Consider the following 71,911-nt stretch of genomic DNA (forward strand, 5'->3'; position numbering starts at 1 on the left):
CTTTGAGTGGTCGGTGACCCTTTTCTGTCGTACTTAATACATACCTTATTTTGAAAGAGACCACAATTAGCTTAATTTTGATACCAAAATAAGCCCAATCGGCTGAAAAATAAGCAAAACAGGAGGTTTTTTCTAAACTGATGCAGAAATTTCAAAAAATTCTCCTGTGCCCAATTTTGTACCAAAAAATCTTTAAAAATTAATCTGAGGTTAACTCATAGGTATCTTACACACATTTTTTTAAAGAAAATCTGAATCATGAGAGCACAGTCAAGTATTAAAATCATTTGACTCAATTAATGAAATTTTGGAATGCAGAAATAAAGTAAATAATCAATTCACCAAATCTAGAATGCGGGAGGCCACTTTATCTAAATCATATAATTCAGTATTAATAATTGTATTATAAATTGGTATTGTTATAATAAGGCTATTATTGGATTGTAATTCAAAACTAATGATTTTTTTTTAAAAAAGAATCTTGCCAGACTGGATTTGCAGGGAATATTTCCAAGTGAAAAGACAATTGTAAAGTTTTCCTCATCCTCCTACTGCAGAGGTCCTTTTGGGAGAGAGAAGTTGTAAGTTGTAAGGAGGATTTCCTGGCGAAATGATTTGTTTCTAATGAATGTTAACTCAAAAAGGGAGCTTATAAAAGGCCTGTTTTTCAATATATAGTGCATGATACGTTCAATGATCTGTTGCTACTCTAAAATACGCAAGTGAAAATTGTTAAGTCGCATGGAAATGAGTGCTTAATTTAATGCTCGTTATGGTACTGTTCTTCTGTAATAGAACAACCTTTAGATCAACCAACCAGTTTAAATTCTGCCTTTCTCGCCCCTACCCTGTCCCCCCATTAAAAAAATACAATTCCAAGAGTAGTAAGTTAATAGGCAGGTCAAAGATCCCAGGGGAGAGAAGCAAAAAACACAGGGCATGTTCGAGCTGGATTGTCTCCATGTTCTGTTTACAAGCAAAATAGCTATCTTTCTACCAGTAAAGGGGGGGGGGTCACAGGAAGGAAACAAAGTCAGAAGGGGGCCACAGTCGGGAAAAGGTTGAGAAGCACTGTCTTAAACTGTCCCTGTCCCTAACCCCTTCCCAAAATTGCATACCATTCATTAACCAATCCCTTACGCCTGAATCAAAGTTGCCCTCTCTTGGCTCAACTAAGTGTGTTCAGAACGAAACTCTGAAGCCTTCTAACTTGACTCGTGCCAGGCATCTTAACAAATAATGATCCCCGAGCAGCAAAATGATAATACCATAATAAATAATAATAATAACAACAATAACAATTTATTATTCATATCCCGCCCATATGGCTGGGTTTCCCCAGCCACTCTGGGCAGCTCCCAACAGAATATTAAAAACAGGATAAAATATCAAACATTAAAAACTTCCCTAAACAGGGCTGCCTTCAGAAATCGTCAGATAGTTGTTTATTTCCTTGACATCTGATGGGAGGGCGTTCCACAGGGCGGGCGCTCCTACCGAGGAGGCCCTCTGCGGTTCAGACATGCAGCAGGAGGCCTCCACGTACAGTGGTACCTCGGGTTAAGAGCTTAATTCGTTCTGGAGGTCCGTTCTTAACCTGAAACTGTTCTTAACCTGAAGCACCACTTTAGCTAATGGAGCCTCCTGCTGCCGGAGCACGATTTCTGTTCTCATCCTGAAGCAATGTTCTTAACCTAAAGCACTATTTCTTAGGTTAGCAGAGTCTGTAACCTGAAGCGTATGTAACCCGAGGTACCACTGTATTTGGGACTACAAGTGGCACCATCAACCGCAGGGCAGCGGTTTCCTGGTCCAGGAAACACCAGGAAGGTAACCAGCTTGGCAGAGGCATTTCTCCGCTTCCCTTTATTTATCTCAGACTTGAGAGCGCACCGAGCCCAAGAACGAGCCCGAGCCCCAAGCCCTGGGTCCAAACGAAGCCCTGCCTGCTGCCCCGAGCGAAGCCAGCTGCTGTTCCCACGTGCGCATTCGCACCCCCGGCTTTCCGCGTCTCCTGCCTTCCGAGAGACACCCAGGCAAAGCTGCCACCCCTACCGTCAACAATCCTTCCGTAGTTCCCGGGTGGACGCGGAGCCTCTTGGGATTCGTAGTCTTTCGCTGCGCCCAGCGGGTTCCTATATAGAGAAGCGGCCGGAAGCTACCAGGCCTCCGCGACTACATTTCCCAGCGTGCTCGTCGACGCGGACGGTTGGCTCCCATGAGCCTCGGCGGCAAGGTTTGAAAAAGAGCGCAGGTGAGGTTCTTTAGCTGGGGCGGCTGTGCGCTTAACGGGGCGAGAAGGGCTGCCGTTGGCTGGGCGCCGTCCTTGGGATAGGATTGATTTCTTCTGTTTCGTGGGGGGAGACCAGCTGGTTCTCGCACCCGATTGTATGTCGTTTTAAAAGTAAGTAGATAATTGGTGGCCCTGCCTTTGCCCCTTTCGGTCTGCATTCGGGTCCGGGGTCCGAGCGGAACGGCGTGCTTTATTATCAAGCCCATAGCTGAGCTGGTAGCAAGCCTGTAGTTGCAGGCATCGTTGCATTATATCTTATGTTTTTGAAGTAACGCACCTGCGCTTTGAATCCGAATCTTGGTAGTGCAAAAAAAAAAGCATGCTAGACTTTACTAGAGATGAACTTTTGAAGCCATGGGGGAGAAAAACAGCTTTCATTGTCCTGAAGCAAATTCACAGGAAAATTGGGGAGGAAAACAAACCCACAGTGCCGTGTTGTTGTTTTTTAAAGCACTCCTTACCTATCAAAAGCCACTTGAGGAATACAATGATCATGTCTGGTTTATTAAAAGTACAGTTTATTCAGGCGATAGTGGCTGTGCATCTGACCCATACGAGCCCCTGCTAACATGCTAAATCTGTATTTTCACTCTAAGTCTGTAGGTCACTTTAAATACATGTAAATCGGAGGTATGGCATAGGATGCGCTCAGTGTTTTGCTACAGCTGCACATTTGTGGAATATCAGCATCGTTGCTGGGCCATCTTACCTGAAACTTGACCATGTTTCTTATCTAGGCTTTTGGTCCTTAATTTGTAGTGTTTTAAATACTTGTTGCCTCTTTTCAGAGGTTGGGATGTGTTAAGCCTGCCTTTTATATTATGGGTGTGTTTTTTGGTTTTTAATTTGTTTTGGTTTCATAGTACTTTTTTTCGGGACGTGGGTGTCGCTGTGGGTAAAACCTCAGCACCTAGGACTTGCCGATCGCATGGTTGGCGGTTCCAATCCCCGCGGCAGGGTGCACTCCCATCGTTCGGTCCCAGAGCCTGCCAACCTAGCAGTTCGAAAGCACCCCCGGGTGCAAGTAGATAAATAGGGACCGCTTACCAGCGGGAAGGTAAACGGCGTTCCGTGTGCTGCGCTGGCTCGCCAGATGCAGCTTGTCACACTGGCCACGTGACCCGGAAGTGTCTGTGGACAGCGCTGGCTCCCGGCCTATAGAGTGCACAACCCTAGATGAGCGCACAACCCTAGAGTCTGGCAAGACTGGCCCGAACGGGCAGGGGTACCTTTACCTTTACATAGTACTTTTTAACTTTGCACTCTTTTGTAAGTTAATTTGGGTTACTTTTTGTGTAAAAACAACAACAACAACTAAATGCAATTAATGCTACTTCACATCCTTGCAAAGCTTCCAATGAAGGTTCCAAAGAAGACACTCGAAGGACTATGGCACTAAATTGGCCTTCTCAGTATGGTGTCCACTGTCCACCAGATGTTTGGATTACAAGTCCTGACAACCATGGGAATAGCCAGCACTTCAAGTAGTTGTACTCCAAAACATCTGATGGGCACCAGGTTGATGATGACTCCGTTAAACTGTACTGTAGCTGTGCCCATTTTTTCACTCTCCTCTCCTTTTCTGCAAGGAAAGTTCAGACAAACAGGACAAGTCAACTCTAAAATCTAATTGATACTTACAATCTGACATATGAGTTCACATGATGAAGAAATTTGTGTAGAGGTCCAAATTTCATGTTATTGGATGTTCCATTCAAGCAACTCTCCCCCCCCCCCCGCTTTGTCTTCTTTAATAGGATGGAGTCTAATTTGGATAAGCCATCAATGCTTAGACCATCCTTTATTTCTGCTGTTGAATTGTCCCCAAGAATTATTCCTGTGGATGTTAGTGACATTAGGAAGAATCTCTATAGTGATTTATCATCAATCTCTGATATAAGCCAGGTAAGGGAATTGGACGACTCCAAGTGATAATGACAATGTCTATTGTACTGTACTTGTGAAAGTGACCCACGCAGAAATGGCTGAGGTGCATGTGATGTCTTGGAATACTCAGTTGCTCATGGAATTAAACAGTTTGTAGTCCAGCTTCTGTGTGGGAAGTTGTTCCCCATGTGGAATAACCTAGCTGTGTATAGTCTATTGAGATTAAAGGCTCATAAAACCAAGAGCCTTGAGTATATGGCAATATTGTTAGACAGCACTGTGGTTTTACTCTTTCCCTCTGTAGAGAGAGAGCTTGGAATCCAGAGAACGCATTCATGTTTGCCTGCGCATTAGACCATTGATGCAGTCAGAAAAGGAAGGTGATTCTCAGGTGTGATTTAAAAATAAATTCTAAAAGCAAAATTTGTTTAAGAATGCCATCTGCTGAACTAAAAATATCTATTATCTATCTCCCCTTTCTTACAGAATTGTATTTCTGTTCTCGACGCATCAAGTGTTATATTAAAAGCTCCCAAGTCTTCCAAGGTATTCCGGCTTAGTGAAAAAAACTTGCAGCAATTGGTGCAGAAATTTACTTTTTCACAGGTAAATAAAGTGTAAAGGGCTATTGGCGACTCATAACCCTTAGTATGGAAACTTTGCACATAATAATGCTTGAATACTTCTCACTGATTTGAAAAGCTTAAGAAAATATAGTCTTGAAAGAAATTGTCTGGAATTTCAGTATGGAAAGCCATAAAATATCTTCTTATTAACTTTTTAGGTATTTGGCCCTGAAACAACCCAGGAAGAACTCTTTGAAGGGACTGTGAAGCAGCCAGTGCAAGACTTCCTGAAGGGACACAGTCGCCTTGTATTTACCTATGGTGTTACAAATGCTGGGAAAACATATACATACAAAGGTACTACTGAGCATCCGTATTTCTCTGGACAAATTGTTAACTTGAGTTCCGTGTTACTTGTGTATGCTCTGTGTCATCAAACTGTGTGCTACAGTTATTTCAACTCTCTGAACTACTTATTTTTATTTGGAATATGTGTATAATATGAAGTTTTAAATAATGCATTTTGAATTGGAACATAGGAAACTGGTTTTGTAACCCCGTATAGTAGTTGTAGTAGTAATAATAATTTATTATTTATACCCCACCCATCTGGCTGGAATATGTGTATAATATGATGTTTTAAAAAATGCATTTTGAATTGGAACATAGGAAACTGGTTTTGTAACCCCGTATAGTAGTAGTAGTAGTAGTAATAATAATTTATTATTTATACCCCACCCATCTGGCTGGGTTTCCCCAGCCACTCTGGGCTGCTTCCAACATAATATTAAAAATACAATAAAACATCAAACATTAAAAACTTCCCTAAAAAAGGATGCCTTCAGATGTCTTCTAAATGTCAGACAGTTGTTTATTTCTTTGACATCTGATGGGCCTTCTAGGTACTCTAAAGCAGGGGTCAGCAACCTTTTTCAGCTGTGGGCTGGTGCACCGTCCCTCAGACCATATGGTGGGCCAGACTATATTTTGGGGGGAAAAGGAACGAATTTCCTACACCCCACAAATAACTCAGAGATGCATTTCAAATAAAAGCACACATTCTACTCATGTAAAAACACACTGATTCACAGACCGTCCTCAGGTCGGATTGAGAAGGTGATTGGGCCGCATCCGGCCCACGAGCCTTAGGTTGCCTACCCTTGCTTTAAAGGGTTGTTCCAATCCCTGCCCCCTGAAATATGAGTGAATGGAATAGATCTAAGTATGAACAGCACAAATGGATTTCTAGTTGACCACCAATATGGGTTTTCCAGGGGTGGGGGAGGGATTACTACATTCAATTGACTTGATCTGTTTTAGCATTTCTGTTCTAGTAAAGAAAACTGAAAAGGCATACTGTGATAATTTTATGCTCTCTATAAATATTTCAAACTTTTCCAATAGCCAAAAGTATTAGAAATGAAATACTTGACTTCGGTGAGTAGGGGTAAAGCGTATTCAGTGTGGTTTAAATGTTGCTTTCCAAAATGGGGGTTGAATATATTTTTATTGGAATGCTGATCCTGTCACCTTGTGCTTACTCCAAGGGTAGCTCTAATTCCACATGTATACAGTTCATGTTGCCTCCTTGCCCCCTTTTCCTGATTCTGCTCCAAAAGAGTGTTCAAAGTTCTGTCAAATCGTCCTTCTGGCAGGTACTAATGAAGATGGTGGCATTCTCCCAAGGGCGTTGGAGATGTTGTTTAAGCGCATCCAAGGCAAACTGTATTCAGAGATGGATCTCAAACCCCATCGTTGCCGAGAACACAGAAGGCTGACCAAAGAAGAAATCAGAGAAGAAACATCTGTCAAATGCTCACTTCTCCGTCTTATAAAAGAGGTGTGTCAATTTAGAATGCAATCCTGAATACTTACTAGGGATTTAAGCCCCACTAAATCAGTTGGACAGATTTAGAATTATGATAAGTTTTAATAACAACCATTTGTAAAGAAACTGAAAATGGCTGTGTATGTGCGTGTTTTTGTATGTATGTATACATATACACGGGGACGCAGGTGGCGCTGTGGGTTAAAGCCTCAGCGCCTAGGACTTGCTGATCGAAAGGTTGGCGGTTCGAATCCCTGCGGCGGGGTGCGCTCCCGCTGCTCGGTCCCAGCGCCTGCCAACCTAGCAGTTCGAAAGCACCTCCGGGTGCAAGTAGATAAATAGGGACCGCTTACTAGCGGGAAGGTAAACGGCGTTTCCGTGTGCGGCTCTGGCTCGCCAGAGCAGCGATGTCACGCTGGCCACGTGACCCGGAAGTGTCTCCGGACAGCGCTGGCCCCTGGCCTCTTAAGTGAGATGGGCGCACAACCCCAGAGTCTGTCAAGACTGGCCCGTACGGGCAGGGGTACCTTTACCTTTACCTTTATACATATACACATATTACCAAAATTCACTATGCTCTGACCAGAGTTTTCTATGTTGGTGTGATGGTTTTTTTGGCTGTGGGAATTCTTACCTATTTGGCAGAGACTCATTGAGATTAATGGACCACTTGGCCATGTCCATTCATTTGGTGAGTCAACTCTGAGTAGGATTCACATTGGCTGCAACTCATGTGCTTGCTGTGATTGTCCAAAATGCCAGAGAATCTGCTGTGCTTCTGCCTTTACCTTTTCTGCAGTTTGACGTATCTTCATACATTTCTGTTCAGTTTTGTAGAATCTCAGTTCAAGAATAAAAGGTGATTTGACCATGTTAAATACATAAAGAGAAAAAGAAAATATCCCTGCCTTTCAGTGACAAATCATATCCGAGGTGCCATAATAAATAGTCTATATTGCAACAAAGTAGATTGTCAATGTGATACCAGTAGTAGAGAGTGGCATAATAAAAACCACATGGGCACCACATATTATGTAATGATTAAAGCTGTTTGTACATAATATAAAGGGCAAGCAGGTGTGTCCATTGAATTTTGCAGAGGCAGAAGCAGGAGCTGGCCTCATCCTGGCGTTGCTGTGCTAGTTGTACATGCATGGGCACTTCCCTTTGAAGGTTTCTTCGCCATGATTAGGACCCCATTGACAGGATTCACTTAATGAAACCCGTCAGCAGAATCTTAGCGCAGTGGGGCTCCCATCGCCTTCTCATCCCCCCCCCCATGGCCACTTGAAATTGCCTTATGGGGGTCGGGAGAATCCTGGTACAGTGCTTGGTGGGAGGAGAGATTGTTCTGCCTGTCAAGCTGGGATGCTTGCACAGATGAGACATTTCTAATAGTGTCATTTTGAATTCCAGCCTAAGTGCGTGCCACTCTTTGACACTAACTGGGGGGGGGGGGTCGGGGAACTGCCAGGGGAATCCTACCAGCGGGGGTGGGGGGAGGAAGAAAGAGCTTATTGTTGGAGATGGGATTGTAGCACAGCCCCACATATTTTTTTAAACACAACAGGCCTCAAATTTGTTCATGCTACACATAATTATTTATTGATAAAATTACGCTGGAACATGGAAAACGAAAAGAAACGACTCATACCATTACGTGATTTATAATATGATCATGGGGCACCCAGAAAGTATAAAACAATGCAGCTGCATAAGAACATCAATCATTCACAAAATATAAATGAGTCTCTTACATATATACAAACTCAGTGAGAGGTGTGAGCTTGCTTTTGCCAGGAAATCTCATTTATATTAGGTCTAGTTTGAGGCAAACAAACTCTCATCTCATCAATGCAAATAAGTCTTTTTCTTTTCTGATCTTCCATATTTGTCAGAGTTGAAAATGCCTGTTCACAATATTATGTCATGGAGAACTGTAGAAGAGTAGCCAATGCTATTCTCCAGCACTCTGTTCGAATGGTGATTCTGGATCACAGCTAGCATTGTCCTCAATATCACTTGATGCTCTCGTTTTGAAAATATATTTATCCATATTCTACACATAGATAGATGGGCACTATACTACACTCAAATGATTAAATGTTTCTTTGGGTGTCCTTGAATCTTCCCACATTTGCCATCCTCTCCTGCCACACCCTTTGAAAACTACTGCCATAGGCCATGTTGTCTGGGGCTGATTGGACCTGGCGGCCAACAACTTATGGAGGGCACCATGTTGAGTTCCAGCTAATGTAACATTGCTTCGTCACAGAGGTCCATCCCTGTACTGTCCATGCTTCCTTCCTATGCCATTGTTAAATTTTTTTTTTTTTTAAAAAATTGTCTGACCAGCATGCAACTGTTATAAAAAAACAGGAACAAAGGGAGCTGCCTTATATCATTGGTCTAGCTAGCTCAGTATTGTCTACACTGACTGGTAGCAGCTCTCCAGGGGTCCAGGCAGAGGAAATCCCCATCCCTGCTGGCGACTGAACCTGCATTTGCAAAGCCGATGCTGTCCCACTGAGCCATCGTACCTTCTCAAGTGCTAAGTATGCTCTGGTACGAATACTGTCTTGTTATGGAAATTGCGGCATGAGTTGGAATCTGCTTCATCAGGTGCATGAGAGGAGGAAGAAAACTTGGTGATCCAAAGGCAAAAAAATACAAGAAATAGCTGTAGGTGTTTCCATTGCTATGCAGAGCATAAACTCAGCAGCCTCATGTTTGAACTTTTCTGGAGGAGTTGTGGAATTGTGGTATTTCCATGGAGATTGAAATGTTCTTCCACTGACTTCTGAATTGTTAACATATCCAGATTACTTTGTGAGCTACACAAAGTCGGTTCTGGCCCATGAATGCTTATTCCTCCGGCCCTTAAAGTGCCATACAATGCTGCTGTTGCAGCAGCAGACTCGCATAGGTATGCCTGCTAAGGCTATGGTTACCATAGAAATGGCAATTTCATTACAATGATCCATTAGCACATCCTAATTTTCCAGTCCTGCCATAGAAAATACGATAGATGATAGTAGTATCAGTAGAACATCTAGGATAACCCATATTTTGTTTCTGTCTTAATTTTCAGGTTGATTATCCAAGTGTCATTAATGGGAATCGCAGTGGAATTGCTGATAATTCTGATGGTAAGTTACGTAGCCGAAAGCCAAAATTAGGCTCCATAAATTCAGCGTGCACTATTGCCATAGTAAGTAATGCTGAAATGAGACTTCCTCTGATACTTTGAAAAGCTGTCATTTTCCAACCTTGGATCTTGTACTGCAAACAACAATGCTGTCTGAACAATGTTCAGTGCTATTGAAGCAGCCTGCTTTAAATCACATCGAGATGGACTCACTTCAGCAGAATGTTAATGCCACTCCATTGTTCCGACAGAGTTGGATGAACTAGCGAAAGAAGCTGAACAATCTAATGTGGATGAAGGGAGAGGTGCAAAATTCTCCATCTGGGTTTCGTTCTGTGAAATTTATAATGAGTGCATTTACGACCTGCTGCTCCCAGTGTCCAATGACAAAAGAAGGAAGGTGTTGCGTCTGTCACAGGATGTAAAAGGCTGTTCATATGTTAAAGGTAACAAATATCTTAAATCTTTGGTAACCAGTTTCAGTAGCCTTAAGGTGTCCTGCTTATTCAGTGCCCAGGCTGTGTGCAAACTAGCTTTTAATTCAGTGTAATGCTCCTAACTCACATTCTTATTTCCCTTAATTTCTTGCTTTAATTCTTGTTCAGTGGTGAATAATGAACCATTTCTATTTCTTGAAGATCTACAATGGATTCAGGTTTCAAATTTCAAAGAAGCTTTTAAGCTCATGCAACTAGGCCTGAAACATCAGAGTTTTGCTTCCACAAAACTGAATGCCAATTCCAGTAGAAGGTAAGAGGCCGATAGTAAAATCAGGTTATGTTCAATGTGTACTAGCATAATGGTTCACTTTCAGCTTTTACTTGCAAGTTTATGCAACACAGACTTGTTAAAGTAATGCCCAGTACCTAAGGAGCCCTACACCGTTCTTGCTCAGATGTGTTTCTTGAAACAATCACCCACATGCTTGTATCTTGTGCTGAACTTTGGGGCTTTTAATTATGTGAAGTTTTCTGTGATTTAATAAATAGTAATGGGTAGGTGGAGGGACGCAGGTGGCGCTGTGGGTTAAAGCCTCAGCGCCTAGGACTTGCCGATCGAAAGGTCGGCGGTTCGAATCCCTGTGGCGGGGTGTGCTCCCGCTGCTCGGTCCCAGCGCCTGCCAACCTAGCAGTTTGAAAGCACCTCCGGGTGCAAGTAGATAAATAGGGACCGCTTACTAGCGGGAAGGTAAACGGCGTTTCCGTGTGCGGCTCTGGCTCGCCAGAGCAGCGATGTCACGCTGGCCACGTGACCCGGAAGTGTCTCCGGACAGCGCTGGCCCCTGGCCTCTTGAGTGAGATGGGCGCACAACCCCAGAGTCTGTCAAGACTGGCCCATACGGGCAGGGGTACCTTTACCTTTACTTTACCTTTAATGGGTAGGTGATTCCTTGGAGATCCAGTGTGATTTTTAATGTTAAGTATAGTAAGCACACAACACAGGGCTTGCGTTCCGGGCGATAACGCGTAAAGCCAAAATTGCATATGGTCAACACACATTGGGTGCAACGGTGTGTAGGATTGCCAAAGTCTTTTTTCCAAGACACCTACTCCCTTAAAAAAAAATTGGCCAAGTGCATAAAGCTGAATGTGTACAATGTGTGTAAGTTGCAGACTTACTGTACTCCATTGGAGAATAGGGCAGTGAAGAGGCCTGCAATATTCTAAAATCCTTATCTGGGATGTTAAAAGAAGTTAATATGCATGTTTATGTATCTTCCAAATGGTATAAATATATCTTAAAATCTATCACTATATACTAGAATGGAAGAAGTGCCTCGAGGTTAAGAGCTATTAAGATTTTCAAAATGGCAGAAGGCTGCAACGTGTTCACTGATGTTTAAAGATAGCATTGCTGGCAGCAACGTCTGTGTATTTTTGATCTTTCAGCCACAGTATATTCACTGTGAAAATGCTAAAAATTGATCCTGAAGCAACTCGTGTGATGCAAGTCAATGAGTAAGTTTTGTATTTCATGTGTTCTTACCGATTAAAATTGTAAGACCAGGCAACCTAAATTTCCCACTCCTTTTCTTTATCTCCAGATTATTCCTCTGTGACCTCGCTGGCTCAGAGCGTTGTACACGAACCCACAACGAAGGAGAGAGGTTGAAAGAGAGTGGGAATATTAACACTTCCTTGCTCATTCTAGGCAAATGCATCAGTGCCCTGAAGATGAGCCAGCAATCAAAGTAGGTTCTGGGAAAGTGTTTCGCTTCATGTTAAGGGATGGGAGCGGGGGCTTCTAGCAGCTCTCTGTAAAGAGAAGGAAAACAGCTTTTGAATGAGAGAAGTATGCATATTCCTCATGCAGATCTCTGCTACCTTTCATGTAACTTAGGTGATTAAGAGAGACCTAGACTGCTTAACAGCCTGTCCTTAACCCCCCCCCCCCACATGACATGATCCCTACAGGATGCGAATCCTAACAAGCGGGAAATGGTGTAAAAGGAGGCAGAGTGCTTTAAAGAGCCAGAAATTGCCTTATCTTTCCAAATGTCACCTTTAAGCCTTTAACCAGTCCTTAAATAGGAGTAAGAGATCTTTCCATTTTTAGGGCAAGCACATCCTTTTGCTAGTCCGGTGAAGCATGATACTTGACCAGTTCTCAATTGGCAGTGCAGTTTCCAAGCTAAAATAATAGATGATGATGATGATTTTTCAAAACTGAACTAAAACATGCAAGTGACAGGGCCATAATGTGATTATAATATATTTAAAAAGCTTTCTCCTGCCAAAAGTGCTGTGTTACCCAAGTTTGCTTGATCAAAGAAGCAAGCCAAAAACCTCACTGACTGTACAACACTTACTTTAAAAATGGATGCTCAAACCAAGCTTGCTGCATGTCTGCTACTTGTTTCCCAGTGAACACCTGCAGTGTTTTGAAAGGACAGTTGATGTTCATAAGCGTGAGAGGTACCCAGTAAGATGCTGAATCTGTGTGCGGCTGCCCCATGTGGTGAACCACTGCAGGTAGCAGCCTTCTCCGCAAAGAACCCACTCTTCTGCTCTGGAAGGAGTATTCAATGGCTTTCTGTTCTGGCTGAGCCTTCCTTGAGCAACATACTCTGCCTGAGCTCTGGCGTACTCACACATTGTTGGTTTTTGTTTGGTTCTGGCCTACCCTTTGGTATTAACTTGTTATTTGGTCCCAACTACTGACTTTCTCCTATGGTTTTCAGTTTGGGGCTTCCTTCAGGCTGCTGCCCACAACCCATCCTTAATGACAATAATCCTTTACCCCCTTGTCTTTTGGATCTCTGTAGAAACTTTAAAAAAACAAACAAACTGGGAAGCATGTGGTGAAGAAGCTACAGGCCTGAATGGACCTAAGCCTTTCAGTCTATGCCTCTTTAAAATGAAGCTTGGCCCCATATACTAGAAAATGGGCTTGAAAACACTCTTCTAAAAAGTGAACTGCAGCTGACTTGTTTGTTTCATTTTCAGGCTGCAGCAGCACATCCCCTTTCGGGAAAGCAAGCTGACTCACTTCTTTCAAGGCTTCTTCAGTGGTAAGGGGAAGGTCTGCATGATAGTGAACGTCAGCCAGAGCGCCTCTGCGTATGATGAAACCCTCAACGTGCTCAGGTTTTCAGCAATTGCTCAGAAAGTAAGTGTTCACATTTGTATGAAACTGGAAATAGATTATGAAACTGGAAATGTATGAAACTGGAAATAGATCACCATGCAGTTAGAGACATGCAAAAGGCTATGGGTCAGCTAGCTGGCATCTGCCCTTTGAGCTCTTTTGAAGGGCAGGTGAATGTTTCAGAAGTCAGAGATGGATGCCTGGATGGAGAGGGCCTCCGGGTTATAAAATGCAGTGCTCCCATCTTATTGTAAAATGAGACATAGCACCTTGACATTAATGACCTAGAGAGGCAGTGGGCTCTGTCTTGTTGGGGGTCTTCAGAATGAGGCCAGACAGCCGTTACTTGGGGTGTTCATTCAGTGGATTTCATTCAGTGTGTTGAGCTAGTTGGATGGCCTGCAAGGAGGTGTTTGGCTACCTGAATGGCATGCAAGACCCACTCCACAACCTCTGCTTCTGTGTCATAATAAAGAAGCTATATGGCATGGGTTTGTGCTGGAAGAAAGCATGGATTCTGGAAATCCTTAAAATGAGCAGGGTTTTGTTTTTGTTTATTTTGGCAGGAAGCTTTAATAGCAGCTAAAACCACCGTCACAAACTGGCTTTCATATGTTTTTTGCTTCCTTCCTAAATAGGTCATGGTCTTAGATTCCAATGATTCTCCCCCAGAAGAGTCATTTGAGCAGATGGCTGTCAAAGCTGAATCTGAAATGAACACTGAAGAAGATGTGCGCTTACCTGTTAAAAGAGCAACTGTACTCTGGGAGAGGACTTTGGAGGATGTGATGGAAGATGAAGAGGAGGGGGAGGGGGAAGAGCTAGAAGAAGATGGCAGTGGGATGTATGATGTAAACTCTGTGGCAGAAACCAGACTTGACAGAGAGGCTGAGCCTGAAGAAATGCCAGACCAAGTGGGAGATGAAGACAGTGACATTGTCATTGAAAAAGAAAAGTACCAGGTATGCCCTTATGACAGGAATAGCTATGTGAATCTGTTGCAGCAAAAAGGAGGAATGCTGGAAAATAAGAGCCACTGAGTTAATTTGGGGCGTTTACAGTCTGCTTTTCTAAGGTGTTTCATACTTCAATCTGCTTTCATTTTTAAAAATGAACGTAGCAGCCAGTTTGAAAACAATAAAGATGCACCGAAAAATGTCTGCTGGATAGGGCTGCCCACCTGTCAGGTGATCTGATGTCACGATAATACCCTTTTTGCCTGCTTGGTTTGAAATCAGTTGTGGGTGAAGGTACAGCTTGCAAAGTTTCGGTAGTCAGACCGTCAGTTCCTGCAAAGTGCTTTGCAAGGGGCTTTGCAGGATAGCTATTATGAAGCCCTGTGCAAAGGGCTGTGCAGGGATGATAGGTGGGACCTACAGATGCGCTTTGGACTGAGCCAGGCCTGTCCCACGCTTAAGGTTCTATTTGAGATTGGGTGTAGGGCAGGGCACAATGGCTTGGCTGATATAGCCTCGTGAGCCAAATGGGGTGGTTCTCCACCGTTGCCACAGGTTAAAGCTTGGGATTCGGTGGGCTCTCAAACTTTGTAATTTGATTCCAGGACTTCCTGCGTTTCTATAAACCATTTTAGGTTTTCCAAATTTCCCTAGGGATTCACCAGAATGCATTTTTACGTCCGCCTTTCTTGTGACTCACAACGTGAGAAGCCACAGGCTTTGGGGCTCCCCGTAAACAAAATGACTTGATGCGCCGCAACAATGAATCCCTAAACATGCTTTCCATGTGCTGACTCTGCTCCTGGTGCTCCTGTTTAGAGGCTGCTTGCTATAATAGAAGATCTGAAAAACAAGCTGATTGCCGAAAAGAAGGACAAGCTGCTCATGGAGCTGAAGATCCGTGAAGAGGTCACACAGGAATGTGCTCAGTATTTTGCAGAAAAGGACAGCCATTTCAAGTAAGTTTGCTGATCTTGTATTTCCGGAGGGCTTGCCAGCATTTCTTTAATGTTCGGGATTGGCATGCATCCACATACAGCCCAATCCAGCAGCCAGCTGGCTATGAACTGTGCGCTGATACCCAAGGGAACAAGGCACGCTTAATGTGTGTGGCTTCTTTATGTGCAAACACGTCAGCTTTCAAGGTGCCTGGTTGAAAATACCCCCATGTGCATCTTGCACCATGTCCTCTTCCATCCTTTTGTCTTAAGACCTGCACCAGCAGTTGGTGCTTCCCAGGAGCCCAGGGGCTTAGGATCATTGCTCTTCCTGACATTTTGCCTTTTGCTGCTGCTGCTGCTGTCATCCTCCTCTGGAGTATAGGAGGTTTCTCTTTGGGAGAACCATTTGACATGTATTTCATTTCCGTCACTGGTTAAACTTAGGACATTTGTTGGCCTTACGCAAGAAATCATGGAGGACAACTGCGAGGAGCGCATGCAGATTTACAAGGACTTGGTGAAGGAATGCATCCCACTGCCAAATAGCAGAGAAGAAGCAGAAGAGACTCAAAAGGTACAGCGTAATAAGACTGGGAATGCCAGTAACCTTATTCTCCCTCAAACCTCTTAAGAGATGTATTTCTAAAGTTTAGCTCTCAAACTCACTGGGGTCCTAATGTAAAAATGGCACCAAACCAATGTGGTTGTAGGGCTCTTGCTGTGCCAACAAAGTCAGACTATATAGTTCTGCTACCTGAGAGACACTTGAGATGCTCGCAATTTGAGACTACAGGGATCTTTCCAAAGGTAAAGCCCCCTTTCTATCTGAAATATAAACCTTTCAACAGATAGGTTAGCTAAGTCTAACCACTGGGTCCCCTGATTTTGAATGCATTGAGGAAGAACAAGAACATGCAGCCATACAGAAGGACCACATCTCAATTGCAGAACTTCTGCTTTGAATGCTGAAGTTCCCCAATCCAGTCCTCAGCATCTCCATGTAAGTGCTGGAAGAGAACCCTGACTGAAATCCTAGAGAGCAACTTGCCTGAGTTTCACCTGCACAAACTCAGCTTTATGTGGCTGAAGGCCAGCTGGTTGAAATCGCGCAGATCCAGCGGAGAACTTCAATGCTCTTTTTGCACAGGGTTTCCTTAGCAGGGGAAGAGCTTTTGAGCTCTCAAACTTGCTTACCCCAGGCTTTGGAGAACTTGGTCCGGCCTTGCAAGATCTCATAAGAGCCTCCCAGAACCTAGCAAGCAATGGAGAGAGCTTAGAAACTCTCTGCACTGCTTGGGATGATAAAACCTGTTTAGTGCCCCATCTCTGGAAGGTGAGATCACTCACGCGGGGGCAGTTCCAAGGGGGGGGGTGGTTTGAGTATATGCGTTGTTACGTATACCCGCCATCCCCTGAACAAAGCCCTTGTGTAAGATGCAAGTTACCTGTCCTGAGCTAGGTGGTGGACTGACTGTTGAAGATGCCATATGCAATGCTGCTTTAACTTAAGGGTCAGTCCTCATCATGCCAAATCAGCTGGGGTATATGCGCAGTGTTGGCTGGTCTACCAGACTTCATGAACGACCCTCCATTCTTGGCTCTCTCCCCATCTCCCTCCAGAGGACTTTTCCAGTGGTCCTCTGGTGTGATATTGCCTCCTGGTGGCCAGTGAAGCTCCTGTATGAGCAATGAATGTATTAATCTTTATTTGCATCAGCCATCGGCCATAGCAACAAAAGAACAATGTGATATACAAAGAAAGAAAAAGTCAATTGTATAAAACACACTTTAGGGTCCTGAATCAACAGTCAGATAGTGGACCTTATTCTGATTGCCCCGGCTAAAAACCTTGCAACCTTTGTTGTCATCTGCTCATCTTGATCTGCCAAGAGAAAAGACACTATGGCAGTGGTTGGGCGACCTGGAATGGATAATAAAAGAGGGGTGATAAGCCTGTATGAGCAAACTTTCATTGTTCCCCTTTATTTTTGTGTGTTTCTTTCAATAAGGGAGCGGAAGCTAGAGAATCGGGAAATCCAGCTGATTTTTCCTGCGTGGTCGAGTCACTGCAAGAAAACGTCTCTGATATTAAGCAGCAGGCCCAAATAGCGTATGGGATGCTTAGTGCCTTAGAAGCGCCCCAAACAACTATTGAGCGTCTTGAAAAGCAGTTGGCAGAGGTAACAGCTGCGTTATCTCAAACCCGGGAGGAGCTCTTGGCCAGGAAAGAAGGTAGGTATGAAGGAGAAACTTAATAAAAGTAATAAAAGGATCTAAAGAAACAAGCATCCAGTTCCATGCACCCAACAGGACTTTGGCCTTGTGTTTCTTGGCTAGCAGTCTTTGGTTGCCACAGTAAACTTACATGGAAAAGCAATTTGGGATGTGGTATTGAGACGGGGAAGAGCTCTGTTCTTAAAGGGAAGTAAGTCCAAAGGCCCAGTGGCCTTTTACTTAATATATTGTGTCTACTACTACTTTAAAGTATCAAACTTTGCAGTATCAAATACAGAATGTGGTTAGAACGTCTAACGCATCTCCCAAGCAAATTTGAGCATTTCTTTCCACGACATGTATTTAATGTTAACTTTTAATCACTCTGTTACAGAGCTGACAAAACAGGAGACTCAACTGAGTGAATCTGCTAAAGTGGTTCAAGATGCTACTCAGGTAAGCATGTTTAGATTTCTTTAATATCTGCCTTTGCAATAGGAGTCTCCAACTTTTCTGGACATTCTGGTTTTGAGTTTTGGGTACCAGTCACAAAATGGTTGTCGGGGCGCATAGCATAGCACAAAAGAACTGTTATGAGGGGTGGCATGGTATAACACAAATATAGTTCTTGCTGATCCCCCCTCCCCCTGTGAGAACCTTATGTTTGCCATGGAAAGTCAGCTATGTCTGCTGGTCCTCATTGTAGAAATACAGCTGTTAAATGTACAATCAGCCTTTTTTCTTCCAATGCCAGAAGGGAGGAGCTCTAAACCCATAGCTTATGAAGCTGTGAAAAATCACCTGGACCTGGCCTACACTTTGCCTCACTGCATGTTGAGTTTCCAAATGGCCACATATTGCAGTGCATTGTCACATCTAATCCTAAACTTGTTTACCTTCTCCTTAAGAAAATGGCTCTTCAGAACAAGCGCATACAAGAGCTAAGTGAAATTGTGGAGCAAAAGGATGATGAAATAGCAAGGCTGAAAGTTCTGATAAATCAGCTGGAGGCGATCATAAAAGAGTCTGTGAGTGTTTAATTTTCCACTTGTTAATCTCAAAAGTAGCAGTTGCATGTTGACATGGTGGTGCCAAATTAAAATGCTGTCCCAGAGCAAAACTGGGCTCCAAAAGCCACATGCTTAGTACAGTTCCCCCAAGGGGGACTTTTAAGAGCTTTATTTTTTGAACAGCAAGCCTCACAAAAACACTATTAAAATGGAAACTTTCAGAAAAGGTGTTTTGTGATAAGACATGAGTGCCTGCTGTTCAAAGAAAGTTAAACACACGCTGCATGCATAAGCCTTTGGGTGTGTCTAAAATATGGCTCCTGGATTCCCTACTTAAAACTTGTTACTTGTATTTTATGTTACCATACAAGCATAATAGGATTTGTCTTGCTGCCTTTGGACAGAGCAAATGCATTTTTGTTCCCAGGGCCTGGTCTGAAAGCACATGATGTAGCAGCAGCCTTTTAGAAGCTAGGCAGGTCTGGTTCTTGGGAACACCGTATATAATGTCTTGAAAAGAAAGCTTGGCTATAAATGCAGTCAAATTTTCCTTAGAAAAGCACCAACTTTGGATTTCAAGAGGGGCAGAGGATCATCTACCTTAAGGCAGATTTTAAAATGGCAGCAATGTGCAAGGAAGAATGGTCAGACTTTGGAGGGTGGAATGGGGAAGATGATAGTAAGAGTGAACGGCAGTGGGGTAAAATACAGAGGGAGGAAAGGGGGGGGGAAAGGAATGTATTTTTCTTTTTCGCAAGAGGCTTCACTGTGTGTCAATCACAACAGTTTTCATCAAAATTGAAGAAATCCCAAATTCTCAAGAGGAATAATGTCTAATGTAATCTTCCACAAAGTGAGGCATTCCCAGTTTCACTGGGGTCCCAACTCCCATCAACCTGCATTTATGGCCAATGACTAAATCTGATGGGAGCTGTCATTCAGCAACATCTGGAAGGCCGAAGGTTCCTCACCTCCTCTCTTAAGGCAGTGTGAGAGCTGCTGAGGGAGTGGAAGACAACAGTGGTCTCTAGCCACTGACTCATTGGTTATTCAAGCACCAGACCAATGAAATTGAAATGGCTATACAGTGGTACCTCGGTTTTCAAATGTAATCCATTCCAGAAGCCCATTCGACTTCTGAAAAGTTCGAAAACCGAAATTCAATAGCCAACAGTTAGGACTTAGGGTCTTACACTCTGCAGAAGCCGCCTTTCCTGTTTGACTTCCGAGGCACGTTCAAAACCCGAATCAGTTACTTCTAGGTTTTCGGTGTTCAAAAACCGAAACGTTCGACTTCTGAGATGTTCAAAAACCGAGGTACCACTCTACTAAATTCCCTTCCCTTTTTATATTAATGCAGGAGAGCACAATAGCCAGTATTAAACGACAAATGGCGCAGGAAAACGCTACCAGAGAAAGCTGCTCCTGTTCTCGTCAGCCTGTGGAGAACTGTGTGGGTGGCAGAAGAAAACGATGCTTAGAAGATGCAGAGGAGGTGGAAGGTCCACCTGCGAAGCAAGGTATCATTTCCTGTTCTGCAGATGCAGAGGCTCCTGTGGTCAAAAGCTAACTGCTTGTTAGAATGAGAACAAAAGAGCCCCAGCATAAAGGAAGGGTTGCGAAGAAAGCTGACTGTCAGATCAAACCAGCATATGCATCTTGCCTGAACTCTTCGTTGCTTATTGTTTTGTTTTATACAAGTCTGAAATAAAAGTGTCTTAATTGCAAACTTCCTTTTTCATGTTGTGTCTATTCCTCATAGAGTAGGTGTAAGTTATCCTTCCGCTGTATGAGCTATCCTTTGCTTAGTGAATCTTCTTGTTCAGTTCCTGTGTGCATGTAACTTGATTTTTCTATGTGTTCTAGTCAAAAGAGTTGTCCAAAATATCTGTGTAGGTCCAGTGCAAGCATGATGCTTAAGCATCACAATGCTTAAACAATGCTTAAGCATCAGGCGTCTTCTGCAGGTTCCCACCTTTCTTCCATGCTCTTCCTTCCTTTTCCGTTTTTGCATGGTGCACAGCACAGTTATATCCACACTGAGGTTAAACAGGCCATGGTTAGCATTATTTGCCAGGTATTTGAGACAACTAAACAACAACACCACAAACTGGCTTATAAGTATAAAACCAAATTTACTAGAATAATAGCTAGAATAGAGATAGACTTGTAACCATTCAAACAACAAACATACTAAGGTGCCATGTGCAAAACAAAGCCTAAAGATACTGTAAACCTGGAGTAGATAAATGTACAACTGTATCTTAACTAGTTACATGTACAGTAAACGTTATACAGACATGATAAATGAACCACTCAACAAGTAGCGTGAGTCCAATCACAGAACGGCAGCCCCATGCCGCCACAACAGCAAGGGTAGCACACTGGAGAATATGAACAAGTTTTTCAAAGCTGTGTTTCAAAGATTGAACTGGATGAGATGTTCTTCAATGGGTCTTGAGTTAGAAACACATGGATCAATCATGGGAAGGCAAATCAAGGCAAGTGGGCAAAAGGAGGTCTGTGCCTGTGAATACTTTCTTTATCCTGAGCAAACCGTTTTGTATGACTGGCTTTTCGGACTGATGAAACGTGTAGCGAAACCTGTAATATATCTGGAGAACAGGTGCCCTTTTGCCCACTTGAGTTATTCTCACCAGGGTGGTAGCTTTGATTTGCCTTCCCGTGATTGATCCATGCATACGGCTTTGTGTTTCTAACTCAAGACCCATTGGAGAACATCTCATCCAATACAATCTTTGAAAAACAGCTTTGAAAAACTTTTTCATATTCTCCAGTGTGCTACCCTTGCTGTTGTGGCGGCACGGGGCTGCCGTTCTGTAATTGGACTTGCGCTACTTGTTGAACGGTTCATTTATCTAGTCTATAACGCTTACTGTGCATGTAACTAGTTAAGATACAGTTGTACGTTTATCTACTCCATGTTTACAGTATCTTTAGGCTTTGTTTTGCACATGGCACCTTAGTATGTTTGTTGTTTGAATGGTTACAAGTCTATCTCTATTCTAGCTATTATTCTAGTAAATTTGGTTTTATACTTATAAGCCAGTTTGTGGTGGTGTTGTTTTGTTGTATTATTATTACTGTCACCACATTTGATACTTTAGGTATTTGAGACAGCCAAAGAACATTGCTAGAGAACCAACTGAACAAACAAATCGCTTTGTGCAACAGGCAACACATCCTACCAATATGAAGGGACCCCCCCCACAATAATCTATTGATATTTGTGTTTAATTTTCTTTTTACTTTTAACATATTTCTAACTTTTTATGACTTTATTGTCTGAACTTACATTTTCATATTGTTGTAAATCGCCGTGATATATTTTAATGACATAACGGTATATAAATGCTTTTTATAAATAAATTGAGAAACATCTTGTACTTGGGCCCAGTGCCTAGAGCTGAAGAAATTGTATTCTGGGCCTTTGGTAGGAAAAATATTCAGATGATTCTTTGCCTTTTTAAAGCACGAAAGTGGTTCTTGTAATGTGAATATGGTACTTACTGGTAAAACATCTCAAAGCAGGATTACTCAGTATGGCAAGACCAGAAACAAAGCTAGCCAATAAATGACTGTAACTTAAAGGATAGTATTTAACTCCGTTTACAGTAACTGTTAAAGTAAGCTTCCTAGGTCCTTGCCCAGTGATGATGCTCATACCTTTTTAGGTGTTGCAGTTGCCCGATCTTATCCCAAGATCTGAACTTTAGAATGGGCAGAAATTAAAAAGATGGTCTCCCGCTGTGTGAAAGCACATCCATTTCTGAGTGAACTTGTACTATCCAACAATCTTTTATTTCCAGATCTTCTGGAAAATATTTGCTTGGTATTGGCTTACTGTTGGATAGAAGTAACCATCTTTTTAAAAATTTTGTAGGGTCAGTTATCAACCAGTCTAAAGATGCCACAGAGACAAAGAACACCAAAGAAATGCAAGAAATGAAGGAAAAGGGAGCAATGATGGCATTGCAAGAAACTAATAAAAAGTTAGAAATTCAGTTGGCTACGCTCAGGAAGGAGATGGAAAATCAGAAAAACGAGAGTGAGGGCTTTTCTAGAAAGATAACCAGCTTGTGTCAGGAACGGTTTTCTTCAGAAGAAAGGGCTTCTATCTTAAGCAGGGAACTCCAACAGCAGCTGGCTAATTGTGAAAAGATAATGACTGAAAAAATTGTGCTGAAAGATGAAAATAAGGGTCAAGAAGAGAAAATTCAGGCTCTCCTTCAAGAACTAGAGGCTGTCGGCCAAAATATTGCACAGAAAAAATCCAAGGTAAAAGAGGTTGAGGTAAAAATAGGCGAGCTAAGCAAGCTAGACCCACAGTGCCTCACTGTGGATACTGACCTGGCAAATCAATCGGAGAAGGCAGAGATTGCCAAAGGAGAGCCTGACGAAACTCCTGCAACTGCTGTTCGAAAGAGCTCCTTTCATTGCAGCATTGAAATTATCTGGGAAATAAGCAAGCAGATCATTCACGCTTCCTCTCAAAAGAGCGCCCGTATTGAAGACCTCCTCCAGCAAGTTGAGCAGTTGCAGAGGCGGGCCTCTGATGCTGAGGATCAGGCATCTCAGCTAAAGTTAGAGCTGAGCGAAATGACCAACCAAAAGGATGTATCCTTACAGGAAAAGGAATGCCTCCTGAATCAGTTAAGGGACCTGCAACAGGAAAACCTGTGTTATGCTGAAAAATACAGGGAAGAGCAAAACAGAGCCCTTGGCTATTTAGAGACGGTTAAAAAAACTGATGGCCTGTTGGAAGAGTGTAGGGCGAAAGAGGCTGGTATAGCATCTCTGGAGCAAGCACTGAAAGAAAAAGAATCTGCAGTTTTAGCCATGGAAAGAGAGGTAAAAGACATGCAGGAGAAACTCAACCTTTCAGAATCCGAAATGCAGAGGTTAAGTGACCAGGAATCTCAACTGAAGGCAGAAGTTCTAGAGTTGAGGAATAATTTGAGAACCGTTGAAAAGAATAATGAAGAATCAAAGCAAGCAATGGAACGGTAAGAAACTCTTTTATGTTCCTAAAATGCAGGCATGAGCATAAAAGGATGTTAGTTCTTGTATTGCTATATTTACAGTCCTTTTCCCCAGGAGTGGCTTACATTGTGGTGGTCTCCTATCCCGACATTGCCTGGGGTCAGGTCCCCATTCCACCCTTTTAGCTTCAGTAGTTGAATTGTATTATGTAACAGAGTTCTTGATTGGCCCTTATGGTTTTATTGCAAATTGGTGTTGTGTGCCGTCCCTCTTCTGTGAAGAGACAACAGTGAGAAAAAGACAATGAAAACTTAATGTGTCTTCAGACTGTTCTGAGCCATTTACCTTTGCAAGCTGTTCTAAAATAGTGTAGATTAAATTGGGAAATGTGTAATAAAGGCATGACGAAGGCCTCAGACGTGTGCCGTTTCTCTGGGAGTAAGCCCCACTAATCAAGAATGGGATTTGCTTCTGAATGAGCAAGGCTGGGATTAGGCGGAACATTTTTTTTAAAAAGGCTTTGAAAATAGGTTCATTGGATTTTAACATTGTTGAGTAACTGATGTCCCAGATGGGTAAGGGGCACATGGCACAGTCAGTTAGTGACTTATGGCAGCACCTCCTCCAACCTGGAGAATTGTGGTTGTCTTATCGGCCAGGTTGTCCTATTGCCAGGGCAGCATCAGGGCAGATTTGAGAGTCAGCAAGGGGGAGTTGCTGTGGTCTATAGAAATCCCCCCTCCTCCTTCCTCTCTGTCCAGTGGGTGGGTGGGTTTAGAGTGTGTGTTTCTGGCGCTGGGTAATCGGGACCGATTAGGGGTTCTGCTGGTTTACTGCCTGCCTTGTTGCCTAGCAGTCTCCCTGCTTGAGCTGGTTTTAGAGGCCATGTTAAGGACTCCCAGACTTCTGGTTTTGGGGGATTTCAACATCCATGCCAAGGTGACTGACTCTGGGGTGGCTTGAGATTTCATAGCTGCCATAATAACTGTGGGGTTGTCCTAACATGCTGCCAGCCCAATGCATATGGCAAGCCACACTCTGGCCCTTGTTTTCTCAACTGGGCAGGAACCACCATCGTTCTGCCCAGACATTGAAGTCCAGCACCAAGGGCCTTCTGGCGGTTCCCTTACTGTGAGAAGCGAAGTTACAGGGAACCAGGCAGAGGGTCTTCTCGGTAGTGGCACCCTCCCACCAAATGTCAAAGAAATTACCAACTATCTGAAGGCAGCCCTGCTTAGGGAAGTTTTTAATGACTGATGTTTTAATATATTTTTAATCTTTTGTTAGAAGCCACCCAGAGTGGCTGGGGAAACCCACCCAAATGGGCGGGGTATAAATAATAAATTATTATTATTACTATTAAAAGGGTGATGTAAAAGTGGAGGATATTGACATCAGATCACTTTCTGTTGAGATATAGGCTTTTAGCACCTTTCTGTAGAGGCAAAGGACCCATTAGGGAGGTTGCTCTCAGAGGCTGATGGATTCAATGGGTTTTCAGACAGATCTGAGGGATTTTCTGGCTGATATGACTGGTGCTCCTGTCGAAGGCTTGGTCAACCTTTGGAGCATCCTCCCAGGCAATTGACAGATCATGATGGTTTTGCTATTCATTGCCGAAATGTTCTTGCTGATGAAGTTTTGCTGCTACTTTATTGTGTCTGTCTTTATAGGTTATTGTACACCTTTTATAGTAATGTATTCATTTTTTCCCCAATTTTGTGTTAACGTTATGCTTCCGACTTTATGTTATGCAATTTTATTTTATGTTATTTCATTCTCTTAAAAAAAAATTGGAAGCTGCTTGGAGAGTTGTGTGGCAAGCGACTAATAAATTAAATCATTAACAATAATGTTATAATATTTCTACCAGGCTTGCTGAACCTGGTTGGAAAGTACTAACAATGGTGGCATTGGCTCATGCAAGCAGAGGAATTCCACCAAGGCTTCATTTCCTGGTGAGAAGTGCATATTGAACCGAAGTTCAATGCAGTTAATAAAAGCTCCTGGAAACCCTCATTCTCTTCTGCTTCTTGACTTCCTAGAATTAGGCCCCAAGGCTTAAAGAAAAAAATTCTCAAATAATCCAACCCCCCCCTCCCCTGCTGCTTTTACTTTCCAGGTTGAATAAGGAGCTCTCTGAGAGCATGGCTTTTTCCTCCTGTCTACAAACAGAAATCCAACAGAAAAACGAAGAATATGCTGAACTGAAAGAGAAACTGGCTGATGCCAAAAAGCAAATCGAGCAAGTTCAGAGACAGGTTTGTAGGAGGAGCAGTCAGGAAAAAGCAATTTATTTAATTTATATCATTCTTTATTATATATCAATAGATATCATTGTACCTCTGGAATTAGACCACTTGCTCTTTATGCGAGCTGCTTTGAGCACAGATATGTGTATATGGAAAATGCAATCTAGAAATGAATTTGACCATGAGGAAATATCTCCTCCTGACAATCTTTCCCAGTCAGCTGGGGAGTGCAAGAGGCTGAGTGCAAGAGGTTGTGGGGTTTGGCCCCATCCAGTGCTGGCTGCTGGTCTGGTAGCTAAGAGAGAATTGGGTGCTCCCACCCCTAATGGACACCATTAATCTTACAGTATGCTTTGCTGGTTCACTTTGTTTCTATGTCCTGCTCCTTGTGCTCCAAGTTGCAACCAAAGTGGGCAACTTTGAACCATGCAGTCGCTTGTGGCTTATCTGTGCAGAAACAATAATACAGCATCAGACACCTACAGAGACCTGAATCTCCTTGCAGGTGGGGGACATGCGTACCGAAGAGAAACTACTACGGAATAAAGTCAGTGAACTTGAAAAGGCCAAAAACCAATTATCTGAAGAGCTGGTCATCAAGCAGCGAACTATCCAGGAATTTAAGAAGGTACTTGTTGTTATAATAAAAATCATGTCTGCTTTTGTGAAAACTCTCTGCATAACAAATACAGAACTGTTGCAGTATAGGGATTAAGCATATGACTAGGCTGTCCTGGGCCCTGACTGGTTGTGGCTGATGGGAGTTCTAGTCCAGCAGTTTAAGGCTACGTTCTGCTTCCCCTGCTGGACACAGAATACCTGCTGTCGGAAATCTCAAATGGGGAGGGTGCTGTCACTTGCATGTCCTGCCTTCAGACTTCCCATAGGCATCTGATTGGCCACTTGTGAGAGCAGGAAGCTGGATTAGATAGACCTTTGGTCTGACCCAGTAGAATTCTTAGCATGGGTTACTCCTAACTTAGACATAGCACTATCACTGTCTGTTCCCTATATTATGGATAGGATAATATAGGTACTTTGCACTGGCCCTGTGAGGATTTCAGAGGTTAATGAAGCACACTGAACACTTTTTAAAATGCAGAGTGACAGTGTCAAGAAGCGTTTACACAAAACAGATCTCAAATAAGGTCAGGAATAGGTCAAGAACCTTTGTGTGCCTATGTCTGTATATGTTGTTCTCTATGCTGCATGGGTGCTGGCTTTTTTTCAGTCTTACAATGAATTTCCCACTGTGTTTTGCACCTCTCCTGCATCACTATAATCCAGTAGGCTTCAGACCTGGGACCCATCTTTTAAACCCAAACCTGCATTGAGAGACCTGTTTAATTTCTCCCCATATATTTGTTTGCTGGTGGTACTGCTATTTCGACCCCTTTTGGATCGGGGATGATCTAGTTGTAATTCCCAACCCACCAGTTGAAGACCAATGCATCAATCTACCTTCCAGGTCTGCTGACTTTGCCATAGGTGAAGCCAGAGTTTCACAGTTGAGCTCAGTTTTAGAGTTAAGCTTATGCTACTGAAAAGTTAGGCTGGATCTTGCCCTTCATCACCATTAAGTTGGTTCAAAGGAAAACTGTTCAGTAGAGTTTATTTTTTAGATTGTTATTGTGTAACAAGACTTCAAATTTATGGACAGCTATTGATATTGATGTAGTTTTCATTTTTGCACATATGCACCTTTTCCTCCCTCTGTGTCCAAATTAGGAAGAGCTGAATAAGAAACTTGAGGAAGCTTTGCAGCAGCATCAGAAAGCATGCAAGGGTATGTAATGAGCAGAGTTTGTATATTTTACAGAGAAGTGTGCCCTAATTTTGGTTTATGTAAGTTGCTTATTCATGGTGTTGAATGTTTTTGTTCTGGACTATTATTTCAGTAGTCAAACCTTGCTATTTTTAAATATTGAGTTTGGCTGTGGCTCTAAACAAGTACAGTGGTACCTTGGTTCTCAAACTTTATCTGCCCTGGAGGTCAGTTCCAAAACCAAAGCATTCCAAAACCAAGGTGCACCTTCCCATAGAAAGTAATGCAAAATGGATTAATCCGTTCCAGACTTTTAAAAACAACCCCTAACACAGCAATTTAACTTGAATCTTACTATCTAACGAGAAATGAAAGCAATAAACAATGTACTGCAGTCACACAATCAATCAATCAGTAGCTGAACAGCGTTCCACATGGTCACAAAAACAAAACAAAAAGAGCCACAAAAACGCAAAATAAATAGCAAAAACAGACAGACCTCAGCGTAACACTAAAATCGGAAGCGTAACACTCAAAACAGATCATGTTCGGCTTCCGAAAAAGGTTCGCAAAAGTTTGCAGTGTTTGGGTTCCAAGTTGTTTGAGAACCAAGTTAGCACTGTATGTCAGTATTCGTTAATCTTTTTATAGATCTGTGTTCCAAAGAGAAAATCATTGAAGATATGAAACTGACTTTGGAGGAGCAAGAACAGACTCAGTCAGAACAAGACCAACAACTTGAAGCCAGGTTTGAAGAGAATAATAAACTCATGGCAGGTAAGTAATGAGGACAGTACAGGCTCCTTTACCCCCTTTTCTGAGCCCAGCCTTCCCCCATCCCTATGGTACGTGTGTGTGTGTGTGTGTGTGTGTGTGTGTGTATCTCTTAATATATATATTCTTTATAGTTAACATTTTGTCAAAGCTTCTGTTGAATTTGAGAGGCATAGCCTTATAGCAGCTTGAAGACTAAGAAGTTTTGCTATGGCAATAATAAATGTCCATTAACTAGAGCAGGGCTAGGGACGATATGATGCAACCTGGCTTGGGATAAGCAATTTTGGAGGATACAGACCTTCTAAATAAATAATACTAAATAATGTTAAATTGGTAGTGGGTGGTGGCAGGGAAGAGAAAGAAGCGGAGTAGTTGAATATCATGCAGTGCAAAAACTACAGTCTCTGACAGTACATTTCAAGTTGAAATAGCTGAAATCCAAGCACATATGAGCAACTTTTAATAACAGAGAAATGCCAGAATCCACAGTTGGGAAATACTTTTATTCGGTCCAGCCAAAATGCCACAGAAGCAAGTTCAAGTTCTCCAGAACTCTTCACTGGGCAAGATGTTAAACAAATTGGGATTGCGCTGAGAAAGGAAGGAGAAAGTAAAAAAAACCCACACAAATCCCTCTGACAATGTGGTTTATGCAGCTTCTTGCATTGTTATAAATGCATCTCCCCCTGTAGATCTGGAAGCATGGAGGAAAAGGTACTGTGACCTAGAGGAGCAAATGAGGAGTCCGGCACAACAGAAGGTTAACACAGAATGTGAAAAAAGCACAGAGTTGCTCCATGAAGAAATAAAAAAGCTGCAAGAAAAGCTAAAGGTAATGTTTGGGTTGCTGTCCTGGTTTAAAGATTCTACATGACTTTGTTGCAAACCACTTGGAGGACCTCATTGCCATCTGTCCTGCCTGTTGTCAGAAGAATATTAATAAACTGCTACTGGATAATCTTGGCAGAATTTTCTGAGGGTAGAAGGGGCAGGTAAGCCTGAGCTTCTAAGACCCATGTATCTGGAACATCATTGTCCAGGTGGTTTAATGATTGATTTTCCACTTTGTGTGAGTCTCTCTTACTCGAGCTTACCTTAGTGAAACGGGTTGTTTTCCCCATCACAAAGGAATAGTGTTACCTATGTAAACTACCCAAATGCATGTGCAACATGCACCTTTGACTGAACCAAAAGTATCTAGAAATGTGCATTTGCCTGGCCTGCTAATACTGGCATGAGCAAGTTCCTGCTGGCTCCAGTAGCTTAGAGCTACAAGTGGGTTCTTCTTAGGCCTTCACTGGCCTCTTTATTTCTTCAGCTGCTGTAATTTCCTTCCCTGAACCTAGAGCCTTCTGAGGTGGAGTAGGCAAGTGGAAAAAGGATTGTTGCATCCATAAAGCTGATAATCCTAAAGCTTACTCAGTTCTTCATTTCATACTTGGTAACGATGCTAGGTGTCCCATTACAACACACACACAAAAACTTATTAAGGATAAATAATTGGAATATGGGGCATAAAGAACAAAGCAAATCAAAGAAAATACGCAACACTGATATTTTATGCAATTATTAAAGGTCAGGATATTATTCATCCCAGGTCATATATTGGATAGGAACTTGTACCAGGATCACAGTTTATGAGGGGTGTATTCTTTGTTAAAGATATGCCAGCTGCACTGATGTGCATAGAAACCTATTTTTTTCTTCGCTTCTCACTTCCCTTTGTGGGCCCCTAGCCTCATGCTGTGCCCCCCTACTTAAGCATTTCATTGAGTTTCATTGCACAGCTTAAACTTCTTGCACCAGGGGAACTGCTTAGTTGGGTACCACCCATAGCTACTATGACAACATTATTTGGGTGGAATCTGCCTTTCCCGAGAGTTATTCATGTGGCTATGTACAATTTCCCAGACTCTGATGAAATGGAAGCTTCAACTTTCTCCCCTTTGCATGCCAAAAAGAGAGTGGGCAAAAGAAGAGCATGCAAACAGAAGGCTTGCCAATGTGGTATTCACATAACGCTAAACCATGGTTTGGCACTGCCTCTGAATGCAGCATAGCTTTGGAACTACTGTACAAATAACCCAGCAAGGGTGCTTCATGTTGGTAGATTGACACTTTTTTCTGTAGAAAAGAATAACACGTTCTTTCCAGACTGTGTGACAGCTAAAATTTTAACATTTTGACAGGAATATGAAGAACAACAGAAAACTGATCGCAAAAAGTGGCTGGGAGAAAAAATGGCTCTCATAACTCAGGCAAAAGAAGCAGAGACTCACCGTAACAGAGAGATGAGAAGATTTGTTGTAGACAGAGAACACCATGTGAAGCAGATGGAAGAAGCAGTGAGTAACTATGAGCTCCTAATGCACTAACCAGATCTAAATGGAAGGGTCAAACAGCAGGTGTATACAGGAGGGGTGTGCTAAGAAGTAAGTTCTGCTGTGTTCAGTGGGATTTACTTTCAGGTAACTGGGCCAATAATGTCCTTCTTTGGGGAACAAAATCCTGTATCTTCAAAGAATTGAAGGAGCCCAAAAATGTAATCCCAAATGTTGTAGATAAATGGGAATGAATTTACCAAAGTGGTGGGAAACCTTTTTGGATCAGATTGGTATCTTCCCCACCCTGCAGGTCATCTTTTACAGGTCATAATGATTTCAAGTGATTGATAAGTGGGTGTTCCTGCCCACCTATCAAAGTTGGCCTGTGAAGGTGGAGCTAGAACTTTCTGTGCATTAACTGGTGCACAGGGAGTTAAATCCAGCTTTCTGCAGGGATCACCTGTGTGAGTAGCCAATCCAGCCACATCTCTATGTGATGCCATGTGTGCAGCAGGTAGGAGTGGCTTGGGGGAAATGACATGGGAGTCCAAATGGGAAGGCCTGGCAGGAATAATTTGGCCCGAGGTTCTCCACCCTGATCTACTACTTCTCTACCAAATGACACAAACTAGTTTACAATTAGAATAACTTGTAAAAATACAAAAGCTTCCCTGTATTAAAAAACAACAACAACCCTGAAACAACATGTCCACAAAAGTCATGCAGCTGGGACAATTTCTCCCTAAAGGGTATTTACTGTGATTTTCAATGCCTTGCCTATAGGAAAAACTTGTGACCGAGAAAAATAATGATCTCCAAAAATGGCGGGCAGAGAGAGATCAGTTGGTGGCAGCTCTGGAAGTTCAGCTTAGCTCTCTACTTTCAAGTAATGCACAAAAAGACCAAGAAATAAAAGAACTGAAGGAAATTGTACTGAAAACTTCTGGCAAGGTCTGTGCAATGCCCTCTTCTTTCTTTGCATCTTCCTTTTTGTATTGATGTGTCTCTCACACATGTATTCTGCTTTTTGTGAAATGTAGTGAAGTATGCTTAAGGCTCTTAATGACATTTCCTCCACTAGAACTTGTTTGATATTTACGAGTCCACTGCTTGGCCTACTGGGTGTTCCATGACAGTTAGCTGAATGAGTAATCTGACTCCATGAAACACATGGAGGATGATCTGAAAGTTCTGTTGGTGTGTCATTCGGTCTGTGATGGGCCATTCGCGCACAAAGTGATCACTTGATGTTGACCACCAAGAAAACCCGAGCATGTGGGGTGCAAACTTCTGAATTAAAAGTTGCTGTGGAAGAATAACAGTTTTTGCTATTGGTGGCCTCACAGATCACATCTGGCAGGCTACACGGCAAAACTTTGTTAAGCACTCTTGCTGATCTGCCTTGGAACAGGAACTATGGCATTTCTTGCAGTTCCAGATTCTTCAAGAATCTAGCTTGTGTTTTTGTAGCTGCTGAATCATGATGGGCATCTTTTTTGTACTATGTGCAATACAAGCTGGCTTTTTAATCATCAGGGATTTCTTTTGACAGATTCAGTGTGACAAATATGATTTGCACGTGTATTTTCAGAAATATTTTGGACTCCTTTTTTAAACAAACAGAATCGTGCACTGAAACATGCAGACTGAACGTATGTTGCAGTTGGATTAGCTTGTTTCTATATAAAAGAGTGGAATCGAATGTAGTGCACTTTAACCTGTGCTTGACCATTCATTTCTTGATAAATATAGTGAAACACACAGTGCTTTTCTTTTCTTTTTCTTTTAAAAGGATTGCAAAACTACAGCTAAAGAATCTAGAGACGATGTAACAAATAATGTAAGACAAGTTAGTTCTGAGAAATCTACAACTATGTCACCCATTCCAAAAAAAGAAGCAGAAAACAAGATGGACAACCTCTGCGACTATAAACTGGTAATTTAATGTTTTTAGCATCTTACAATGGAATCCTATATGTTACCACTGTTCTCAATGGGACTTAATAATAATAAAAAAGCTAACAGGTCTATGCCACTGTTTAAAACATTTTCATTAGCAAGACATTGTTCTGCTTTTAATGGTTTTGATATTTTATTGTGTAGTGTATTTGTTGTACAATACCCTGATGTCTTATGAGGAGCAAAATATAAATAGTTATATAAATGGACATTTGTGGCTTTTCAGCAGCAAACAAGCTCTACAGAAGGAGGGCAATTTCATAAGACAGGCACTGTTTTGTAAGATAACTGGTTCTGCATCTTTTATTTTCTTTTTCATGCATATTCTGGTAGGCCTCCATCCTCCAATCTCTCCTTTTCCCTCGGGGCTCATGTGGAACTTGCCCTGCCACCTGTCACTCTGAACGTTACCTGTGTGATTTTCGTCCTCTCTTCTTTCTGTTTTACGCTGCTTTACTCCAACCGTAGGACCAGTCAGACACCATCCTGGATTCTTGCGAAGTATCTTCAGAGAGCAGCCAAACCAGTCGATTTCCAAAACCTGAAATGGAGATTCAGTTCACACCTCTGCAGCCCAATAAGATGGAAGTGAAGCATCAGGGGAGTTCTGCCACAGTGACCATAAAAGTCCCCAAGGCAAGGAAAAGGAAGAGCAGTGCCATGGATGAGGTATTTAGCCATGAGATTGTTTAATGTTGTTCAGGGTGTGTGCACATACACTGTAAATACAGTTGTACCTTGGAAGTCAAACAGAATCTGTTCAACTTCTGAAACATTCAGAAACCAAGGCGCGGCTTCCGATTGGCTCCCGATTGCACAGGTGCACCGGAAACAATAGCGGAAGCTGCGCCAGGCGTTCGGCTTCCAAAAAAAGATTGAAAACCGGAACACTCACTTCCGGTTTTTGGTCATTTGGGAGCCGGAATGTTTGACTCCCAAGGTTGAGGTACGACTGTAATACTTAAAATATTGATTAGAAAAATCCCCCAAAGTTTCAATCCTAAACACATCTTAAAAGCTCACAAACCCATTTGATGAAGTGGGCATGAAACCTTTATGTCAGAATACATCTGTTATTCTTTAAGGTGCCGCAAGAAGCTTTGTTGTGTTTTAATTATATCATCTTTTAGTTGCCCCTCTGGACTGTTCACAGCCAGAAACATAAATTCCATCTTCTAGTCAGTTGCTGTCATCTAAGCAAAGGCAGCACAAGCCAATGCATAGAGGACACCTCTGTATTTCCCAGGCGGAGAAGGTCACAGCCCAGGGAATTTGAATTTTACTTTTAGATTGGCTTTCTAGCTGAATGCAGCCTGTACTCTGATTATTGGCAGCCTTCCAATCAGTATATCATTGACAGTGGTAGAAGTGTGCGTCAGGTTGTGCCCATAAAATATCTGGCCTTCCCTTCCACATAAGAGTCCCACCAATTCATAATTAATTTTCACACTAATGGTAGCTTTCTGCTAAGGAGAGCAGTGTGTGATCCTTTTGGATCACTATCTGTGGCAGATACTTTTGGATACTTCTAACATCTGGTGTTAAAACTTCAAAAGAGTGCTGCAGAAGGGACCACATGAATTCATGAATACCTGGAGGAGGTGAGTTCACTGGAAAAATAACTGGTCTCCTCAACTATTTTTCTTCAAGACAAATACACTCTCAAGATGCTGGAAAAGCAGAGTTAGGAATAAATGCACTTCTGATGGTCTCAGTCAGGTACCGGATCTCTTTGAGCTCTATGCTCTAGATGTATGTGTAGATGACAGCAGTATTAGTTCTTCATATTTCATGTGTAGCGTCATAACACTTCAATGAAACTAAACCATAGCTAAATTCAGCTTCCAGAGCCCATCTTTCATCAACCACCTATTACCTATTGTGGATAATCTGCAATGCTAGTATACTTGTTTGTCACTCAGAACAGGAGATATACAACAACTGAAATCAGCCTGCCAGTAACTTGTGTCAATTAATTCTATGAGGCACTTGGGTTACAGTCTTAAGCATCTGTACCTGAAAGTAAATTCTACTAAAATGGGTTGAATTTCCTGCATCAAATGGTTTTGGTGTGTGTTTGTTTTGTTTTGCAAGTTTTGAGAAACTTGCTCAGGAACTGGGATTATAAAGCTGGCCTTTATTGGTGACAGCACTTTAAAATTCAAAAACTAAATAATAATAATAATGAATGGGCTGTTTTTATTTAATTGAGTGGTGGCAATGGAGTCCTGAACTCGATCATCTTCCCATTTAGACACGCAAGCCCCCGCTATATATTCTTTAGTGGACTTTAGTGGTTTATCAAATAGTGTTTGCTACCTCAACCTTCGTTTATCCTGAACCTACAGGGTGTCGACATCTTGACAGAAACCTGCAAAAAGGTCCCGACAATTCCACCAACCCGCATCATGCTAGCTATTCATTACAACATAAGCAAACATTCCCATCTCATTGGCCTATGTGCTGGCTGTCAATGCTAGATGCTGCCATACTGACTTCTGTAGCTATTAAAAAGTTGCCCTTTCACTTCGCTTTATTATATTTCTTTGCATAATTAACACACAGAAGAAATTAGGTGAAACTGGATTAAAACAGCGGTTTCAGTCTTTTCATTTCATTTCAGAGCATGCTTTGTGTTTAAGTAATGTTGTATAACAAGTTCATGAATTTCTGAGCATTGCTTTTAGGTAGATTTCTAACAATAGTTTTCTTTTTCCTTTGAGAAACAATAGTTTTCTTTTTCCTTAAACGGCCCTTCTTAGGAATAGTACTTGGGTGCTGAGCATGCTGCTTTGTTTTTAAGGACTTCCTGAAGAGTGAAAATGAGAAGAATGCTCCATCCCCAGCTAGTACCTGGTCCGGTTCATTATCCAGAGAAAAGAAAAAGGTGTGTGTGTGTGTGTGTGTGTGTGTGTGTACATGTACATGTATGTGGGAAGGATTGTATCCAATGACTTTAATGATGCAATTGTCCACTTTAATATGAAATCACCATTTTGACTAGCAGATGCTCCCTAATGCTTTGGGCTGTTAAAGGTCATACCCACTTTGCGTGGAGGTTCTGTTTCTGGCCCCTGCACGCATTGGTGAAGTAAGCCCATCCCACCCTCTTTCAATTGGACGTGTGTAAAATGGTCATCACCTGTACAGTCATACCTTGGAAGTTGAACAGAATCCAGTCTGGAAGTCTGAAATGTTCGAAAACCAAAGCGCAGCTTTGGAAGCTCCTGCAGCCAATTGGAAGCCACGGAAGCCCTGCTGGATGTTTGACTTCCGAAAGAACATTAAAAAACTGGAACACTCCTGGTTTTTGATCATTCGGGAGCTGGAACGTATGGGAGCCGAGTTACGACTGTACTCAGAACACTCGTAAAGTGTTTTGGAAATCCCATTGGGGCATACCAGCACTCCAGAAACCATTAGTGTAATCCCCCCGCTGGCCTCTGGAGGGTAGTTAAGCTCTACCTTAAAATCCTGTGCAAATACCGTATTTTTTGCACCATATGGCGCACCTGACCATAGGGCGCACCTAGTTTTTAGAGGAGGAAAACACACAAAAAATTATTCTGAATCAAATGTTGCACTAAACTATTTAAAGAAGCAAAGCAGGTGACTCCTGTCCACTTTGCTGCTTTAAAGCGAGCCTCAGAGGAGGGTAGGAAGGGGAACCATGGCTTATCTAACTCCAGTTACTAATGCTGAGCCTGACCTATGGCCATCGAGATTAGCCTGGCCATCTCAGTGGAAATCTGGGGAGGCTGAGGTGGACTTTCCAGTGGTCAAAGTGTGGTTGTGTCTTCCTGCCCGGCATCTATTTCCTGCCTTCTTTCCCCCCTGCACCCCGCACCCTGCTTCGAGGGAAGGAAGCGGAGCCATGGATCCTCTTCTCGCAACTGCAGTGGATTCCCTCCACTTTGAAGCAGGAAAGTGGGAGAGGAGCTGCTCCCCTCCCACTTTGCTGCTTCAAAGGGAGCCCAGGAGGAGGGAATCCGCTGCAGCCACGAGCAGCGGAGGATCCATGGTCCGCTTCTTTCCCTCCTCCATGGTTGCTTTGAAGCAGGAAGGTGGGAGAGGAGCTGCTTACACGAGTGTAAGCTGCTCCCCTCCCACTTTGCTGCTTCAAAGGGAGCCCAGGAGGAGGGAATCCGCTGCAGCTTCCCCCACCTCCCGCAAAACCGGCAGAAGCCACCAGCTCTGTAAAGGGGCTGCGTGGCTTCTCCTGGCTTTTCTGGGGGGTGGGAGAAGGGACTGATGCAGCCAGTCAGTCCCTTCTCCCTCCTGGGGAAAAGCCCGCAAGAGTGTACGAAGCTTGTGTGCGGCTCTTGGGGGCTTTTCCCACCTGCCTCCCCCCTGCATTCGCTCCATAGGACGCACACACATTTTCCCTTGCTTTTTAGGAGGGAAAAAGTGTGTCCTATGGTGCGAAAAATATGGTAACTTTTATAATAAAGGCCTCAGCTTTATTAGTTGTGTTACACTGTAGCAGGATCCTGCCCCTCCCTCCAGAAGATCAGCTGCTTGCTTGCCCGCAGGCAATTGGTTATATGATGGCAAAAGTCTTTCAGGCTGCACTAGATCTTAAGCCTACCATCCTAAGTGTCTGTTGTGATGTTTTGTGTCCCTTCAGACTGCTCCTGACGGCTCTCCTAGAAAGGATTATCCCTTAAGAAGCAAACAACTTGCATCGGCTATAAGGTCACCTGGAAATGTGGGTGGGGCGCTACAGAAAGTTGGCAATTTCTTTCAGAGTTCTACAAACCTACAGTCCAAAGGTAAACAGCAAACCAGAGATTAATTTATTTCATCTCCTAAAGGTTTTCTGTAACTCCTACTCTAAAGGAGACAGCTTGTGTTGAATCACATGGGGGAAGAACAGAGTTTTCATGTCTGAGGGATCTGTCTTCCATGTCGCCTGTTCGCAGTATTTTCCGGGAGACACACTTAGAGCTGTAATGACACTCTTGTAGTCTGATCCTCTTGCAGAGCTAGGACTTGGAGATGGCTTCAGCCCCTTTGCTGCAGCATTGTCAAACATTGGTTTGGGTGTGAGACTAGGGCTGGGGAGACCTGGGTGTGAATCTCCAGTCAGCAATGAAGCTTGCAGGTGACCTTAGAGCAGTTGGTGTCATGGATGCAGAGGAGTGCTGGGAGGCACCAGCTGGGGAACCCCAAGGGGAAGAAGGCTCGGAGCGGGGGGCATGGTGGTGGGACGATGATGAGCAGTCAGAGGGAGAAGAGAGAGGGGACTGGAAGTGTCAGAAGAGGCAAGAGAGATTAGTGAGGAGGAAGAGGCTGTGGCAGAGAGCAGTCCAGACTCAGAGGCAGGAGATGAGGGGGGCCAGAAGACAGAGATAAGGCAGGCTGCTGAAGAATCTAGGGAAGCCCCCACTCCTGCTGCAACCAGCTCCCCTCTCCCCTGGTCTCTCAGAACATGCAGAGAAATGAATGTCTCATTGGGGCAAGACCTATTGGGAAGGGTTGATGGGATCACTAAGCCTGCACTGTTTTGGTTTCTTTGAATAAAGAGTTAACTTTACTGATGGCAGTGATTTTTATTGCTGACCGACACCTGACTCCTGACAATTGCTTTCTCTCAACCTGACCTTCCTCAGGGCTGTTGTCAGGTTAAAGGGGGAGAGCGGGGAAGAACCACATATCCTACCTTGAGCTCCTTGGAGGAAAGGCAGACTATACACTGTGCCCATTTTTGCTGCATGCATTCCAGTTGGTCCTGGTTTGTGAAACCGGACATCAGGAGAGTATCTTTTTGATGAAGGTTTCAGTGTGGTGGCTTAGGTAAAAGAACAGCACAAGCAATAAGATGTGCTTGCCTTCTATTTACTTATTTGCATTATACTTATTTCCAATGGTTCCTATTGCATTTTTTAAAAAATTGCTACCTTTATTTGCTGTTCATTTGATATATGGTCTGCTGCTGTGGATGCAATCCTGTGGGGAAGGGATGCACCTGTGCAGTTTTGCACATAACAGAAGGGTAAAATGTTGCGAAATGCCTCTTCCAGCCAAGAAGCTGATGGCAACGATGAAATCTCCCAGATCTACAGAGCAGGAGTCCATTAAAGAAAATGATAGCAAGCCAAAGCGAGCGAGGCGCAAGCTGTACACAATGGATATTTCTTCCCCTATGGAGTTCTCTGGACAAGTGGTAAGCGGTATCGTGAAAAAAGTTTTTTTTAAGGAAGCTGCCCTTGGGGGACAACTCATCTGATAAAATAATTTATTACCTCTCCTTCAGTCCAAGATCCTGGAGTGGGGGTGTATCATAACAATTTAAAAGACAACATTAAAAAATGGTTTAAAACAAATTGCAATCGCAGGGATAGAGTGGGTCCTAGACAGTTACATCTCGTGCCAAAGGCCAGGGTAAAGTTTGTGTCTTCAGCATACAGTGAAAACTACTATTGAAGGTACAAGATGCATGAGCTCCACAGCTTAGGGGCTGCCGCAGAGAATGGGCCACCTCCAAGCACCTGAGAGCGTAGAACAGCCAATAGGGCCGCCTTCGTTCATCTTAACACCCATGACGTGCTGTAAGGAGGAAGTCTTTCAGCTAGTTGGGTCCAAGTCATTTAGGGCCAACTAATGTGAGCATACCTTGAATCAGCCCTGGAAATGAGCTGGCAGCCAACTGGACACTTATATAGCACAGATAGACGAAAGGGATTTAGGCCGTGTTTAACCCTCTTTCCCTATGCCTCCTGCTATTGGAAGCTGCTACAGGAAGAATGGCGGAACAAACACATTTCATTTTTATGCCAGAGGCTCTCTTCCCTCTCCCGCCATCAAGCTGTGATTTTATGCATATCTGCTAAGGTCCACTGGGACTTAATCCGAAGTAAACACACATAGAATTGTAGTAAGGACTTGTTACCAAGGGCAAGCCTGTTTCAGCTAGGGTTTCCAGGATGGCTTCTGATTCCCATGTGGTTGACAATGGCAACAACTGAGAGGTGTCTTCCTCTCTAAATTAGGCTATTGAAACAAAGTGGATTTTGGGGCAAGGGGCAGGAGTGGATTTTGTTGGGAAAGGGTTATGAGCTCAGTTCTGATTCTGAACACGATTCCTGGGATTAGGATGTGCTCATAGGTACCCTGTTTCTTGGTGCACATCCTCTTTCCTGAGCTGCTATTTTGTACCTGCCTCTGATTGGTTAACTTCAGGGCTTGTAGAACCTTGAGGTGTGCCAACGCCTGGTCTGAATAGTTAGTTCATCATGAGTTCAGATTCCTTGTCAGCCCACATGGGACAGAGTGTAAGATGTTCATTTCTACATGACTTAGTCAACTAACTTGTGGGAGGGATTCAAGAAGCTTTATTATGAGCATAGGGGTGCAATTGCTGAGAGAGCAAAGCCATTTGTCCCTGAGAGTAAGCTGTCCAGGCACGCAGGGCCCTCAATCATGGAAAACACTCTGAAGTCTAGAGATTCCTGGCCATTGATCTCACACTTCTATACCGTTCCAAAAAAGTTCTTAGAAAAGTTTCACTTAGTTTGGTCCAGTAGTTATTCACTTGATCTGTTAACAGCAGTTCCTTAAATTCCTTTTCAGATCGTAATGGATCAAAAGGAAAGTGATCATGAAATCATCAAGCGACGGCTCCGGACAAAAAAACCACATTGATTTTAGTGTGGGTTATGTGTTGTTGTGTTGGTTTTTTTTTTTTTTTTTTTTTTACAGAGAATCATGTACATAACATAATCCTCAGCAGTTGAATTTCGGAGCACAGCTCTTCTAAAGTAGAAAGTGGGTGTAGATTGGAAATAGTTGGAAATAGTATAGCATCTGTACTATTAGTTATATGTACAACTTTGTGCATCCTACTACTGTTTTGAAATTCCTGAATAGGCTTTGTTGCAGCTGGGAGGATTAAAATAATCGACATTGTTTTGATGTGTGTGTTTGTGTATGTCTTTGTTTCCATCTACTCTCTCCAGAGACAATAATCCACAGCAGTTGTTCTGATCCACAGACCCAGACGAGGGTCTGTGAGTGGTTTGATGCAGGGATACCAAAGTAGGTTGTCAAAAATGCCAGAATGGCCAGCTTGTATATTTTCAGAAGGGTGAAAACTTACAGCACAACCTGCAGAGCCTCGCTGCCTTTACAGACATGGGATGGACACCACAGCAGTGAGAGGTTGTGATGACTTTTTCACCAAGCGCTATTATGTTAACCATTGCTTATATCGAAGACAGCATACATCAGTTTGGCCAGAACCTCCACCTGACCCATGAGGGCATAAGTGGCAACTATCCAAGGCTTACTGATATCTCCCGTCTCTGGGCCCAGAGCCCAGCATCCCAGGGCCCACATAAAAGCAAGCCAATTAGCATATAGCAAAGCAAGTGACTATAATCATATATGAGCTCACTCTTGTAAAAGCTACCAATTAATTGTAGGGTTATCTCAACTACCAGGGTGGTATTTGCAGGGCTTCCAGAACATCTTCAACACGGTGTTGAGTGCATTCTGTGAGTCTGTACTTGCACCAGGTCAAATTAGAAATTTGGCATGGGGCTGACAGTTTCAGAATCTTTGCTTTCATTGCATATTTCTTTTTATCAACTTCATCATCATCATCACTTATATCTGCCTATCTGACAGGGTTGCCCCAGCCACTCTAAAATCTTCCCTAAACAGGGCTGCAATCAGATGTCTTCTAAAAGTTGTATAGTTACGTATCTCCTTGACATCTGATGGAATGGCTTTCCACAGGGTGAGTGCCACTGCTGAGAAGGCCCTCTGCCTGGTTCCCTGTAACCTCACTTCTCGCAGGGAGGGAACCGCCAGAAGGCCCTTGGTGCCGGATCTCAGTGTCCAGGCTGAATGATGGGGGTGGAGACTCTCCTTCAGGTATACTGGGCTGAGGCCATTTAGGGCTTTAAAGGTCAGCACCCAGACTTTGAATTGTGCTTGGAAACATACTGGGAGCCAGCAACCTGAGTTTATAGACTGGGGAGGGGAATCTTAATTTCAGGCATTCTTTGGCATTATTTGGTCCCCCAACATTGCAGTCAACTCCTCCTCTCCAGACCACTCCTCTGAATTGCTCTACATGTGCAAGAGGAATGAGTGGCTCAGAGAGAAAACTATATTTTGATGCAGGTGCAGTCCATGTTCCACCCACAATTCTCTGCAGCCTTCAAATCTCAACAGCCCTTCATAAGCAAAAGAGTCTCCACTCCTCTATTAAAGCTATGAAGGCTGTTTAAAACTTGCAAGCAGTGCCGGGTGAAATCTTGGGGGTGGGAGGGTTGTGAAGCTGAGCAGTACTTCAAGTATTATTTGCTTCTGGTAGTGGCACTCATAAGAAACTTCCACCTGAGCTCACCTTGTGTGTGTGGGATCACCTTTATGAGCTCTGCGAAGTGGCTGCCCCCACTAAGTTGCTACAAGTATACTAAGACAGCCTCTGTATTCTATATCACTCCAGATATGTTGGCTTCCCTCCCCCCCCCATCATTTTGTTTCAATGACAGCAGAGGCGAACACTTCAAAAAACTGCCTGCTTTTCTGTGAAACAATGGAATTTAAGTGAAATTCCATTAAGAGAAAGAGCTCTTCAGCTTGGTTAGGCTGTTTTGATGTACCCAGTTATAAATGCATCAGTTTCTCACTGGGAAAATCTCTGTTTTTAAAAGAAAAACAAATTAACAAGTGTTCTTGGGCTAAATCCGAACAGTATATATTTACTTTAATGACTGTGCTAATGCACATTTGTGCAACTGGCAGGGAGCGAAATTAAGCACTTCAAAAAGTCTCACCACATTAATTCTTCACTTCCCTCAGCCAACACAAAACGTGTGCTCTTTATCTTCTAGTGTCCAAGCAACATAGGGAAGTATTGAGGACTGAGCCCCACATAAATTCTGTGTGGTAGCTCCATGTGGGTCGCCTTCTGGCAATGTTTGCCCTCCCAATGTTGCAGTTTGAGTGTGAATTTGTTAGATTTGACAAAACCAACGAGCAAGAAAACCGGCCTTTTCATTGCTCCTCACCATGCTTCTAACAGGTTGTCAGCCTTAGTTCAAAAAGCTGTGTAGGTGTGTGTGTTCAGTTCTTCTTAAACAAATATAATATGAAATTCTAAATTTTGGGGGGGAAATGGACTTTTAATGTGGTTTAATGATGTCAAAGGATTGCAGTCAGTTGGCAGCGCACCCAGCAATGTCTTAAGCTATAGAGCAGGGATGGGGAACCCTTTTCACCCTGGTATGTGTTTCCTTCTGGACCGCATTCTGAGGACCACATGCCATTGGTAGGCAGAGCAGTGAAAGCAAAATTTATGGTTGCATAGCTGAGCCGGCTATGTTCTACACCCCTGCCTCCTGTATCCTGCATTGAGGCAAGCAAGATGCTTTATTAGAGTTCAAGGACAGATTCACACCAGGCAAAAGCACTTGAAGGAGAAAACAGGGCCAGTAATTCTGTGTGGCCAGACCGAGAGTTCCATGGGTCACCGAGAGAGACCTAGAGGGCTTGCTGTTCCCATCCCCTGCTATACACACACACAGCTGGTCCCCCCCCCCCCGAGCTCAAGATATTTGAAGATGATTGAATATTACTTTATTTTATATAAGTCGCTCCATTTTAAAGTTATGTTTTAGTATGACTTTCTTCTATTGGATCTGATCATCATAAGGTGTGTGTTGCATATTTTGTTGCTATAAACCACCTTGTGTATAGTAATACAGAAAGGCAGTACACAAATTAAAATGAAATGAAAGACAGGCTTGGTAAGAAGATAGTTTATCTGGACAAAATGCAGTGTGTTTGCTTCTGCAAACAACTTGCAGGTCAAATGATGTATGTCTGCACAAAGACTTGGCCAAAACTCCACATATCCGCTAGATGGCGCTTCAACACTTAAAAACAAAAATCACATTTAAAGAAAATCTGGTCTCAAACGACTTATTTCCCCTGAGCCACAGAAATAAAAGGGAAGAAAATAACTTTAAAAAAAAAATCTAAACAAAGACATTAAATAACAAGGCCTACGGGTCACTTCTGAGGACTAGTCTAATTTGCGCAGCTTCTAGTCTTTGTTAGAATAAGGCAGGAAGTAATAAATTGCACATGGCATGGCCTAACGTGTGGCATGTCAAGCTGCTACAAATAATAGATTATTTGTTCTATAGGCGGGAAAGGTTTTTTGGCACAAAAACTTCCAACCAGTGGCTAGACGGCAGGCTTTGCCTTCCAAACTATTTTCATTGCTTTTAAGTAATCCCTTTTAAAAAGAATTTGTTTAATAGCCAATCACTCCTATTTATTTTAATGCTGGTATTATTACTATTATTTTATTCATTTGTCACTGAAATTATGTTGCTGCACCCTTCCACCTCAATGTGCCCAACTCTAGAAGAGCTGCGAAAGCAAAAATATCTAACTTGGGTAGTGCTTCTTAAAACCAACCCAAGTACAAATGTATTGGCATAGTCATTTCTGCAGCATCCGTCACACAAGAAAAGGTAGGAGTAACGAACTTCATTAGTAGCTACAGAAGCCGCTTTTAGGCATGCTTGTTCAGGCTGCTTTCCAAAACTGGATAGGTCTGCCCTCTGTTGGAGAAGTCCTGGAGTAAGAGGCAGATCATGTGAGATCAGAAGGGCTTTAGCTCATTGGTAGAACATCTGCATTACACCCAGAAGGTCCATAATTGAAACACAGCATCTCCTGGAAACATCTCCGATGAAAATAGGGATGTCCCATTCCATAATGATAATTTTACTATTTATACCCCACACACCTTACTGGGTTACCCCAGCCACTCTGGGTGGCTTCCAACATACATAATGAAACATTAAGCATTAAAAAAAAACCACTTTCCTATACAGGATTGCCTTCAGATGGCTCAGGGGTTGCATAGCTCCATGCCCTCCCAACATTTCTGCAACAAAAATCGGGACATCCTAAGGAAAAGTGGGACGTTCTGAGATCAAATCAGAAACCAGGACTGCTGCTCTAAATCAGGGATGTCCCCGGAAAATAGGGACACTTGGAGGGTCAGTGTAGACATTACTGAGCCAGGAGGGCCCAGTGGTCTTGATGCACATAGAGACCTATAAGCTCAGCTAACTAGCCAGGCTAGAGGCCTTGTGTCTATTGTTTCTTTGTAGTGCTTTATCTTGTGCTAGGAGCAGCTTTACTCCCAAACAGATTCCTAAGTGTCTACATTTGACAATGAGATGTGCTGTGCCCAGATGTGCTAACCCTCTCAGGTAGAAAGGAATGCAAAGAGACCACGTGCAGCAGGGGTTGCTTAGTGAGGGAGTCCTTTGTTTCCTTGCCTAATGAATAGGTAATAAAGGAAAGACCAAACATGGTATAATTAGTATTGTGTTGTAACTTTAGATTGGAGGAAGTTTATGCATATGTGTTGCTTTAACAGATAACAGCTATGTATATTAAGCAGGCCCCACCCTTTTGGGCTGGCTCAGCTTTTGGAGAGTGATCCCGCTGAGCCATTATTGCTAGCAATAAACACCCTTTGTTTTCTCCCCGCCATGTGGAGATTTCCTTCAGCCTCAAACGTTAATTTTGCTACAGTCTGACTCTGTATTAGACATCTTCTTGTGTTCCTCTGGCAAAGCGGCAGGATGCTTTCTCAAGAATTCATCTACAGCTGCACATTTCTGCTGCTTTATCCCTCTGTGTACTTTGCACACATTTCCTGGTGGAAATGATTATATAAAAAATGAGGCTGAATATGGCTGCATCATTCCCTATCCACGTATACACACTTTGCTTCAAAGGGTTTTATTGGCCCCCGCTTTGAAATGATTGTTACTACTGCTCTGTGGCTTTTACAATTATGCTTCCCCACCCTGCTGTGCTCTGTTGATCTGCTGCAGCCATTAATCTGGTGCTGGATTTGATTTGTGTTTTTATGTTGTCTGTTTTGAAACTCTGGGTTGTATGTGCATTTAGCTGAAAGGTGGGCTATAGAAGCTGATTTTAAAAATAATAAAAAATGCCCAGATTACAGGTTGCCCTCTATGTAACTGGGACCGTATACGGTCAGGAAAAATGTGAAGAGCAAAGAAAATGTGAGATTTGTGTGTGGCGGCAGCAGGAGGACGGACGGATGACGATATGTGTTATAGCTTTGGTTGGTTTAGCTACTAACAACAAACTCTAATTTACTGTGAACTCAAGGCCAGGACACCAGGATACCTTAAACTACTTGGCCCCATATCAAACTCTCCAGCCTTTCAGCTTGGCCTTGTCCTAGCCAGACAAAACTGTGCAAGCTTGGGGTGGCTCCATGATTGGTGGTGCTCCCATCATTATGGAGTTCCCTCTTGATGGAGCTTCACCATGCTCCCTCTCTTTCAAGGCTTGTGATGGAAGGTCTAAACCAGCTTTCCCCAACTTGGTACCCATCAGGTGTTTTGGACCAAGTTCCCATCAGTCCCACCCAGAACATCACAACAACCCTGTGAGATCAACCTAGGCTAAGAGAATAATTGACCTAAGCTTGCCCAGGGAACATAATCACTCTGCAAGGATTTGAACACAGGTCTTCCCACTGCAAGTCCAACATGCTGTCTACTCCACAACACTGGTTCTCAAGAAGCATGAAGGTGGACGCCATAAGACTAGATCTTTTTTGCCTTCTATCTGTCCAGAAATATTTTGAGCCAACAATAACATTTCTACAATGTTCCAGTTACAATGTTCCACCCAATCTTAAACAACTCCTAACCCACAATAGTACTACAACCAGACCTAACACGGACACTGGCACCAGAGCCTGCAATAAACCCAGATGCCAACTTTGCTGCCACATACACCCGGATAACACCATTACTGGCCCCAACAACATCACACATACCATCTCAGGACTATTTAATTGCTCATTGTCTAACATTGTGTATGTCATCAAATGCCAACAGTGTCCTTCAGCTCTCTATATTGGACAAACAGGCCAGACCTTACGCCAAAGAATAAACGGACATAAATCGGACATCAGGAATCACAAGACAGAGAAACCAGTAGGAGAACACTTCAATCTCCCAGGACATTCTATACAAGATCTCAAAGTAGCTGTTTTACTACAAAGGAATTTCAGATGTAGACTGGAAAGAGAAGCTGCTGAATTGCAACTTATCACCAAACTTAAAACCATGGACAGACCTGGTCTGAACAAAGACATTGGATTCTTATCTCATTATACATGACAAAGCCATTTTTCACCTTCTCACCCCTTGCTTTTTCCTGTAAGACCCATTGCAGTCGTTAAGAGTCGTCAACAGGCTCATCACAGCTATCTGCCAATCACCCATTCCCACCACCCTTCTGAGTAATACCCCCCCACCTTCTCACTATATAGAAGGGTCTGGAAACTTCTGTTTCAGTGTATCTGAAGAAGTGTGCATGCACACGAAAGCTCATACCAAGAACTGACTTAGTTGGTCTTTAAGGTGCTACTGGAAGGAATTTTTTTATTTCTACAATGTGTGTGTGTGCATCATGTGTAATATGTAATTTTAATAGTTGACCTTATCTTTCAGAAAGCTCTCTATCCTACTCCAACGCGCCCCCTCTGATCCATCCCTGTGGACATTATGTTCAAATCTCCTTCTGCCCTTAATCAAATATTTAGATCTCTTTAAAAATACCACACTGTCATCTTGTTAATGTTAGCTACGATAAGGGGAATGAGGATTTTGGCACAGTGCAGCACTATGTGTCACTCAAGAGGGTAACGAAATGGAAAAAGGACCTCCTTAATGGAGCTGAGATGGAAGAGGAACCGGGTGGCCAAGTGTTGAGTGTTTGCTACAGACCTGCCATTTCCTGTCATTTCCGATTCTGTTTACAGAATTCAGGCACCGAGTGGCTATGGATGGACAGGACTGTTCTAGAGAACCTAGCTTTAAAAATTGTGTGTGTGTGTGTGTGTAGCATTTAAAGATACTATCTCTGATCCATTGAAGGAAGAATGAGCAAAACAAAGAATTCCAAATATGCTGGCAAAATGCCCAGGTATGTGTGTCACACAAGAGCTTGTATATTGTAGCGATGCTAGGTGTGTACTGTGTTCCTGATTGCTTTTCAGGCAGTTGTTTCATGTGAGGAACTGTGAGAGGTGATGCCCTCAGATTGGTGGAGTGAGAGTCATCTATGGGTAGGGGAGGCACATCGGTGTTTCTCTTGACCTGGACAGTTACAAACTGTGGCCAGAATGTCACACTGACTGGCGCCACATTACAGGTGCATCACTACCCCCTCCTTAGAGGTTATTTCCAGAAGTCTCTGTATGTTCTTCAGCTCTCTTAAGTGCTCTACAAGTATAAAGATCAACTGCACAAATATTAAAATAGAAACATTCATAATAAAAACACACACGAAAAATCCAATTAAAACTCAAAGCAACCATAATTACAATAACCCCCCCCCCAATCCGATTGAAACAATACAAACATTAAAACAAGAGACCCAGGTTGAGGAATTGGGGAAATGCCTGTGTGAACAGATGCGTCTTCAAAAGCCAGTGGAATGCCAATACAGATGGGCAGCGGAGTTTGGTCCATTAGGACCAATGGAGCACTGCCATGCCAATCTGAGTCTGCCCTTAGTTCAGCCCCTACCAGTCTGCCTTCTTGCTGGAATCCTCCTTCGTCTCAGTATTGCCTATGTAGAACTCATTAGGGAGGAGGATGGAAGTAAAACCAGGGTGGATTGGCTCCACCTGCAATTGGCTCTGGCTCCACCTACTGTTTGTCTCAGTGGGCACCTGGCACTACAGAAAATGACAATTCTCTTGCAGCTAATCATGCAAAAAAGGGGGGAGCAGGAAGCAAGCTCTCCTCAGCTCTTCTAGCTGAAGCTAGGTGGGATTCTGTGAAGCAGGAAACAACCAACAGCCTTCTGGGATCTAAAGTATCCTGGATCCAAGCTTTTCAGGGCCTTGTATATTAATTTGAGGATGAGGCATATAGCCTCTGTGGGGACTTGCACGCAGAAAAAGACTGCAGAGACAGGTTTTATAACAGTAAAGGCAACGCAGATTTCAGCACGAGTAGCCTTGGTTTCAACCCTTAACTTTCAGATTTTGGAGGCAGAGCAAATTTGGGAGAGCCAAACCGAAAGCACAAAGCAGACACACACAAACTGTTTCTGACCATTAACCCAGTGTGGAAAATTGATCTATATAAGACGACTGCCTCTTGTGGTGGTGGTGGGGAGAATTATTTTAAACATCTCTTTCTTTCGCAGTAAGTGTCTCAAGTATTGATGTAAAACAGTGAGAAGAGGTTGGTGAATGATCTTACAATGTTCAGTCGCTGTAAACTCAGGGGGAAATGCCATCTTGAAATGTTTTGGTGCACATTCTTAAGCTTGACTCACGAGCTGCGCTTTTACATTTCAAAACACTGCCTGAAGGATGTATCACTCTTTTGACTTTCGAAAATGGCTTCTTAAGAAGAAGAAGTGCCTGGATATAAAGGAACTCAACTGGCAAAGCATTTTGTGAACAAGATTTTTTTTACAGAAGAATGAGTTGTTACAAGTATCAGAGTTGCCATCTTTCTTATGTCTCCTGCTTCATCTGCTGTAAAACGTTTCTCTGCAGTCTTTTTCTGTGTGCAAGTCCCCACAGAGGGTATATGCCTCATCCTCAAATTAATATACAAGGCCCTGAAAAGCTTGGATCCAGGATACTTTAGATCCCAGAGCTCAGGAGGTCTTGAAAGTCAATCACTGATGTCACACAGAGGAAGGCTGCCAGTTGTTTCTGCCTCACAGAATCCCACCTAGCTTCAGCTAGAAGGAAGGCATTTAGTGTTGCTTGTCCATACTCGTCACTAATATACGCATTTGAGGAGTATGGGGAGGGGGTAGTACCTTTGGTGAGAGACATGTTGTGCTCCTTCTGGGGTTGTTTGTCTACCTTTGGTCTCCATCCTGCACTCAGTTCTCACCTGTGGCTCCTAGAAGCTACCAGCTAAACCAGGTGAGGGTAGCCGATGGGTCCCAAACCCATGGTGAGTTAGGAATTTCCCCTGCATGCGAAGACAGGCTCTGGCAGATTGACCAGACAAGACAAATAGTGGGCCTAACGGTCAAGAAGGTGGTTTCTGCAAGTGCTGTAGAGAGAAGTAAGGGGCAGTTGCGGCTCATCAACCTGGGAAGGTAGGCAGTCTAGGAGAAGGAAAACTCTGCTGCCTTGTAGGATATATTTGGGAGGAGAAAAGGCTAAAGTGTAAACCCTACATAAATCTGGCAAGGAGTCCCTCAGATGGTTGGATAGTGACTTATACACTTCCTTCCAGCAACTCCTGCAGCCAAGCTGGTGCTAAAACGTATTGCTCTGCTTTCCTTTGGACAACATCAGGGAGGCAAAAGGAGGGTCCTGTCATCTGGGCAGTCAAGGACCTTCATACACACTTCCCAGGCTTGCACCCTGGAGAGGTCACTTTGGTGCTGCAAACACAACGGTTTGATTTCACCCCTGGAGATGCACTCCATTGTCTCTCAAGAACATATGCATTTATATGCACACTTTACTATATGCAGAGCACACGACTCAGATAAGTGTGAATCTTGAAGGATAGTTATGTTTTAGTCCACCTCTTGTTTTGGAGATCACAGATAAGGTAAGTTCAGCTTGAAATGTGAACTGGGTCGAATTCTCCTCTGTTGCTCGGTGTGAGGCACAGGCAGAGGGGACCAAATGAAGTCATCCTGCAGTGGCGGGAAAGGGAAGTGGATTTTCTCCATTGCTAGCAAATGAAACTGAACTGATTTAAGGTTCCGGTAACAAGGTTTCTGCCGCTAGAGCTCTCTGGAGTGGGATTGTTTCTCAGTGCTGAAGGGGAGAAAATGACTAAGTGGGTGTTTGAAAGAGCAACGGCAAAACAGCTTGACAGATTTTTAAGTAAAGACAAAACTTTTGTGGTAATTGCATTTATGGGATGAATGTCCCTTGTTGTTGCAATAGTGATGCCTCACGGCAGCAATCAAGGAAGAAATGCCCTCTGCAATCAATACAGATGTTGTTTGAGACTCATTTCTCTCTTGGTAATTTCCTGAGAGCCAAACTGTTGATTCTCTCCCCACCATTTTGATCATGCAAACATCTCTCTCTTTAACCTCCTGGCTCCATTTCTACATGCGGTACTAAAATGCATCACTCGTTGTTTTCACATCTATTTGGTTTTTAAAAAAATGGTAAATAGCTGATGGGGGAAGTTCCTAATCAAGACTGCAACCATGCTGGGAGAAGGCTTAACCCTTTCTTTCGTTATTGTGGGCCTAATTAAAAGACCCTCTCCCCACTCTCAGTGGAAGCTACAAATAACACTGGGGGGGGGATTGTTGCACTGTGCTTGAGGGTGGGGAGAGAAGGAGAAGAGGTCCCACTCATAAATGATTGTGCAGAGTAGGAACCTGTGACCCACCAGATGGGACTCCAACTCCCATCAGCCACCCCAACCAATCATGATTGATGTTGGGAGTTGTAGTCTAGCAGCAGAGGGAAGGCCACAGGTTCCCCACCCCTGGGGTAAAGTTACCACTTGGCAAAACAAACACTTGCACTCTTCTTCAGAAGCAGCAAGGCACAAAATTTCCCCCTCCATTTTAAAAAAATGTACACAACCCATAAAGACTGGAGTGACATTCTTAGCGCCCTCTGTTCCTGTGAATAATGGCTATAAAGCAATCATAAAACAAAAGTTCTCACTCTTTGGGGAAGGTTGGACGTAAGGTAACCTGCAAGACTAAAAGATGAATGGAGAGAACAGAAGTGTCCGCAAAGGTTACGAAATCCATAAAAAAAATAAGCCTGCAGAAGCCCATGGCTTCAATGTGCTTTAAGCGTACCTCTATTGAATCGCTGCAGTGCAGCTCAGATTGAAATGTCTTTTTATGAGTGAAAGGGAAATTGGTTCTTCAAGGATTTTTTCTGGCAGCAGATTCCCCCCCCCCCCCACTGGTTAGGATCCAGACTGTATTAGCTGAACTTAGGCCCCATTGATTTTCAGTGCGAAAAGTTTATCACAACAACTACATTAATTTGCTCTTATTTCAGTGGGGACTAGGTAAAGGTAAAGGGACCCTTGACCATTAGGTCCAGTCGTGACCGACTCTGGGGTTGCGGCGCTCATCTCGCTTCATTGGTCGAGGGAGCCGGTGTACAGCTTCCGGGTCATGTGCCTGTCGGAGATAAGCAGTGTCCAGTGCACAGCGGAATGATGAAAAGTACGTGCCAACATGCTCTATATTACTTTATTTACACTTCAAAGCTGGTAATTTACAGAAAAACATTTTCCCTCTGCCGGAGCAGAGAAAGGCATCCTCTCTCCTCTAAAGCACGGAGAGAATCACACACTGAACTGCAAAGAACAGTGAAAAACAGGAAACCAGTGTACGTCACATCCAGTCTCCTTTCCCGTGAGAAAACCCAACAGCACTTGACTGTTGAATGTAAACATTGTCTTGTGACAAGCACTTCGCTGCTCAGTGAAGGAAGCAGAAACCAACATCCTCCCCCTTTCTGTGAACATCACTGGGCAGCGTGTTCGTACAATATCAGCACAAACCCAACTTCTGCACATAGGTACAGTGTTGATCCCTTGATACAATCTTGGACAATACATCAGCAGGAATTTCATTACCTGGCATATAGGACACAGTTACGAGTCCCTTCTGAATACGTTCCCTAGCATGTTGCAACTTCAATTGCAAGTGCTTCGTGCTTTGCTTACAACCTTCAGAATTCAGCAAAGCCAAACATGCTTTGTTGTCCTGGTAAATCTGGATTGGACATTTGCCAGGAATTTTCATGTCTTTGCACAATTGTAACAACCATTCACAATCCTTAAGTGAATAAGACAGTGCATTCAGTTCAGCTTCACAAGTACTTAAGCTAACTGTTGTTTGCTTCTTGCATGACCAATCAAATAGACCCTGATTGTACTTATAGCAAACTCCAGACGTACTTTTCCTGTCTGTAGTGTCACTTCCAAAACTTGCATCTGCAAATATCTCAAGACCACCAGACTTCTGATTGTTAAATCTCAGTCTGTAATGCATAGTGCCTTTCAAATACCGCGCTATGCGTTTCAGAGCTTTCCAATCCTTAACAGTAGGATTGTTGACTTGTCTGCTTAGCAAATTACAGCTAACAGCAATGTCTGGTCTTGAACATCTGGCAATGAAGTTTAGCTTGCCTAGCACACTTCTGTACAGTGTAGTGTCAGAAAATGCTTCTCCAGTGTCATCTACCTGATAACCTGTTGTCATCGGTGTGTCTACAGGGTTAGCATCCATCAGGTTTAGTTTGCTTAACACATCAGCAATTTTACGTGACTGGTGTACTAGAATGTTACCATCTTGATCTCTCTCTATTTCCAGAGATAGGTAGTTGTTTACCTCACCAAGATCTTTCATGTCAAAGTGCTCTTTCAATTGAGCTAGGGCATTATTGTACATTGTGACATCTTCCCAAAAGAATAAAAGATCATCAACATAAAACAAACAATACAGTTTCTTTTGCCCCTCCTCTTTGACAAATACGCATGGATCAGCTTTCCCTTGCTTAAAACCTAGAGAAAACAATACTTCAGTGAGTTTTGTGTGCCAACACCGTGCACTTTGTTTGAGACCATAAAGGGACTTCTTCAGAGCACAAACAAATCCCTGTTTTACCTGTACGCCATCAGGTGGAAGCATATAAAGTGATTCATCTAGAGATCCGTACAGAAAAGCTGTATTCACATCATGGTGACTAATGTGTAGATTCTCTTCTGCAGCTAGCTTGAGCATAAGCCTAATGCTCTCATACCTCACGGTGGGTGAGTAGGTCTCGTGATAGTCTTCACCTGGTACCTGTGCAAAACCTCTGGCTACCAATCTGGCTTTGTGTCTGACTATCTTGCCATTTTGATCTGTCTTCGCTTTGAAGACCCATTTGCTTCCAAGCAGTTTCATTCCTGGAACTACTGGAACAAGGTCCCATGTTTTGTTCCTTTCCAAGGAATCAAGCTCAGCCTTCATGGCATTTAACCATGGCTCAGCTTCCTTTGAATCCAAATCCTGGATTTCTTGGAAACTTGAAGGTTCAAACACCTTCTTGGAGCTTTTAACAGCTGTTACTGCTATCTTAGCAAACTCATCAGCAAATCTCTTTGGAGGTCTGCCTTTTGTTGCTCTCTGTGACCTGCGAATTAGCCTTAAGTCTTCAACACTCTCCTCTTCCTTCTTAGGAGAAAAGTGACCTATTGTGAACAATGGTTCCTCTAATTCTTGATCAGAGCTTTCAGAGGGTCGCATAGAGGCTTTCGCACTCTTGAAATCCTCTGAATCACCCGATTCAGTTTCAGACTCAGAATCAGAACCTTCATCAGTGGGTGTGGGTTGTTGCGGTTGCTTTTGACTATCCTCAGTTTCATCACTGTCATCAGGATAACATTGGAAAATTCCCACATTCTCCCCCCACTTGGCATTGTACTCAACACTTCTTGTGAGCTTAATTTCCTTAGAGTCAGTCATCATTATTCTGTAAGACCCTTTCTGATAACCTAGAAAGATACCATGCAATCCACGCTTGTCTAACTTGGAGCTTTGTGGTGAGTGAACCCACATGTCAGAACCAAAAATTTTCATGTGTTTGATGTATGGCTTCTTGCCAAACATCTTCTCATAGGGGGTACAACCAATCGCTGAAGATAACCTGCGATTATAACTGTAAGTGAAACATGAGAGAGCTTCGGCCCAATAACTCTCTGGAAGATTGGCATCATGCAGCAAGGTTTTTAACCCTTGAAGCAATGTCTGATTTGCTCGTTCCGCAAGTCCATTCTGCCATGGCGAGCGAGGACTAGACAAATCGTGTTGAATTCCTTTCTCAGTCAGAAAAGCTTCAAACTGCTGAGAAGTGAATTCTCCCCCGCGATCACTGAAAAGAGTCTTTACCTTCTTACCATGCACATTTCCCAACCAAGCACAGAATTCCTTGAACCTTGGAAAAGCCTCTGATTTCTGCTTGAGATTGTACACATAAATATACCTGGAAAATGCATCAATGAGAACCATGAAGTACCTGTTTCCACCCAAAGAGGGCGCTAGTGGTCCAACCAAATCAGCATGAACAACCTGGTATGGTTCTGTAGCTTGCCTACTAGACACCTTACCTTTCGCAGCCATTTTTACCTTGTTTGCTGCGCATGCCTTGCACTTCATGTGGTACCTGCAGGGTTTAATAGTCATACCTTCAACCAAGGCAGGCATTTTAGATACTGCCTCAAAATGCAAATGACCAAATTTTCGATGAAAATCATGAATACATTCTGCATGCAAACTTTTGTTAGAACCTGCAATGCAACAAGTGTCATCCTGCACAACATCATCAAAATACAAAACATACAAACGATCAACATATTCAGCATGCAATACATAATCATTTTTCTTTGTGATGATGCACCTTTTGTTCTTAAAGGAAACGTCAATTTTCCGCTCATTCAGCTGTCCAACGCTGAGCAGATTATGCTTGGCATCTGGCACATAAAGCACATCCTGTATCGATAAGTCCAAACTGTGAAGAACAACAGTTCCGTAGCCTTTACTGGGGATTGTGTGGTCATCCGCCTGGTGAATCGCACCTTCCTGCGGTGTAAAAGACACGAACAGTCGTTTATCGTTGCACATGTGGTGGGTCGCCGCTGAATCAACAACGAAGAAAGATCTAGATGTCTTCTGGACCTCTGCAACCTTTGGAGTGAAGCGTGAGACCATTGCCTTGTGCTGCGTTGTCCTGGACACCGGACCTTTGCCTTTGCCTCGGCCTTTTCCACGCGATGAGCTTTCGCTGCGCTGCTCTGTCTTGGCCCTGGGATATCTGCATTCCCTCTTCATATGGCCTAGACGTCCACACGTGTAGCATTTCACTGCCTTCAAAGCTTTGGCGCCATCTGGTGGTTCCACTGCACTATGGGATGACGACTGTGAAGTCTCCCCCTTGCCCATGCAGCTAGCACCCCGGCGATCCGCTTCATTCAATATCACGGCAGTAACATAGTCCACTGTTAGCTGAGCAGTTGGCTGTACAGCAATCTGAGTCGCAACAGACTCCCAACCTGAACCCAAAGATTGTAGTATCATAAAGGAATACACTTCCTCTGGAAAGTTGAGTCCTCTCTGTTGCAGCTCATGTCTCAGATTCTGCATCTCCATCAGATGTATACGCACATCTCCACCTTCAGCAAGAGCCATATTATGCAGCTTGTTAAAGTAAAACATTGTGGACCCAGCTTCTGTCCTCAAGTGAGCCTCTCTCAAAGCGTCCCAAATTTCTCTGGCTGAGGTCTTATCACGCAACAGACAGAGCTCTTCTGGGGATACTATCAGCGTAAGCGTTCCCCTTGCCTTGGAATCCATAGCTTTCCATTCATCTGTAACTGGAGCTGGGGGGGTCTCTGTAATAACTTTAAACAGACCCTCTTTCCGCAGAATAGCCTCTGCATAGAGAACCCAGTCTGCATAGTTCTTCCTATTGAGCTTAGGAATCCCACAAGCATCCTGAAGGGCCATCATGACTTTGGCATTAGCCTTCTGCGTCATCTCTGCTGCTTTAAATCAGGCTGCTTCATACAAGCTGTGTCTGTGTACAGCTGCTTCAATCCAAAAGCAAATTCAAAAACAGCCTCTGCTTTGTGAACCTGTGCCTTTCTGCTTAACTGCTTTGCTTATCTGCAGCTGCTTCAAACCGCATTCCAAAGGCAAGTTCAAAAGTGAAAGTTCTCTCTGCTGTCTTAAATTCATGCTGCGACACTGCTGCAGCTGCTTTACTTTCGATTTCCCCCAGCATAGGAAAAATTTATCCTTCTAGCCTTTTGCCTTTGCCACGGCAAAACCGGCTATAAAAGTTCAAAGTCCAGCCATAAAGCCATTAATTAGAAGCTGGCAGGCTGCCCGGAGCTGTAGCACATACCTCATCAAATCATCTTGACGCGCAGAGATATCGTCCGATCCGGCCCTCTGCATTCCGATCCTTTGCCGGCACTCCAATTCTTTGCTCCTTTGTTCCTTTGCCAGGAGCCCGACTTCTGGAGTCCATTCTCAAAACACTGCGTTTTTCTGGGCCCATAACCAAATGTCGGAGATAAGCAGTGTCCAGTGCACAGCGGAATGATGAAAAGTACGTGCCAACATGCTCTATATTACTTTATTTACACTTCAAAGCTGGTAATTTACAGAAAAACATTTTCCCTCTGCCGGAGCAGAGAAAGGCATCCTCTCTCCTCTAAAGCACGGAGAGAATCACACACTGAACTGCAAAGAACAGTGAAAAACAGGAAACCAGTGTACGTCACATCCAGTCTCCTTTCCCGTGAGAAAACCCAACAGCACTTGACTGTTGAATGTAAACATTGTCTTGTGACAAGCACTTCGCTGCTCAGTGAAGGAAGCAGAAACCAACAGTGCCCAGCAAGACTAAGCTGCTTCTGGCGAACCAGAGCAGCACACGGAAACACCATTTACCTTCCCGCTGGAGCAGTACCTATTTATCTACTTGCACTTTGATGTGCTTTCGAACTGCTAGGTGGGCAGGAGCTGGGACTGAACAACAGGAGCTCACCTTGTTATGGGGATTTGAACTGCCGACCTTCTCATCGGCAAGTCCTAGGCTCTGTGGTTTAACCCACAGCGCCACCCGTGTCCAACTAACTAGTTGTGCCCAACAAAGAAAGCTGAATAGGAAACACCACCTTGTAAGAAGAAGCATTTCCTGGTAAAGATGTCTGAGGTTAGTAGGGCTGCTTGTGAGCAATATCCTTGTGTGCATTTCTGATCAGATGTAAAAAGAAATATGAGTTGCACAAGCTGCCCTGCTGAATCTTGCCAATTGCCCCCTGCTTCCAGCGTTCCTGTCCATGGAGAGACATCTCCTTAGCAAATGTGATTCACTGACTGCTCTGCCAGGGTCCTTGCCAGCATTCCTGCTTTTGTGTCATTAGTCCTCCCTTGCCCATAGCTCAGTTTCATAACTAAGAATCACAGCACTGTGAGGGATCCCTCAGATGGCCAATCCCCTGATTGACAACAATATAAAGTTACAATCTGCTACCTATTAGGCATTGTTGAAGCAGTTTATTTACAGTATAACTATTACATGTGGCCACCCTGTTCTGGCATGTTTTGACATTAATCTACCAAATCCATATGGAAGTTTGCATTTTTAATATGCATTTTTGAAGCTCTATCATCTATCTATCTCTATCTATCTATCTATCTATCTATCTATCTATCTATCTATCTATATCTATCTATCTATCTATCTATCTATCTCTATCATCTATCTATCTATCTATCTATCTATCTATCTATCTATCATCTATCTATCTATCTATCTATCTATCTATCTATCTATCTATCATCTATCTATCTATCTATCTATCTATCTATCTATCTATCTATATCATCTATCTATCTATCTATCTATCTATCTATCTATCTATCTATCTATCATCATCTATCTATCATCTATCTATCATCTATATCACCTATCTATTTATCATCTATCATCTATCTATCTATCTATCTATCTATCTATCTATCTATCTATCTATCTATCTATCATCTATCTATCTATCTATCTATCATCTATCTATCTATCTATCTATCTATCTATCTATCTATCTATCTATCATCTATCTATCTATCATGTATCATCTATCTATCATCTATCTATCTATCTATCTATCTATCTATCTATCTATCTATCTATCTATCTCTATCTATCTCTATCTATCTATCATCTATCATCTATATCTATCTATCTATCTATCTATCTATCTATCTATCTATCTATCTATCTATCTATCTATCATCTATCTCTATCTATCTATCTATCTATCTATCTATCTATCTATCTATCACATATCTATTTATCATCTATCATCTCTATCTATCTATCATCTATCTATAATCATCTATTTTATGGGAAGTATAAAAGCTTATACTTAGGGGATAGCTTAAGTTCCACTCTGTGCCTTAGTCTGTGCAGATCTGGTAAGTTCATATAAAAACCCACCTATGGTAGCAAAATAGGGATCACTGTTGTTTAGTATGTGGTGGGGAAGTTAGACTACAAGTTCCCTGCCACATTCTAAACAACAGCAATCCCTATTTTTCTACCATATGATGACGATCAGTGCTTCCCTCCCCCTAGAAAAACACGTGCTGGTACTCACCATGAAGTTGTTACAGTAAGTGTCACACTTTTAAACACTTTTTAACAATGAAAAAGAGGTACCAATTCTGCGTACCTTTGAGCTCCCCCTGAAAAAGAGCACTGATGATGAGGATGCCCTTCATCCAAGGATCACAGAGTAGTTTACAATATTAAACACAAAAACCCATCACATAGTAATAAACAAAAACAATAACCCCCCAATGCATACTTTGGGTTGGTTGTGATTCTTTTGCAGAATGTAAAAGCAGAACAAGCACTGGTTAAAACTGAACCTTCAGCTTTTTTTAAAAAAAGCACTTGTCTGCTTTTCTATTTCATCACCACCATCCATGTGCATAAGTAGCATGCAGTAGTCACGGTCCTCTAAAGCAGGGGGACCCAACGTTGTGCCATCTAAATATTCTAGTCTACAACTAGGGATGAGTGAATCTTTCCTTTTTGGCTTCTCTCATTTATTTTTATCCCTCCCCATTCTTAATTTCCATTGTCCACTTTCCCCATCAGTCTGTGATTTTTTTATTTAAAGTCCTCATAAAAATTCATCAGCATTCATCAGGATTTTCCTCTCAAAATATATGTTTGTATGCAATTTTGCCTAATGTACACACTTCTGCAGAATAATCTTCTCATATAATGCATTTTTGTATGCAATTTTCATGAACATTTGCACTTGTACACACAGTATATGAATTTTGACATGCCTTCGTTGGCTGGAGAACTGCATTGCAAAATTCAGAGAAGTGTGAATTTTGAAGGATGGCTCTTTTCCAGTTCTTGAATTGTTCTGGAAACTGTAAAATAGGTATGTCATACTTAAATGCAAACTGACAAAAATTTCTTCCTGATCCCTAGTCAACAATGTCTGGAGGGTGCCACCATGGCTAAGTAAAGGTAAAGGGGCCCCTGACCATTAGACTCCGGGGTTGCGGCACTCATCTCGCTTTATTGGCTGAGGGAGCCGGCGTACAGCTTCCGGGTCATGTGGCCAGCATGACTAAGCCGCTTCTGGCGAACCAGAGCAGTGCACAGAAACACCATTTACCTTCCCGACAGAGCAGTACCTATTTATCTACTTGTACTTTGACGTGCTTTCGAAATGCTAGGTGGGCAGGAGCAGGGACCGAACAACGGGAGCTCACCCCGTTGCAGGAATTCGAACCACCGACCTTCTGATAGGCAAGTCCTAGGCTCTGTGGCTTAACCCACAGCGCCACCCGTGTCCCATGTCACATGGGTGCCACCATGGCTACTCATCTTCTAAAGACTGGTGGCCTGAGATTTCATTTAAATGCATCTTTACTGTGCAATGTGGATAGGCAACCTTGCTTACTGAATGCACACATTGAACGCTAGAATAACCCTAGTATGAAGGCTGGGGTGCCAGTCACAGATGCCCGAGGCTGCTGATCACAGCTTGAAGCACTCCCCCCACCAACTCTTCACACTACACATATAAAAAAGAAAAAGTGAAAATAAACAACCCTGCTTCTCTGTGTTTACTTTCTTCATAAATCTCTCAAATTATGAGAAAGGAGAGGAAGAAGCATCACAACATTTTGATTATGCATAATAAATAGCACAGCAGCTTTTGCAGTGTTTGATCTCAGTAACAACAGTAATAGTACTTAGCTCTTGTACAGTAGTCAAAGACAACGTATGTCACCATAGTAATGATCCGCAATCCAAACAAAAAGAAATCAGACAAGGAGAGGCATAGCACAAGAGGTACGTGTGTCCTGTAAGGTGCTGGCAGGGCGGCTATTTAGTCATGGAACACTGGTGGCACTTTGGGTTAAACCACTGTGCAGCTTGGGCTTGCCGATCGAAAGGTTGGTGGTTCGAATCCCTGTGACAGGGTGAGCTCCCATTGTTTGGTCCCTGCTCCTGCAAACCTAGCAGTTCGAAAGCACCCCAAAAGTGCAAATAGATAAATAGGTACTGCTCCAGCGGGAAGGTAAATGGTGTTTCCGTGCGCTGCTCTGGTTTCGCCAGAAGCGGCTTAGTCATGCTGGCCACATGACCCGGAAAAACTGTTTGCGGAAGTGGATAAATGCCGGCTCCCTTGGCCTGTAAAACGAGATAAGTGCCGCAACCCCAGAGTTGTTTGTGACTGGACTTGTGTATTTGCAAATGTGCCTAGTGATTTGCTTTATTTGAACTCTGTTACAGGTGCATGAAAAAAACAACTGCCCTAAAGACACATCAACATCCACTCTGGAGTTTCTTATGACTACATTGATGAACAGTCTTCTTAGTGCAGAAATTCAACTGAAATAAGCTCCAAAGATTTGATATATATCAGATACAGCCAGACATTTACCTTTAACTTCTCCGAAACCTTTGGTAGTCTTCCTGCTAAAGAATTAAGGCCCGGTGGGCAGTGTCTCTCAGAGGTGTGTATTCTCCAGAAACCCCAAAGTTTAATTTTAGTGTCTGGATGCTAATACACAACATAGCAAGGCTATGCCACTCAGTTTAGAATAGCCCCTGATACAAAAGGCACAGAGGCACGCTGAGAAATTGTTCAGCCCATTGAACATTATGTACTTGGATGGCAACATGGGTGGAAACATGAGCATTTCAGAGAGGGTGTGAATGGTTAGTGCAGAATCATTATCAGTTTCTTGCGATGCAATTTGTTAATGCCTCACAATTAGTCTCTCGGACCCCGTGAATCGCAGCTCACTGCAGTGAAGCATAAAGCAGCTGACATTCCTTCATTTGGAGAAAAGAGCTGATGTTGATGGAGACTGCATTTTTCCACAAAAGTCAGAGCAAGTTAGTAAATTGAATTGGAATAAATTGTGTGCGTGTGTGTGTGATAAACAGAATATGGGCCCTGCTGTTTTAATGAGGTTTGTCTGCCAAATTTCCTAAAGTCACATTGGCTGGAACGATTAACTCACCCTAGGATGAATTTGCCTTTCCTCAGCACAGTGAGAAGAGAAATCATATCCTACGGATTCAAAGGCATTAAAATTGCACAGCAAAGCGTCCCCACTTGCAAACTGCTTAAGCAAAACAAAGAGCTGGTCCTGGTCCCAGTCAAGAGAACCACACAATACTTATTTATATTTCACCCGAGCAAGGCTGGCAACCCTCTACAACTCCTAGCAAGTTGAGCTATGGGATACCACTGGAACAAAGCCTACTGCAAGCGTGTTTGCCACACCAATACCTACACCAATTTAAAACAACTGTGCCCTGGTTTACCCAGTCTTGGTGTCCTCTCTCATCCTGCTCCTCCCAGTCCTGTTCCATTCCTAGCTGTGGACATAAAGGGTCAAAGTTCTACCAGTGGAGGGCAATAACCATTTTTGCTATAATAAACAAAGCCATAGCAAACTCCTTAACTGAACTGTTATCCAACCAAGAGGGAGACTACTGGGGCATAAAGGTCTATAATGAATAGAGCTTGCATCATTCTGTTGATTGTTTTCAGTCAGAAAGTCTTGACTGCCAGACAAATTAAACCCACATGAGAGAAATTTGCAGTCTTTGTAGATTCCCTTCCAGCAATATTCACTCTTTCATGATTTTGCTGTATATTTTTGTTGTGGTTCTATTAGGTTATTGAATGGTTTTTAATATGAGGAATTGTTCTTTTTCTGATTTTATGATAGGCTTTATTCTCTTGCAATTTTGTACATTGCATGGAGACTCCTAAGGTGGCAAGCAACTAATAAATTGAATAATAATAATGATTCGTTGCTAAAATCTTCATTACATTGAAGAACTGATACTGTAAGAAGTTCTGCATTTAAATTTACACAGGGAGAAACCCTTGTAGGGCTGCTCCAAATTCTTTTCCTGAACTTTTCCAAAATGAATAGAACCGAATCTCATTTTGTTGAAATACGCTAGGTCTCCACATTTTCTCTCTCTTGGGCATTAGTGCAACATTCAGGATGGTGGGCAGCTCTGTTGAATTTTTGTCTAGCATATGGTAATCCCCAATTCTTTATTTAAGCAGATGAAAAATGAAGGCGGAGTACCAGCAGCCAGGCGTTTGGTCCCCAGAAAGACGAGAAAAGAATATCTCTCCCTTTTAAGCACAATGCTGCATTTGCATCAGAAATAGAGGGATGGGGGAAATGAAATTTCTCCTGCTTCCTACAACATCTGCTTCCATCACTCAAGAGTTTACTGTTTGCTCCTGAATTAAAAATTCAGGCAACTGAATCGAAGGCAGAATCCAATAGTTATTATGGAGAAAGGAGCTTCTATGCCCATATTTTACTCATAACACTGTTGTGGTGAGAGGGGGTGCTTGCAATGGCAATTTGGTAGCTGGGAGAGAGCATGCTCAACCTTTGACCCCACCCACTGGCTCTCCCCAGCACCTAGACTTCTCTACTGCTGTTTCATTGATTTCTCCTGAAGATGGACTCTGTAGCCAAAAATAAGCTCAGCTGTGGGGGAAATGCCTGGGGTGGTTATTAAGGGAATTATTAGTTGTGCATCCCTCCTAGTCCCATCCATTGATCCTCCTCTGTATGTGTCCCCAACTTCCCCATTCTCCTTCCTTTGTTAAAATAAAACCAAGGGCTTGAGAACACATGTCAAGATGACAACTAGCTCTGCCCTCAGCTATCCATGCCTGTGCAACAGATTTTCTTCATAGAAGTATATAAAAAAGTTCCACCTGGGATTGGCTGCAAACAATGGGCATTATGGAGAAGCAGAATATACACATTGTTCATAGGAATAAATGTGCCAGCAGCTGCTTTCAGCTCGGCACAAAAGAGCCCTCTGCTTTTTGCTGAGCGCCAGTTCACAAGAGCAGAAGGACACATGTCCCCTGTGCCGAGAGGGGAGGGAACATATCAATATTTCCTTTCACTCAAGCCAAGTCTGCTCTAGTGCAATGTGTGCTTTCCTTCTCGGCGCTTATTCTGGAGACAGAACCGTGGTGCCTTTGGAGACACAGGTCACTGAATCAAATTAACCTCTTTCTGAGCACAATTTAAACAGGCAAAATTTTAACTCAAACTAAGAAAAGTTTATTTGAAGAAAACCAGACAACTGGGGGAGGGGGCGGTTCAAGGAAGGATCATGGTTTGGTGGGGCAGAGCTTGATTTGTATGTGGAAGGTTGCAGGTTCAATCCTTGGCATGTCCAGGAGAAATGCTGAGAAGCTGCTGTCACAAGCCATACTCACCACAGGTCTGATTCAGTATAAGGTAACTTTCTATGTTAGCATGTATAGCATTTCGATTCTGTTGTCTTCCATGAGCATTTTCTTCCCAATCATGCTTATTGTGCCACAATAGTCACACTTCACCCCCAGCATGAATTTCTACTTGAGAGACAAAAAACACACCCGTTCCCCACTACAAAAAGAAACTCTCACACTCAGAGAGAAACTTGGCACAATTCAACTAGAGTTAAACACTCTTAATTCTCATTCATTTGAAGCAGAGATGGGGAATCTCTGGTTCTTCTCCACCTTCTATCAGCTGCAGCCAACATAGTCAACGGACAGGTCCAACCCCAATCCCCAACCCCAGAAAGCCACAGGTTCACCACCTCTGGTTTAAAGTGCTTACACCTCTCCAGTGGAAGTCAGTGCAACTTTGTAAACGAGGGAATATCTCCTGTCTCCTCAAGTGAAAGCCAGCTGCAGCTGAGGCTGGAGTATGGGATTTGGAGGGAAATTTTAGTAGAAGCTCCTAAGACTCCAGCATTATACAACCTACTTGCAGGAGAGCTTTCACCTCTGTGTGAGGCGAGGAGACTGAAGGGTTTGGTAAAAACAGAGGAGAAAATCCTGCAAATTTCTCCGTAATAAACTCCACTTGTTGATCGGGCTGAATGTGTGTTTGGTGATCATATTTGGGAAGACCCCAGAGGGAACAAGGGTGAGAAGAAAGAGAAAAGACCAAAGGAAAGGCTGAACAATCAGAAGAGTGGAATAAACTAGACAATGAGCCAGTCTGGTACTGTATATCTCTTTCAATATCATTGAGGAACCTTCTGAGCTTTCAGGAAATTGAGCAGCAGAAAAAGTAAATAGTCCGTCTTTGAACTCACTGAAGTCCTACTGATTTCTTTCAGTCCTGAACGGCTGCGGGGGGGGGGGTGAGGTGGGGGAGGAATACTGTAAGATCAGTATATCAAGGAACATTTGAAGCTTAACAGACTGGGACTGATTGGATAATAAAGAGCCTGAGGCAACAGAGTTTTAAAGATGTGAAGCATTTGAATTCTAAAGAAGCAAGACAATAGAAAGGGATGGTAAAGAATTAGCTATGGAGACTCTATAAATTATTCTGGAAGTCTCTCAAGTACTGTGAAAATGAGTTAAAATATTTTTAAAAACCTTTTTAGATGTAACAATTATTTGGTTCCATTTAAAGTGATTATATAGGGCACAAATAAACTTTATTCGGAAATTTTATTTTGCAGACCTAATCAGCAATTGTTATTTGCAACATACACACAAATTCATTCTACAGAAACAGAGGGGATAAGAAATGAGATTTTGTGAGATGTATTTGAAACGTTGCATAAGCAATTATGTGCATGAGAGATACTTAGCAGATTGCAAGCAGTCTGTACATAGAGAACATGGCAACAAATTACAGAGTGACCCAAGCCCCTGATCTCCTGCGCTGGAGGAGATTTGGATAGAGTAGAGAAGCCCCTCTGTTCAGCTCTTTCTGACCCTACCAGCCTCCACTAGTCGGGGAGCTCTGCTGTCTCTGGGGAGCCCCAAGGGTGCACTGCACCTCCTCAAATATTGGGTGGAAGCTACCACCCAGCAGAAACCTTGAAAACGGGGTGTCTCAGCTGAGCCTAGCACTGGATGCACAGGATCCAACCTGGGAACAGGTGCAGCAAAGCAGCATTTCTTCCACCCTGGGCTGTGTGAGCATTGAAGTTGTGGATGCAGTGCTTAAGGAATCTGAAAACTACTGTCGCAAATTCTGTACATCTGAATTTCTGGACAAACTGCTGCCCGAGGCAGTTGCCTCCCCTTGCCTCATGAGTGGGCCGGCCCTGGCACCTGCATCCACTAGCTTGGACCCAGGACTCAACCTTGAAACATCAAGGGCTTCCAGGCCATCATGCACAGGGTGAATGATAGGCACTCCCACCCTGACTCAGAGAGGTCTTGTGCCCACCATTATTGTGGGCTCTCGCTGCATTTTGGAAGTTGCTAAGGGGAAATTTATATAAGTACAAAAGAATTGGCTAAGATGAAAACCATGTTATATTGCTCAATTGAGCAGTTATAATTGCCTGTGTATCGCCAACCCCTTGCAGTCACTTATACTTCAGAGGACCGGGGATAAAAACGAGAGGAAATGTAACACAAATGTTCCCTGTCACTTGATATCCACTGAACTGTGCTGGGAGTCCCGACTTTCAAGGCCTTCAGTATCAGTCTGAATGTGACCTTTACCTGATCCCAATTTAAAACTGGCAATTTTTCGATAGGGAGCAGCCCTACCCTGGCAAGGACATCGATTAGATGAGCCATCAAAACTTTTCTCATTTTCATGAAATATTGACTATAAGATATCTTGACTGACCTGAGCCTCTGCTGCTGCTCTCAAACAGAAGGTCTTCGGATGCTTTATGATTCTTTCTTAGAAAATTGGATTGTAATGCAAAACGAGAGCTGTTAAATGGTCCACAAATCCTTTTGTGGGTAGGAGGACAGTATTTTAATTGTACTAATAGCTTTAATAAAAAGAGTGTGCTCTTTTGTGGGGTTTGAAATTTTGTATGTAACCAATTCATAGAAGGAAAAACTGAATGGGGGGAAAGAGGCCTATGCTTTAAGATAGTAGCAATTGTCTGCCAGATTAAAATGCTTTTTGAGATTCTTAAGAAAATAACACCAGGCTTTTATTTTCCTCCATGACCCATGTACACAGTAACTGGTGTGTGTGTGTGTGTGTGTGGAGGGGTGGAAGGAAAGACTTAATTTTGCTGTAAATCTAAAGCGTCGCACACCAACTCTTCAGGAAAATACTATATAAATAAACCTTTCATTAAAAAATCCCCTCTCTGAATACACTGTGTCCTGTGTTAAGAAGAAGGTAAACCTTTTCAGTGTTTCAGCTCCCTTTTGCAACTTTGTTTTAGTCCTAACCTGCTGAAAATAACCACTTGATGTATTGCAATACATCTTAGTGCCATATAATGAATTACTGTATTTTTCTGTGTATAAGACGATGCTTTTTGCTAAAAGAAAATTAGGCAAAAATTGTGTGTCGTCTTATACACGGATAGTGAATGCAAAGGGGGGATGTGCGATTAATGGCAGCAGCAAGCAGGAGATTGACAGCGGCAATTGGGCGGGTGATTGGTGGCTGTGGCAAGGCCTGCTGGCAATTGGCTGTGGCTGCAGCAATTGGGCAGGCGATTCGCAGCTGCGGCGAGGTGTACGATTGGCAGTGCTGTGGCAAGCAATCGGCAGTGGCGGGCAGGCGGGTGAGTGACTGGCGGAAGTGACCTCCCCCCCCAAAAAAGCTAAACTTCTTAATTTTGGGTTTTAAAAAATAGGGGGTGTCTTATACATGGGGGTGTCTTATACACGAAAAAATATGGTTTAATACGTCTTGTTGTGTGACATTGTGTGAGTCAGATTATGAGCAAAATACACATAGCACAAATTCTGCATATCAAACCGGTGAAATGAATTCTAGTTACTGAATTGTGACTCCTGCACATACAGGCGCTGTGTAGCTTTTCTTTTCTTTTGGAATCATCTCTCCTGCTTTTCATGCTGCGATAACCTCTGCTAAATCAAAACGAAAGCTTTCCCCAACGTCCCTCCTCCTCTCTCCAGAGGAGGAGCTGCTTCACTCATGCATTGCTAATGACCTTCAAATATACCCCCTACTGTGCTCTGTCCTATCATGCCATTAAGTAGCATAATTGACAAAAGTGTTGAAATATTCTCCCCCCCGCCCTGGTGATTGCAGCTATTAATACTTTTTAATAGTTTTAAGGGGAAAGGAAAAACAGACCCTTCTGGGGGAAAACAACAACAGCAACCACATTTTGATGCAACATGCATCACAGACTTTCCTAGATAGTGAACAGTACAAAAAACTTACATGGAAGCACAGAACCCTTTTGGAAGCCCAAGCGGCTCCTTGTTGTGCAAACAGAGAGTTGGGGAGCCCCGGCTTCAAACAAAGCCTCAACCGTGACCTTGCTAAATGTCCTTAAGGACTCAAAAACTTGAGAAGCAATTGACTCGTTTTACATAAGGCTGTAGAGTCTCCTTAACACTTTTGGAGTGTTCGCAGCACTTTACATATATTCTTTCAGGAAACCTCACAAAGGGTTATCTCCTTGTGTTGCAGCTGGGTGAATACTAAGGCTGAGAGATAACAGTCTAAGGCAGGGGTCAGCAAACTTTTTCAGCAGGGGGCCAGTCCACTGTCCCTCAGACCTTGTGGGGGGGGCGGACTATATTTTTTGGGGGGGAAATGAATGATTTTCGCTTGCTCACAAAGAGGCCTGAAGATGCTTCACTTTACCTGTCCCAGTTGTCGTCCCAATAGCCGCAGTTGGGCTTCTCCAGCCAGGCAGGCATCATGGTGGGTTAGGAGGCTGTGTTGGCCAGTGAAGACAGAAGCAGCAGCCCCGGTGGAGGAGCCGTGGACAGAGGTAGGGGAACTAGGGCGTCGCTGGAGCTTTCACCCACCATCTGCTGCTGCTGCTTCTTCCTGAGAGGTACTGTGGAGAAGACAGCCGCCTGCCAACCTGCAAGCGGTGGCCACGGCCACTGCAACAACCTGCCTGAACACCATGGGAGGAATGAAGGAGGGAGGCAGGCAGGCAGGCGGTGAAGAAGAAAGCATGTGAGAAAGCGGCTTGGAAAAGGGGTGCAAAGAAGGAAGGAAGGACGGACTGAGGGAGAAGGAGGAGGAGCAGGAGGAAAAAGCAGCAGCAGCCTGCTGAGGCGGGCAGGCGGGCGAGCTGATTCCTGCTGTTGACAGTGCCTGGTGTGGGACAAGATTGCTCCGTCCCTGAGGAGAAAAGCACCGCCATGTGAGGGAGAGGGAAAGAATGTGCGTGCTGGCAATCCACACACTGGCAATCTGCGGAGTGATTCCTGGATTGTCTGCAGGCCAGATCTAGAAGGCAATTGGGCTTGATCCGGCCCGCAGGTCTTAGTTTGCTGACCCATGGTCTAAGGCCACACCTGGAGGTCATAGCCTGGGGAGCAGAAGGGCTGAGTAGAGCTATGGAGCTGCTGCTTGTGAGAGCCAGAGAAGAAGATGAGGGGTGGCAGCACTAATTTTTGCTGTGCCAGATCTAGGCTAATGTGGTGGAGAGTCCTGGATCAGGCTGATGGCCCATAGCGGGCCCAGCTTAGAACCCAGTGTGTCCTTCACAGGCCCAGCTGCACTCCATCCCACCCCAGAAACTTCCCATTAATGGAATTCTCTCCCGCTGCCGCTGGCAAGGGTACCACCAGTGGTACCCTTCTGCCCATCCGCATTTTTGCCTGGTGGCAGAGGTCCCTGCCAGCAGAGGCAGGCAGAAGGCTGCTGCTGCATCCAAACCACCACCAGTCTGGTGGAATGGGGGTTTGGATGCCTCTGCTTGGCATGGTTCAATTCTGCAGTTTTCTAGTTCACCACTCATAATATTGGCTGCTGTGCTAAAACCTCCTGATTAATTTGTATGAGGAATTAACGGAAATTCTGTGAAACAGCAACACAAACTAACTTGCAGTTAAGGGTGCAATGTTTTGTTGCAGGCCTCACTTTTTTAGCCTATTGTCATTTTCAGGAATCATTACATTGCAAATCCACAACCCCCTGTTACTATCTAGGGCATGTTGTCCATTTTCTTAAGGCATGTATGAGAGAAAGTCTTTTCAGTATTGGCTCCTCAACGCTTGAGTGTTGGCTCTCTCTGCCTGGCACCTAAAGTAATATATTTTCAGCATCAGGCAAAGAAAAAGATTTTTTTGTTCACTTTACCCTGACCTTTTGACACCTTTTAATATTGTGTATCCCCAGTAGGATTATTGCAGCAATTTTTAATGGGGTATTTTGGGGGTAGATGTTGTCTTTTATCTAATTTGATATTTTACTGTATAATTTGATTTGTCTTTTATTTTGTGTTGGCTGCATTATTATATGCCACCTAGAGTCTATGCTAATAGGTAACTCATCACGATAAATAATAAACAAATATGTGCATTGAAGTTTATAGGTAGATTGACAAGAACCTAAAAAATAATGAAATTTGTTGAGGAATTGAAAATTAAGGAAACACTTCCTAGCATCTTGCTTTTTTTCTGTCTTAAAATCCCCCTGCCAGGCCTATGCATTAAAAAACAATCCAGATCGACAGCAGCATTTTCAAGGACAGAATCAGCCTCCTTTCCTTCATCTCTGGGCTTGTTATCTTCACCAATGAACTCTAGCCAAACGTATATACTGGGATGTAGGTAATGGAAGGGAGCTGCTTGCAGTCTCAAGTAAAGCTTGCAATCTTGTGCACCTGAGCTCAGAAGAAAATCCCCTTGAAAGCAGTGGGACTTTGAGGCATGATCAGTAAACATGAATAAGGTCTGGCTGACATTATGGGCATAGAACTTTCAGTGTGTGATGAGGGGATTGGTTTAATTCTCAGTCCTTTTTACTTTCACATATTTTTACCCAGAAGTCTGCTCTATTCCATTTCTGTATTAGTCTGCATTTTTTTAAAAAAACAACAACACTCAAAAATTGCATTTAAATCCATATTTCTAAAACACTTTCCCCCTCACAAAACACAGCTTCCTATGCATATTTGCATTGTTCTGAGTTCAGAACTGCATCGGCAGGAGCGTAGGAAGGAGGGTGTGGGTGGTGCGGCTCATCCCGGTCCCGGGTGTCATCCTTGGGGGGTTGTGTGACAAAGTGGCACACCGCGGGGGATGGCACTTACCACAGGGCCTGGCCTGCAGAGCACCCGAGCCACATGTCTCTCCCAAAACGGCAGTGTGGGGCTTATGTCCACCAGGCGGACTCCGTGGGTAGCTTGCCGTGCCACCCACCTGGGTGGATGGCCGCAGCACCCTGTGTGCAGATCGCCCCGCTCTCCTGGGCGGCTCACTCTGCCCCCACCACTCTGGGTGCCAGAGTAGCTAGCTCTGCCCCTGTGCATCAGAACATTGGGGGAGACTGGAAATTGATGAGTAGCTTACGTTCTGATCCATGTGTGTTAGCCTGGGAAGTGAAGATCATCTTGGTTCTTCTCAGAATTCATGAAATTTGAATCCATCCAGCCTAAAAAACCAAATGTACCTCTGGGACCAAGAGGCAGGGAGCATTAGATGGGGCAAATGCTAGTGGGTCAAGAATCCCCTGGCTTGCCACTGCTTCTGCACTCAAAACAGCAGTGTTTTTATTTTTATTCTATTTATTTTATTTTATTTTAAAAAACCTTAAGGTATTGATACACACACTTGTGGAGAATTCCCATCTTGCTTCTTGGTAAGTAATCTGAATATACCCATTTTGCACAGAAATACAAATTCATGCTGATCAGGATCCACTCCAGGGTTATTGTATCAATGCAAGAGCATACACACACATACACACACCACACTTTAAGTGTACTTGAATGGCTGTTCTGCATTATTTATTTCTGTGAACAGAGTTATGATTGATGGTTTGACAGATTTAACAAATACACTCATCTCTGGTCATAAATTGGGGGACTAAGCAGCACAGTTATACTCAGCAGTATATTATAAAATCATGCTGAGCACTTACGTTGTGCAGATCTTGTGGATCTCTACCATTATGAAATGGTTTTTGGAGGGGTTTGGGCATTTGATTGTTCCCCTATTTTTAAAAAAAGCTTTATACAAAACTTGGATGCTAAGGACAAGAGAATGTTTCACAAAGAAAATCTCTAACGTGGGGATTCACATCCTGATCCGTGGTGTAATTGTTGATTATCTCTGAACTTTATTGCCAACAAGCTTGGCTCTAGGTCAGGCATAGGCAAACTCGGCCCTCCAGATGTTTTGGGACTACAACTCCCATCATCCCTAGCTAACATGGATGATGGGAGTTGTGGTTCGAGGACCAGACCCCCGCAATGTGAAATGAATACGCAAGGACACGTGATATAAGGTTAATGGGCAAGAAAAGGCCACAACTTTATTGATTACAGCAGTGAAAAGGTATTGGCTT

The 71,911-nt window shown here is 43.2% G+C and overlaps 1 protein-coding gene across 2 annotated transcripts; it reads left to right on the forward strand.

The window, feature by feature from the left end:
* Positions 1-2,120: 2,120 nt before the first annotated feature.
* KIF20B (kinesin family member 20B) lies at positions 2,121-40,426 on the forward strand. Of its 2 annotated transcripts, none has more exons than XM_083740844.1 (33): positions 2,121-2,254; positions 4,051-4,198; positions 4,485-4,571; positions 4,667-4,786; positions 4,965-5,103; positions 6,402-6,586; positions 9,666-9,723; positions 9,974-10,168; positions 10,361-10,472; positions 11,612-11,680; positions 11,767-11,913; positions 13,169-13,331; positions 13,949-14,272; positions 15,086-15,225; positions 15,652-15,781; positions 17,217-17,439; positions 17,816-17,877; positions 18,330-18,449; positions 19,792-19,951; positions 22,336-23,458; positions 25,558-25,696; positions 26,193-26,315; positions 27,416-27,473; positions 28,104-28,229; positions 28,922-29,061; positions 30,419-30,574; positions 31,337-31,504; positions 32,346-32,489; positions 32,981-33,181; positions 35,316-35,399; positions 37,140-37,284; positions 38,536-38,678; positions 40,085-40,426. In XM_083740844.1, exons 2-33 carry the CDS (start codon positions 4,052-4,054, stop codon positions 40,154-40,156), a joined length of 5,403 nt encoding a protein of 1,800 aa, XP_083596970.1. In that variant the 5' UTR covers positions 2,121-2,254; position 4,051; the 3' UTR covers positions 40,157-40,426. The 2 variants fall into 2 exon arrangements, with proteins under 2 accessions (XP_083596970.1, XP_083596969.1); XM_083740843.1 differs by having other exon boundaries at positions 2,230-2,404.
* Positions 40,427-71,911: the final 31,485 nt, after the last annotated feature.

This window comes from Podarcis gaigeae (genome assembly GCF_964106915.1).
Source record: "Podarcis gaigeae genome assembly, chromosome: 5".
Lineage (NCBI taxonomy): Eukaryota > Metazoa > Chordata > Lepidosauria > Squamata > Lacertidae > Podarcis > Podarcis gaigeae.

Coding starts and splice junctions, on each gene's coding strand:
- KIF20B (XM_083740844.1), top strand. CDS start 4,052: ATGGAGTCTAATTTGGATAAGCCATCAATGCTTAGACCATCCTTTATT. Junction 5,104..6,401: donor GAAAACATATACATACAAAG/GTACTACTGAGC, acceptor TCCTTCTGGCAG/GTACTAATGAAGATGGTGGC. Junction 17,878..18,329: donor TGGTTCAAGATGCTACTCAG/GTAAGCATGTTT, acceptor CTTCTCCTTAAG/AAAATGGCTCTTCAGAACAA.